The 72,089-nt window shown below is 32.2% G+C and overlaps 2 protein-coding genes and 1 non-coding gene across 4 annotated transcripts; all 3 read right to left on the bottom strand.

Moving 5' to 3' along the window:
• Positions 1 to 4,716: 4,716 nt before the first annotated feature.
• On the bottom strand, positions 4,717 to 4,804 carry TRNAY-GUA (transfer RNA tyrosine (anticodon GUA)). The gene is given in 2 exon segments: positions 4,717 to 4,752; positions 4,768 to 4,804. It is a non-coding gene; the product is annotated as a tRNA-Tyr (tRNA).
• Positions 4,805 to 26,345: 21,541 nt separating this feature from the next.
• Positions 26,346 to 28,929, bottom strand: LOC112797172 (small ribosomal subunit protein eS25x). The gene is made up of 4 exons (XM_025839976.3): positions 28,614 to 28,929; positions 28,458 to 28,532; positions 28,103 to 28,237; positions 26,346 to 27,158 (listed from the first exon to the last, which is right to left on the bottom strand). The coding sequence occupies exons 1-4, from the start codon at positions 28,614 to 28,616 to the stop codon at positions 27,045 to 27,047; spliced, it is 327 nt and encodes a 108-aa protein (XP_025695761.1). The 5' UTR covers positions 28,617 to 28,929; the 3' UTR covers positions 26,346 to 27,044.
• A 1,616-nt stretch (positions 28,930 to 30,545) lies between these two features.
• Positions 30,546 to 34,514, bottom strand: LOC112797171 (CBL-interacting protein kinase 2). 2 transcript variants are annotated; one of them, XM_025839973.2, is made up of 2 exons: positions 33,678 to 34,514; positions 30,546 to 32,561 (listed from the first exon to the last, which is right to left on the bottom strand). In XM_025839973.2, exon 2 carries the CDS (start codon positions 32,125 to 32,127, stop codon positions 30,748 to 30,750), a length of 1,380 nt encoding a protein of 459 aa, XP_025695758.1. In that variant the 5' UTR covers positions 32,128 to 32,561; positions 33,678 to 34,514; the 3' UTR covers positions 30,546 to 30,747. The 2 variants fall into 2 exon arrangements, with proteins under 2 accessions (XP_025695758.1, XP_025695759.1); XM_025839974.3 differs by having other exon boundaries at positions 33,382 to 33,916.
• Between the last annotated feature and the right edge of the window lie 37,575 nt (positions 34,515 to 72,089).

The following is a 72,089-nucleotide window of genomic DNA, read 5'->3' as shown; positions in this document are numbered from 1 at the left end:
CAATGGGGTCAAACTAAGTTATTCATAGTCATACACCTCCAAAATTTCTATTAAGAAACGAGTCCAATACCAAATGCTACCTGAATTTGATCGTAATGGGTTGAAAAATAGTAGAACGTAGAGCAATTCAAGTGTCTCATACCGTCCATCATTCAATTATTTAGGTACAATTATATCTAATTACATTGAACTGAATTATGAATGAATATTTAGGAATGAAAGGATTAGTGGAGTATAGACTTGATAAGCATACTTCAATGTTGAGCCAGTTTCGAGATAGATGCTCAAGCTATCGTGGTTCTGTTAGGGTGTTCGTTGTTTCAGTTTGGATGTCTTTGGAGTTCGGATCGAGGTTAAGAAGAAATCAATTTAGGGTATATACCCAACCACATGCTACACGGGTATAAAAATCAGCCCGCTAATCACATTTGTAATAAGATTTATAAGGAATACAATACCCAAAACAGAATATATTTATACGGAATATAGTCGAACGTTATAAATGATATAATCAAATATTACTTATATTTATAATTAAAATACGAATAAAATGTAAAACTAGGGAATGCAAGATCAGATTCGATCTGACCCGAAACTTACCTCAGACTCTATATTTTTTTCCGAATTTGAGTTTGTTATTTTCGAGTTAGATTTGAGTTATGGTTTGGGTCGACTCAATCCAACTCATTGTTATATTATAGAATTAAAATATATATTTTATAAAATTAGTAATAATTTTTTTGTTTTTATATTTTAATTAATATTTTTTTATAAAGGTAATATCAAATTGATGGACAATCATAGTAAACTATCCAAACCCTAGAAGACATGTTAAGAACTTGCACATTAGGCCAGAAAGGGAGTTGAGATAGATATCTGCCACTAGTAGAGTTTACATATAACAATAATCACCATACGAGAATCGGAATGACGTCATACGAAGCGTTCTATGGGTGCAAATGCCAATCAACTTTATGATAGCACGAGGGAAAGAAATTCAGTATGCTAGGACCGAAATTAGTTCAAGAGGCCATCAACAAGTCAAGCGGATTCGTGATAGAATTCTAATAGTCCAAAGCCGACAAAAAAATTATGCCGATAGAAGGAAAAATCCTTTAGAATTTAATGAGAGTGATCACGTATTCTTTAAGGTTACCCCAACTATTGGAGTAGGTCGTAGTATTAGGACTAGAAAGTTGAACCCTATACATAGGCCCCTTCCAAATTCTGAGGGTAGGTCCCATAGTTTATCAAGTAGTACTTTTCTAGTATTTGTCCAACTTTCACGACCTGTTTCACGTCTCTCAACTTAGAAAGTATACTCTGATGAAAGTCATGTCTTAGAGTCTGAGTCGATTAAGTTATGAGACGATTTAACTTTTCGAGTACCACCAATGAGGATAGTTGATCGGAATGTTAAGAAATTGACGGAAAAAAAAAGTTCCTCTAATAAAAGTTGTTTGAAAAAGAGACAGAATAGAAGAACATACTTGAGAGTTAGAGTCTACCATGAGAGTAATGTACCGCATCTATCTTAGGTATCTAAATTTTGGAGACAATTTTTTTCTAAAAAGAATAGGAGGTAAGAACTCGTTTTTTTTAAATAAAAAAATTTAATCCAAAAATAATAATTAAGCCACATATTTATACACTATTTTCTCTCTCTCTCCGTATCTGTTGTTGGTCTTATAGTCATCTAAGGTGAAAATTAATTAATGGAGAGAGAGAGTCTAAAATTTACTATGAATAGTCATGGCTTAGATATATTCTACTAGGATTAGGCAATCTTTTTACTATATGATAAAAATATAAATGGTAAATAATTACTTTAGAAAACAGTGCATAGATATGTGGCTTAAATCCTTTCTTGAAAAAGAAGAAAGAATAATAAAAATTCATTAACTAATTTTTATGGTTTTTTTTTGTCAAAGATAATAATTAACTCGGTTTGACTTTTAATTTTCACTGATATTAATTATATTCCCACTTCTAGAATATCGTTAAAATATTATAAAAAAAAATAACAGATAAAATAACCTCTGACATGAAAATCATTTAATTAATTATTATTTATGAATTAATTTTTTTTTAAAAAGGCAAATTCTTACATCATTGGGTGACCTGATTAAGACTTCACAATAATTAAATAGGTGTTTCAAATTCGTTAATAGAACTCATTTTAGTCTCTACATCAAGATAAAACTAATTAACAAAAATGAGTCCAATTAATCAATTAAGACCTATATTTGATCACATTAAACTCATAGCTACATCACATTATCGTTGGGGATTTCACATTGGAATTTTAACGCTACATATCACCACTGTATCAATGGTAATTGAATTAGGAACAAACGTAAATTTATAATTTGTAATTTACCAATAATTTTAGTCATTTTCAAAAGTTATGTACTGTTTTGATGAAGATTGAAAATCTCAAAAATTAAATTAGTGATTATTTTTTTATATTATATATATATATATATATATATATATATATATATTATCGTTTTACTTTTAAAATAATTTATTTTATATAAATTATCAAAATACTATACTATTTGTACACCAAAATTAGTTACTACAATTAGTTATTAATGTATTTGTGTATAAATACATGTATAATTTAATTTATTTTCAATGTGTATTTATATTTTAACATATATTTTATACTGATGACTGACTTTAATAGTTGATTTTGGTGTACACGTAGTATTAAATTTAATATTTTATATAATATTTATTAAATTTAATTTTTAAAAGTCATATTTCATTAATTTGTTATATAAAAAACTTGTAAAATTATATAACAATTATTCTTCACATACAAATGTTCTACTCATACAAGTTGTACAAATTCATATATTCTATTTCACGTTAGACGCGCCTTTTCTAGCACGTCGATTTCACGCACCTCCTAATTTAACAGATTTTCCATTCAACGCGCGCACGTTCTTCTTCGTTATCGTCATCACCAACACCATCACCTCCTCTTCCTCTTCCTCCTTCTTTTTTCATTGGAATTTCTTCTCATCCTTCCTTTTCCTCATTCTTCTCCTTGTCTCGTTGTTGAAGATAATGAATAATTCAAGTTCAGATTATCAATTGAATCAAAATAAAATTGATTATTGTTTTAAATCCAATCAAGTAGTTGAAGTGTGGTTCAATTCTAGTGAATTTTTTTGTTAGTAGTTTATAATTCTGTAAGTGAATAATGTTTTATCGTTGATGGTTTGAATTAAATGTAATGTAAAAGTTTTGCATTGAAAAAAATATTTTCTGTATTTACAAGATATTTGGGTGTAACACGAAGATATTTGGGTGTATTTTTTAAGAATTTTCGGTGTATGTATGCTGATAAATTGTACATAATTCAAAACTCTTCTTCTCCCTCCTCCTCAATTCTTCTGTTGCTTCTTCTTCTTCTTCTTTTTCATCATCATCATCATCATCTTCTTCTTCTTTTTTTTCTTATTTATTTTTCTTTCTTGTTTTATCTTCTCAAATTTCTTTTTGTTTTACTCTTTTAACAAGAATAAAAACAAAAAATCAAACAAAGAAGAAGAAGAAACACATAATGGTATAAAATTACTTGTAAGAGGATGAACTTACATTCGTTTAACTAAAACAAAGAAAGAAATAAGGAAAAAAAAGAAAAAAATGCAATATTAGAGGAAACATTTTTCTGTATTTGTAGCAAATTTGGGTGTAACACGAAGATATTTGGGTGTATTGTTTAAAAATTTTCAGTGTATGTATGCTAATAAGTTCTGTATAATTCAAAACTCTTCCTCTTCCTTCTACTCATCCTCTGCTGCGTCTTTTTCTTCATCTTCTTATTTTATATTCTCATAATTCTTTTGGGAGAAAAAAAATCAAATAAAGAAAAAAATACATATTGTTGCAAAATCAATAAAAAAAGAAGGAGGGAAAAAAATGCAGTAACAACAACAGTAATAAAAAAATGACGACGAAGATGAAATATGCAAAAAAAAGAGAAGAAACACAAAGAAGAAGGAGAAGAAGAAGGAAGAGAATGGGGAGGAGGAACGCGAAGCGCGCTATAAAAACTATTGAGTAGCGCACGTGTTAACACGCACGTGTTAACACGCTCGTATGGGTGAGCGTCCTTTTTGTTGAATTTAGCCCAATTTATATGACTTGTAAATTAAAATGACTTGTATATGTAGTACTTCACATATATTAATTATACGTCAGATTGACATAGTTTCACTTGATTTTTTCAGATTAGTTTATAGCTGATTTCGAATTTTTGAAATAAACTCGGTAAAGTATTAGGATTGATTTTTGTCTAATTTAAACTCAGTCCCTTAGATAGAATATAAAATGTTAAGCATTTTGGTTATTCATGCAGTTGTTATTATTTTATACATTTAATAAATAAAAAGAGTAAAGACGTTAGTGTTTATTAATTCACTAGTTGATATAGTTGTGCATATTAAAATCTTATTTATTTTTCTTGTTTGTTTCCTATAACGGGTGCGTTGCCTTAAGATTATAGTTTTGATCCAATTCATGTAATTTGTAACCAATGGGAAATAATCCAAGTTAAAATTTTTTAGTTTTGATTGGTAATTAAGTTGAATAGGATTGTATTTGAATTCACACATGCACGAATGTGTTATTTGTTCACAAATGTATTTTATGCAACGCTTAAATCTTATCAAAATAATGGAAATGAATAAAACAAAAAATTCCGACCTGCCGGATTCGAACCAGCGACCTAAGGATATCTGTCAACCCAAACTACAGTCCTCCGCTCTACCAACTGAGCTAAGGTCGGTTTTGAAAATTTGCTTGCTTATTGTGCTTATTAGATATTTCATTTCTAATGCTGTGTTGAATATTTATACAGAATTGATTTTTTTTAATGCAAAGTTACACATTTCATCGAGACTTTTTTTTTTAAATATTAATTTAAAAACTTCAAATTTACAAAAATAGGTAGCTTAAACTTTTTATTGAATAGATTTTTGAGTTAAGGTTTAAAGTAGTCCCTGAAATTGCACTCGAACTTCAAAGTAATTCTTGAAATTAATAATTACTCAAATTTATCCTCGAAGTTGCACTCCGAGACTCACGTCATTGAAGCATTTTTTGTTCATCAGAACCTTAAAACTACGTCATTTTAAAAAAAGAGAAAAAAAAGAAAAAAGATGCGTAGAAAAACGTCGTCGTTTTATATTTAAAAAAAATCTCTTTCTTCTTCTTCAATATTATGCTCTTCTTCTTTTTCAACTCTGTTCTTCTTCTTCAACAAATCACAAAAATAAAAATCAACAATACAAAATATCACAAAAAATCAGCATTAATCAGAAAAGATCAATCAACTTAAATAGCAAGCATCAATCAACCTAAATAGCAACAAGCACAAAAAATAGTAACAATAAAAAAAAGTCAGTGATAATTACATAATAGAAAACAACTAAAATTAACCATTATTGTTATATTAAAATAGGATCAGCAGCAACAATCACCCAGAACATTAAAAAATAATGATTGAATAACTAAAAAATTTAAAAAAATCACTATGGCTGAGAGAGAGAACCGTGCCAGAGGAGAGAAGAGGGAGACCAAGCAGAGATAGAGGCTGGCAAGCGGCACGGCAACAAGACGAAGGCTGGTGAACGGTGCAACAATGACATAGACGGTTGAGGCTTTGTGCCTCTGTCTCTACTGTGTTTGAGTGTGAGAGACTAGGTTGGAGTGGGAGATGAGCTGCGCGACACTAAAACGAAGGCCAGCGAGAGGCAGCGACAGTGAAGATTGAGGAGAGCTCTTGTGAGTGTGAGAGTATGGTTGGGGAAGGGGAGGGCATCATATTAGAAAGGAGAAGGGAAAGGGGAAGAACCTCAGGTTGAGGAAGCAGAGGAGGAAGAGGAAGGAGAAGGGCGTCAGGTTGGGGAAGCAGAAGGAGAAGAAGAAGGGTTGGGGGAGGGAAAGGAGACGGGTTGGGGATGGAGAAGGGGAAGGGAAAGGGGATGAGGATGGGGAAGGAGAAGAAAACAGATTGGGAATGTGGGGGGAGGGGTGGGTTCTATGCTAAGCTTCCTCTTTTTTTATCATTATTTTTTTCGAATTGAGGGTTTTACGCTACCGCTTTCTTTTTGTTCAAAACGATGTCGTTTCAAGGTTTCGATGAACGGAAAATGCCTCAGGGACTATTATGAGTTCCAGAGTGCAACTTCGAAGATAAATTTGGGTAATTATTAACTTTAGAGATTACTTTGAGACACGAATGCAATTTCAAGGACTATTTTGAGACTTAACTCTAGAATTTTTTTATTGGGGTGGACAGCCCCCCGCCCTGGACGCAACAATTAGAAAGACCAAAAGCTAGCCTACTTGGAGAGCCATAGAAACAACCTGAATCGTTCAACTACTTGAATTTAACTTTGGCATCAATCCTTTTCATCTCTCGACTCTCGGCGACTTAGAATTGGATAAGAAACGACTGCATTCTTTACTTTCAGTTACGGTGATCATGAATCTCCCATTGCGTTCACTAACTCTAGCTCTCTGTGCTATGATTGATTGAAATCTCTGGTGCACACTTTCTTTTTTGCAATTGCTGCTACCTCCCGCGGCAAGGTCGTGCTCCAGTTTCTTGACAGAGTTCCCCTTAGCCTCATCAAAGCTATGGTGTGAGCAAGCTGATTTCCTTGTCGTGGCATCCATGCAAATCTGCATCAAGGTAAATCGTTCTTCATAGCTCTAATATCTTCAAGAATAGCATCTATTTTTTAGCATTGATTTTTTTAGTATTTCGATCAACTGCAGGTAATCAGACTCCACAATTCTGTTGCATGTGTCCAGATTTTTCACCATAATTAGAGCTTCTCTAATTGCCCATGCCTCTGCCATAATTGCTGAGCTTGCTACAATCTCCACAGCAATACCTCCTCTGATTCTGCCATTTGCATCTCTGATGAATACTGCAAACGCCCATATTCTAGACTTTTTAGAAAATGTAACATCAGTATTAATCTTCACCCAATTATTATTAGGTGGAGCTGATAAACCACTATTTTATGGTTTATCTTGTGCTTAATTGAGTGGATTTTATCAACTCTTTACCCACTTATTCATATGATTTGCATGTTCTATATTTTCCTTCCTGATTCTGTGCTATGATTGAAAACATACTTCTTTGGCTTTTATTTCCTTTTATTTAATCCTCTTTTATTACCATTAGATGCCTTGATATGTGTGTTAAGTGATTTCAGGAATTACAGGGCAGGAATGGTTTAGAGGATGAAAATGAAGCATGCAAAAGTGGAAGGAATACAAGAAGTTGAAGGAACTGAAAAGCTGTCAGCCTGACCCTCTCGCACTAAAACGATCATAACTTGAACTACAGAGGTCCAAATGATGCGGTTCTACTTGCGTTGGAAAGCTAACGTCTGAGACTTCAATTTGATATATAATTTGCCATAGTGGCCATACAGATAGGCGATGCGAATGCGTGCTTCACGCAGACGCGTCGCATCTGCAAACTTCAATCCGCGCGAACGTGTGGATGACGCCTCCGCGTCACTTTGCCGCGACCTGTACGGACCAGATTTCACAATCAGCGACTTCTGGGCTGTTACTGACCCAGTTTTTGGCCCGGAGAACATAAATTAGAGGCTATAAAGTGGGGGAATGCATCCATTCATAATTATGCTTTCATAATACACTTTTTATAGTTTTAGATGTAGTTTTTAGAGAGAGAGGTTCTCTCCTCTCTCTTAGGATTAGGATTAGGATTATAATTTATTTTAGGATTAGGATTTCTTTTCACTTCAGGATTATTTCATCTTCATATAAGGTTCAATGTTCCTTTTATTTATTTCCTGAATTTAGTTTATGGATTTCTATGTTTAACTCAACTTCTTTATTTGGCCACAACTGCCCATGTTACATTTGATATCTTTATTAATTCATGATTTTGAGGTATTTCAGATCTAAGATTCTTATTTAGCTTTTTATATTATTGGATTTAATTGATTAACTGGAAGCTCTTGAGTTATCAACTATTCATGAGTGATTGTTATGTTGGCTAATTAATTGGAATTCCACTAACTCTAGCCTTCCCTTAGGAGTTGGCTAGGACTTAGGAAATCTAACCAATTGGTTCACTTGACTTTCCCTTGCTTACGCAAAGGTTAACTAAGTGGGATTAACTTCCATTCTCATAGGAGTAACTGGGATAGGATTTCCGAATTTTCATATCTTGCCAAGAGTTTATTTTATAGTTATTTATTTATTTCGCTTATCATTTATCATACTTGTTCCTCATTCTCAAAACCCCCAAAATTTTACCTTTTTCATAGCCAATAATAAGTCGTACCTCCCTGCAATTCCTTGAGAAGACGACCCGAGGTTTAAATACTTCGGTTATCAATTTATTTAGGGGTTTGTTACTTGTGACAACCAAAATATTTGTAAGAAAGGTTGATTGCTTGGTCTAGTAACTATACTTACAACGAGAGTTTACTATAACTTCTAAACCATCAATCTTCAGTTCTTCAAAATGGCGCCGTTGCCGGGGAATTGCAAACGTGCGCCTTATTTTTGGTTATTGTAAATATTTTTCAAAAAAAAATATTTTTTCTTTTACTTGTTTATTTGTTTCTTCTTTTCCCCCTTTATTTCTGACAACTACTATGAATTCTCACCCCTCTCGCTTTGAGTTTGGTTCTAATTTTGTTGCAAGGAATGGAAGCTATAATAGGACTATGCATCAAGGTCTAGGCAATCAAAGATGGACGGAGCCAAGAGGATCTAATCACCCCTTTAGGCAACAACACCCTCCTAGATATCATGGACAATGACCATTTTACAATGCATGCCCAACTGATAGATTTGGTGGACCACCTTGTAACTACCAACAAGCCCCACCCTGTGTTCAGAGACCATCCTTTCAACACAACCTCAATCCACCATACTCACAAGTTCTTTTTCAGCATTTACTACCACATGATCCTTATCCACCCCAACGCCAATCCAACTATTCCCAAGAACCACCACACCCCTATGCACCATGTCCATATCCATCAAGCCAAGAATCACAGGTTCGCCTCGAAGAATCAGTAAAACAATTTATTGCAACCCTTCATCAACTGGAGCAAGCAATAAATCAATTATCTTCCAGACGTTCAGGCACTCAACAGACTCCCATGGCTTTATGTGGAGAATCCAATGAAGAACGCAGCACAAAGAAGACGCTAGAAGCTCCAGTGGACAGCATAGAGCATAACTTCATACTGAAACAAATAGAGGAAGCTGTCATAATAGAAGAAGAAGAGTTGGTTGAAGATTTAGGAGATGCCGAACCACCACCTGAATCTAGAGTTGTGGAGAATTTCGTTAAGAACGCTACAATTGATGCTAAGGAAGATAGTGCACAACCCCCAAAGCAGGTATCTTATGGGGAACTAGACGGAATTACCCAAGACACATGTTTCCTTGATGATGATGATCACAAGTCAAGTCCTCTTAGTAATGAACTTGCATCCGCAAGTGAATTCTTTGAGACAGAAGAATCTTCCCCAAGTGAATATGAAGATGATGCTGAGGTCGACTTCTCTCAACCTCCTATTTATGACTCAAGTGATGAGGAAGATATCAATGACTTTGATCAAGACATGGGTGAAGTTGAAGAAATTTGCAAAGAGGTGGAGGAATTCACTAAAGACCACAAGGGAGTAGAGCTTGCAGAGCCACTAGAAACACCTATCCCAAGGCCATTACCACCCAACACAGACTTCAAGTGGGTAAAATTCTTAGCTTTTATCTTTACTTTTCCACTTGAATATGGTTTACTTGAAACAGATGGCCAGCTTAGAGCTCTTTGCAGCTTTAAGAGCAAAAGGGAAATGACTCGCACTCAGAGCTGGTATGCAAGATTCAATGAGGCTTCGCACTTCAATTTGAGGTGCAAGGATTGGTGTCGAGCTCAGCTGAATGGGTCTAGGAAGTTGTTTGGCTGCTTCAGTGAGAATTCAGACTGCTTGCCACCCGGATGGAACAATATTGCTCAACAAGAAGACGGGTGCAAAAGCAAGGTTTGGGACCCAGGAATTCAATCTAGAAATCAATACTCTTGGGGCCTTGTCACTTGCTTTAGCTTGCTTGAAGGCTTTCTGCGCCTAGTTTGGGACCCCGGAGGCTGTTGGAATTCCAAACATTGGTGGAGATTCCTGGATCAGTACAAGCATAAGCCACCATGACAGGAAGCTCATCAAATGTCCAACTTAAGGACTTTAACTAAAAGTGCTAGGTGGGAGACAACCCACCATGGTATGATCGTTCTCTTTTTAGTTTTAATTTTAGTCTGTTTTTGAATTTTTATTGAACCTGCAATTTTTGCATGACATTCATTCCATTTTGCATTTTGCATACTGCATAAAAAAAACACGCACGCGCGCGGCAGCGTCGCTGACGCGTCCGCGTCACTAGTGCGTTGTGAAGAAAAAAGAATTGAACAGAGAGTCACGCGAGAGCGTGGCTGGAGGCGTGCCTTTGGCACAAATTGATCCATGCGTCCGCGTCATGTGGGAAAAATGCCTCCCACGCGTCCGCGTCACCCACGCGAACGCGTGCCCTCAAAATCGACGTAAAAAGGGGTGTATGGCCGAAAGTCGCGCTGAACCTGGGCTGGCGCCGTGCTAGAAGCACAAGCCCTACCACACAAACGCGTGCCCCACGCGTCCGTGTCGTTTTCAAATTAAGGCCATCCACGCGATCGCGTCAACCACGCGACCGCGTCACCCTCGATTTTTGGCAATAATGGATTTAAACAGAGAGTTGTGCGTGCGTGAGGCTACTCTCACGCCACTAGCACAATTCGAGTCACGCGTCCGCGTGCCCCACGCGTCCGCGTCACTTGAATTCATCACACCCCACACGATCGCGTGCACCACGCGTCCGCGTCACCTGCGCCGCACAACTTATCCAGATCAGCGCCAATTATCTTATTTTTTCTTCTCTAATCCTAATCTCTTCTATCTCTTCTTCTTTCTTCCTCCTTTTCTTACTTTCTTCTTCTTCGTCTATTTCACTTCTCATCTCTCTTCACTTCCATTCTATTTCATTCAATTTATTTGCATACCCTCATTCATTGCATTATCTTCATTGGTGTTGGAAATTTATTTGGGTCATTATGGATTGTTGCAAAATTGTTTGGCAATTATCTTTTAATTTTTAAAGGGTTGCTTGCATGTTCAATTTATTATTTTCATTAGATTATTTACCATGCATGCTAAGTGTTTCTGAAAACGCCCGTATGGCATTATGCACTGTTTTTCAGTATCTTTTATCCTACTACTCTGAATACCTGCTTTTCACGAAACCCTTTTTCATATCATATTCCTTATATAATTGTCATTACAAACATGTTGTTAGTTTGAAAGATTTGGTAATCTAACTTGGACATGAATGCTTGATCTATGCTACTCATGCCTTTGCCAGCATGCCAATCAACATCTTGCATTTAATTGTTATTACATGCACTTGCTATATTTCCATTGATCAACTTTTCACATGTAGTCATGACCATGTGGTAACGTCATTCCTCTTTATTGTGCATTGATTACCACCTTTTCTGCTCTATTCCTTGCTCTAACCCTTAGCTTTCAAAGTTACTTTCTTTTTTCCTTTTCAGGATGGCCACCAAGAAGGGTAAAGAGAAAGCTACTTCCAAACCACCGGCAAGGAAAGGAACCAAAAGAGCCCCAGCTGAGGAACCACAACCCCATCCACCTGCACATCTCAGCATGCACCGAGGACGGTGCAATCGTTAAGTGTGGGGAGGTCGATACCGATCTCCACGGGTTAGTTAGTCCCTTCTCAACACCAATGTTAATTTGTTAATTGTTGCATTTGCATGTTTGTTTGATTTTATGCATTTAGCCACTACTTGGTTGAAGTAATATTTTCTTTTTCAAGAAATTTTTATAGTATTTCACTAATTTAAATTGAAAATTTTTTGTTAAATTTGTTTGAAGTTGTATTTGGAACATGGTTTTTGAGCCAAAGAACACACAACCCGTGAGATTTTGAGCTTATTTATATGGTTACATTATTTAACCATGATATTTTATTCTTGTGTGTTTTCTTATCTATAATTGCAATCTTTGCTTTGTTCCATTCTATATGTCCGTTATTTAGTGTATTTATATGCCTACATATGATTGAGGCCATTGTTTAAATTCCTCACTTATTCCAAATTGGCCTACCTTTTACATCACCCTTGTTAGCCCCCTTGAGCTTTTTAAATCCCCTCTTGTTCTATAACCACATTACTAGCCTTAAGCAGAAAAATAAATTAAAAATCCCAAGTGAATATTTGGTTAGCTTAAGATAGAAATTATGCATCAACTAAGTGTGGGAAAACTGTGGGAACATAGGTTAATAAGGGAATGTATCATGTTTCTAATTTATTTGAATATTGGGAATTTGGAAACCTACTCATGAAAAACCAAAATAGAAAAATAATGGAAAATCCATGTGCATTGATAAGTTATGTTTGCTTTTATGATTCAAAAAAAATATTCAATAAATAAGTAAACAAATAAGGGGACAGAATTACCCCAATGTCAAGTTGAAAGATCAATGCACATGTGATAAAAGTAAAGAAATATCAAAAATTTGGTACATGAGTATGAGAATCATACAAAAGTGGGAATTATGGGAGGCTAAGTATAATTTTAAAATTTGTATAGAGTATGTATTTGTTAGGTGAGATCTTAGACTATTCAAGGATTCACTTTACTAGCTCACTTAGCCTTATATATATACCCTTACCTTCACCTTAGCCCCATTACAACCTTGGAAAAGACCTCATGATGTTTGCATTGGTACATTAAATATTGTTGATTGGTTAGGTAAAGAACAAAGTTTAGAAAGCATGAATAGGGAAGAATAGAGTGATTAACCCTAGACACTTGAGAGATTAGAGCGATATACACTACCAGTAAGGATTCAATGCTTGATTCTATGCTCCCTACTTTCATGAGTTATCTTCTTATAAGTTTACTTGCTTTTTATTGTATGATTTGAATTAGTGAAATTTGATTTATATTTTCTTGAAGAACTTATTTACTCTTAACCAAGTAAGTAAACGCATTTAGCATGTAGTTGCATTCAAGGTTGCATTGCATACATTCTACCATCCCTCTTCACCCCTTTATAGCTTCTTTTGAGCTTAGCATGAGGACATGCTATTGTTTAAGTGTGGGGAGGTTGATAAACCACTATTTTATGGTTTATCTTGTGCTTAATTGAGTGGATTTTATCAACTCTTTACCCACTTATTCATATGATTTGCATGTTCTATATTTTCCTTCCTGATTCTCTGCTATGATTGAAAACATGCTTCTTTGACTTTTATTTCCTTTTATTAAATCCTCTCTTATTACCATTAGATGCCTTGATATGTGTGTTAAGTGATTTCAGGAATTACAGGACAGGAATGGCTTAGAGGATGGAAATGAAGTATGCAAAAGTGGAAGGAATACAAGAAGTTGAAGGAACTGAAAAGCTGTCAGCCTGACCCTCTCGCACTAAAATGATCATAACTTGAGCTACAGAGGTCCAAATGATGCGGTTCCACTTGCGTTGGAAAGCTAACATCCGGCGCTTCGATTTGATATATAATTTGCCATAGTGGCCATACAGATAAGCGACGCGAACGCGCACTTTACGCGGACGCGTCGCATTTGCGAACTTCAATCCGCGCGGACGCGTGGATGACGCCTCCGCGTCACTTTGCCGTGACTTGTACGGACCAGATTTCACAATCAGCGACTTCTGGGCTATTTCTGACCCAGTTTTCGGCCCGGAGAACACAGATTAGAGGCTATAAAGTGGGAGAATGCATCCATTCATAATTATGCTTTCATAATACACTTTTTATAGTTTTAGATGTAGTTTTTAGAGAGAGAGGTTCTCTCCTCTCTCTTAGGATTAGGATTAGGATTAGAATTTATTTTAGGATTAGAATTTCTTTTCACTTCAGAATTATTTCATCTTCATATAAGGTTCAATGTTCCTTTTATTTATTTCCTCAATTTAGTTTATGTATTTCTATGTTTAACTCAACTTCTTTATTTGGCTACAACTGCCCATGTTACATTTGATATCTTTATTAATTCATGATTTTGAGGTATTTCAGATCTAAAATTCTTATTTAGCTTTTTATATTATTGGCTTTAATTGATTAACTGGAAGCTCTTGAGTTATCAACTATTCATGAGTGATTGTTATGTTGGCTAATTAACTGGAATTCCACTAACTCTAGCCTTCCCTTAGGAGTTGGCTAGGACTTAGAAAATCTAGCCAATTAGTTCACTTGACTTTCCCTTGCTTACGCAAAGGTTAACTAAGTGGGATTAACTTCCATTCTCATAGGAGTAACTGGGATAGGATTTTCGAATTTTCATATCTTGCCAAGAGTTTATTTTATAGTTATTTATTTATTTCGCTTATCATTTATCATACTTGTTCCTCATTCTCAAAACCCCCAAAATTTTACCTTTTTCATAGCCAATAATAAGTCGTACCTCCCTGCAATTCCTTGAGAAGACGACCCGAGGTTTAAATACTTCGGTTATCAATTTATTTAGGGGTTTGTTACTTGTGACAACCAAAACGTTTGTAAGAAAGGTTGATTGCTTGGTTTAGTAACTATACTTACAACGAGAGTTTACTATAACTTCTAAACCATCAATCTTCAATTCTTCAGGAGCTCTCTAAATCACTAGTAATTTTCTTCCCCTAGCTCCTACATGTTGAGTTATATCTTTTGTTTCTTCAGTGCTACTGTATTTTGTTGTTAAAATTGCTGTATTTGTGATTGCTGTTATTGGGTTTGGCTGAGCTTGATTGTGAATTGGTGAATTTTTTATTTTTCAAATAGCCTAAATGAGTTGCCCTATTCTGCTCCAATTTTCTTGGAATCCTTCTTTAGATTCCTTTTTTAGTCTCTAAAGTCTTTGTAGTAGCCAATCTCCAATAGATTTAACTGTTCTTGAGGTTGCGGTGCATTATTCTTGTAATCCAAACCAAGCTGTCTTGGAATAGAATAGCATGCTTCACTGTTTCCTTTTTATATACAGATAGGACACATAGAATTGTCAGATATTATTTTCTTGTATAAATTTGTCCTTACAGAAATGATGTTGTGGACTAATTTTCATAAAAAGATTTTTATTTTTTGTGGCGTTTGCATGTTCCAGATCACATTCCATAGTTCTTTTAGGTTGTTATTGGTAAAAGGTTGGTTGGTTGAATTATGTTCGTCTCCTTCACCTTTCGTAATATGGTAGCTTGTTTTCACAATGTAATCCTCTTCCCTTTGGAAAGGCCAAGTTAGTTTATCTTCTCTAGGCATCCTGCTAATAGGTGTTTGGAGGATGTGTTTGCTAATCAGTGAAAAAATTTTTGTTATTACTTTAGCTTTGTCCCATTCTTCCTCTACTGTGACCAAATCGAAAACTTTTTGACTGACATCACGGGCTTGGCTAGACGATGGATCTAGTATCTCTGCACATCAACTTTGGTATCCGTACCTAAACTCCACTTGCCATTTCTTCTTAGAAAATTCCTTCCTTTTAATAAGCTTTTCTATATCCAAGTTCTTTGTTTATATCTACTTACTTTTTGGAACACTTGCTTAAAAAAATATATACTTTTTAATACCTTAACTCATAGTGCATTTGGATTCTGGTGTATCATCCAAGCTTGTTTTGTTAGCTAGTGCCGTGTTTTGGTGATAAAATTTTTTAAATCCCATCCTTCTTTCTTTTTTGCTAGCACATTATTTATTCAAACTCTTCCAATAAATACCCATTTCCTTGTCAGTCGACCTCCACCAAAATTGGGCTATCTTGGCACATAATTTCCTGTAGAAGCTTTTCGAAAATATGAGCACTCCCATGGCATAGGTTGGGATGGCTTGGATTACTATTTTTATTAGGACCTCTTTGCCTGCTTGATTGAGCAGTTTTTGTTTTCAGTCTTTGATTTTGATTTTGTTGGCAATCTTTTCTTTTATTCATTCAAATACTTTGCACTTTGATCTTTTCCATCTAGCTGGTAGTCCTAGGTATTCAGGCTATATTATGAAGGAATTTTCAAAATTTTCTCTATGTTTACCTTTTTCTGAATAGGAACTTGTGATCCAAAAGAGATTCCCTACTTCTTCAGGTTTATGACTTGTCTTGACACAGTGGTAGAGGTATTGAGAATTTGAATTAGCTGGTATACTTCCTCCTCTTTTATATCTGAGAAAATAATGCAGTTATCAGCAAACCAAAGATGAGTTAAACTAAGTACAGTGGAAGCTAGTTTGACTCCTGAAATAACATTTTTTCTTTGTGCTTTATCCATTAAAATATATAGCACTTCAGAGGTTAAAATGAATAAGTAGGATAGAATGATAGAGAGTTTTTCTGTCTCAGTTCTCTTTGCAGGGACACCGTCTTTGACAAAAAATCATTAATTTTAAATCTATATTTGACTGTCTTCACACACTGAATGATCTTAGTAACCCATTTTTGATCAAAATCAAACGCCAAAAGTCAAAAGGACCTCCTCTAGGTAATCCCATTCCACCCTATTATACGCCTTGTTCATGTCTAACTTGATAGCTGAGTTGCGATTTTCCTTATTTCCTTTCTGATTCAAGGCATGGAAGGCTTCTTGAACAATAATATGTTGTCTTGGATCATTCTCTCTCTTACAAAAGCACTTTGTTCCGGCGAAATAATGTTATCTATGATACTTTTCTGTCGATTAACCATTATTTTAGATATGATCTTAAATATGTGATTGTAACAACTAATAAGCTTTAGGTGATTCAAATTTTTTACTTGCTTAATTTTTAGGACAAGGACCACATGCTTTTCGTTAACCTCCTCTAGAAAGCACCCCCTCTTTGAAGAACAATCTCAAAATCGTGCATATGTCCTTTCCTATAGTTTTTCAGTGTTTCTGGTAGAATAACCCATTCAGTCCATCAGATTATGGGGCTTTCAAACTACCCATGTTGAATGCCGTAGATCTTATTTCTTCATCCGAGAATTCTTGTGTTAGCTTCCTGTTCATTTTTTCGGTGACTCTTTAGGAATAACCTCCATACGTTCCTTCACGTCCACTTTGCCTCTAATTGGAATAATTTGAACTTATATCACCATTTTGCATATGTATTTGTATCCCAAATGCTATATTTGGATTTTTTATTTGGATCACTTTAGTGTACAGATCTATTTGTATAGATTTTGTCCAAATTTTTTTATTTTTTATTTTGTTTGGTTAAAGTAAGTGACGCATGAAATGTTACTCCGTTGAAAATTGATCGCAACTTAAAAGGGGAGGGTGTAATCGATGTGCACATCAAAGTTTTGCAGACACCCTTAAACCCTTAACATTAGAATTTGTTAAAAGACTATGATAAAAATTTTAATATGCATGTACTGGATGGAACTTTTAAAAAGGTTAAATTTCATATTTTATATTTGTTTATATATGTTTTAAATTATTTAAAGATTTAAAATATTTATATTTTTTCCGTATACACTATATATCATTTTTGAAATGATATATATAGATTAATTTTAAAAAATAAAATCAATATAATTTATGTTTCAATCTAATAAATTTTGATTCAAATGATAAGAATTTATATTATATTAATTTGAATTTATTTTTTATTTATTTTTATTCTAATAATTGTTATTTAGATTGGATCAATTTATTTTGGTTTGAGAAAAAATTTAATAATTTAAAAATTTTTAATTACAATAATTTTAAAATTTAACATTTAGATAAGATGTAATTTAAATTGCAAAAATTTTAAATTTAAAACCTGGAAGAAAGAATTAATATTCAAAATTTGGATAGACATAATGATAAAGATTCAAAGACAAATAAAACATTAGATATATTAGTAATTTTGTATCTAATAAAATAGCAGAATAATCTAAATCAGTTTATAATTCTATTTAAAAAGTGCTAATTTTATTCACTTTTTATAAAAATAATATGATAAATAAATTAAATTATCTAAATTTGAAGATAGAAGAAATTATTTGTCCTCTTATATTATTTGAAATTGATTTATCTAATTTTATAAAATAGCATGAGCTGTTACATTAATATTTATTTATTAAGTACTAATTTATTTGAAACAAAATTATTAAAAATAAATTTAGAGTATTATTATTATTGCATGTCCATCCGTTAGTTAAAATAAAATAAATTCAGTTAATATTAAATTAATATTATTTTTGTCAATTATTTTTTTAAGTTGTTCAAACCAATTTAACAATGTCTTAATTATTTTTTAGAAAGATATATTAATTTTATATGTGCAATTACTTTATTCTAAAAATGCAATAAATAATATTCTAATAATAAATTTTATTTTTTAATTACAATAAAAAAGGAATTTTAATATTAAAAGAATTAAAAAAATATGAAAAGTGTATTTAATATCTGGAGACACAGTGTCTCACTCTTTTCCTTTCCTTCTATGTACATACTCATCTTCAAGAATGAGTTTCATGTGTTGTGATAAGACCAAATAAGGTGGATGACCATCATTTAATATGGGCGACTCACATTCTCAAGAGGGATGAGTTTAATGAGAGTTAAATGAGAGTTGAAAATATTACTTCTTGTGTGCCTATAAATACATGTACTGAGGCAAAAGGAAGATACACACAACAAGTAATAAACAATTCTCTCTTTCCCTTACGTTGTAATACTTCTCTCTCTTTATATCTTTTTATTTTATATTTGTTACCTCTTCTTTATTTATTTATTTAGTTATTTTATAACAAGTTATCAGCACGAAGCTCTAACCAAATTTTAGGAAGACTCTAGGTAACAAATTTTTATTATCTCGAAAGTCTTTCATCTTGAATATAATGCTTTTGATAAATCTGGATACTATATACTAAAATCCATCTTGATTTAATGGATCTTGAAGATACCATTAAGGCTGAAAATAATACATCTCAAAAGGATAAAGTCAAATCCATAATTTTTCTTCAACATTATCTTGAAGTATGATTGAAAAATGAATATCCCACATTAAAAGATCCTGCAGATCTGTGGAAAGACCTTGAAGAAAGGTACAATCATCAAAAGACGGTGATACTTCCTCAAACCCGATATGTTAGAGAAAATTTTTTCGACCTTCCATGTCTCGAATGTGCTCCTGCAACAGCAGTATCGAGAAAAAGAATTTAAAAATATTCTGAGTTAATTTCTTGCTTTCTTGTTGTTGAACGCAACAATGAGTTACTTTTGAGAAATCATGAAGCGCGCCCAGATGGCGCCGCCCCATTTCCTGAAGCAAATGCGGCAAATTATAACCCCAGAAGAGGTAAATAGCAAGATTTTGATAACAAAAAAAAATTATGAAAGGAAAAGAAATTATGTTCACAAGAAAGATCTCACCAGAAGTGGGATAAAAAAAGAAATAATAGGCAAAGTATATCAATTGAGGATAAATATTTATGTTGTGGTGGAAAGGGCCATTGGTCACGTACCTGTCGTACCCCAAGGCACCTAGTTGATCTTTATCAAGCATCCTTGAAAATGAATGACAAAGAAAAAGAAACAAATTTTGTTTCAAATGATGAAAATCCCACCACTCGTTATGATGTATCCAATTTCTTTAAGGATTCTGAAGGTAATATTGGCTATTTGATCAATGTTGGAATAGTTTGATATATGTATGTGTTTGTTAAGTATTCATGTGAATAATTTTACTGTGCATGTACTTCTACTCATTTTATTATTATTATCATTTATTTTTTGAAGAAAAATGGTAAGGACATATTCTGAAGATATTTGCCTTGCAGATAGTGCAAGTTCGCACACTATTCTTAAAAGTACTATATATTTTACCCATCTTGTGCCAAAAGAAGAATATGTTAATACTATTATTGGCTCGGGCAATGTAATAGAAGACTCCAGAAGAGCTATAATTTTGTTTCCTGGAGGAACAAAATTCATAATAAATAATGCACTATTGTCTACCAAGTCTCGAAGAAACTTGTTGAGCTTTAAAGATATTTGCCGAAATGGATATCATATTGAGACAATGAATGAGGAAAATCATGAGTACTTATATATCACAACTCATGATTCAAATAAGAAATTTATATTAGAAAAGTTTTCCTCACTTTCATCTGGGTTATATTATACTAAGATTAGTGCAATTGAATCACATGACATTGTAAACCAGAAGTTTACCAGCCCAAATGAATTCATAACTTGGCATGATAGATTGGGTCATCCGGGAACAACCATGATGAGAAAAATTATTGAAAACTCTCATGGACATTCACTAAAGAACTAGAAAATTCTTAAATCTAGTAAATTTTGTAATGTTGCATGTTCTTAAGGGAAATTAATTTTAAAGTCATCACCAGTAAAGATTGGATTTGAGTCCTTTGAATTCCTAGAAAGGATTCAAGGTGATATATGTGGACCTATTCATCCACCATGTGGATCTTTTAGATATTTATGGTCCTAATAGACGCATCTTCGAGATGGTCACATGTGTGCTTATTGTCTTCTCGCAACCTGGCATTTGCGAGATTACTGGCTCAAATTATTCGATTAAAAGCACAATTTTCAGAAAATCCAATCAAAGCAATTCGCCTTGATAATGCTGGTGAATTTACTTCCCAAGCTTTTGATGCTTATTGTATGGCTAATGGAATAAGTGTTGAACATCCAGTAGCTTATCTTCACACACAAAATGGGTTAGCAGAATCGCTTATTAAACACTTTCAATTGATTGCTAGACCCTTACTTATGAGAACAAATCTCCAAACCTCGGTTTGGGGGAATGCTATTTTACATGTCGCAGCACTTATTCGTTTGAGGCCAACGAGTTACCATCAGTTCTCTCCTATGCAATTAGCTTTTGGCCAGCAGTCAAATATTTCTCATTTAAGAATATTTGGGTGTGCGATATATGTTTCCATTGCACCATCTAATCGTACCAAAATGGGACCCCAAAGAAAATTGGGGATATATGTTGGATATGATTCTCCCTCTATAGTGAGGTATCTTGAGATACAAACGAGAGATGTATTTAAAGTCTAGTTTGCGGATTGTCATTTTGATGAATCAAAATTTTCAATATTAGGGGGAGAGAATAAGCTTCTTGAAAAGGAACTTAATTGGAATGCATCATCGTTGATGCATTTAGATTCTCGATCTGGGCAATGTGAACTAGAAGTTCAAAAGATTATACATTTGCAAAGAATAGCAAATGAATTGCCTGATGCATTTTCCTATACAAAGAGGATAACCAAATCTTATATACCAGCGAAAAATGTCCCAATTCGAATTGATGTCTCAGTAAGACAAGTAGCCACTGAAGCAAATTCACGCCAGAAGCGTGGCAGGGCGAAAAATGCCCCAATTCGAATTGATGTCCCGATAGGACAAATAGCCACTGAAGCAAATACACGCCAGAAGCATGGCAGGCCTGTCAGTTCTAAAGATAAAAATTGTCGAAAGAGAAAAGAGGTAAATACTATTCCTGTTGAAAAAGATATAGTAAAGACACCTGTAATTGTCCAAAATTCTGATATAATTTTAATGCCAGAAGACGTTCAGGTACCTGAAAATTATGAAAATGATGAGATCTCGATAAATGATGTCTTTACAAGAGAGAAATGGAACCGAAATAAGACAATTGTCAATGAAATATTTGCATATAATGTGGCATTGAATATCATGCATGAAAGTAAGGATCTTGAGCCAAGATCAGTCGAAGAATGTCGATAAAGGAATGATTGGCCAAAATGGAAAGAAGTCATGAAGGCTGAATTAGACTCACTTGCAAAACGTGAAGTCTTTGGACCTGTAGTCCGTACACCAGAAGATGTAAAACCTGTTGGATACCGGTGGGTATTTGTGAAAAAACGAAATGAGAAAAATAAAGTTGTGTGCTATAAAGCCTGACTTGTGGCACAAGATTTTTCACAAAGGCCCGGTATAGATTATGAAGAAACGTATTTCCCTATAGTGGATGCGATAACATTGCGTTATTTGGTCAGTTTATCTGCATATCATAAACTACATATGCATTTAATGGATGTGGTAACAGCCTATTTGTATGGCTCATTAGATCGGGATATCTATATGAAAGTCCCTGAAGGACTAAAGATATCTAAACCATCCAATGAATATTCGCAAGGATTATACTCAGTTAAATTGCAAAGATCTTTATATGGTCTAAAGCAATTTGGACGAATGTGGTATAATCGTCTTACTGAGTATATGGCCAAAAACAGATTCAAGAATGATGATATCTGTCCATGTGTTTTCATAAAGAAAACCGCATCTGGATTCATTATAATTGATGTGTATGTTGATGATTTAAATATCATTGGGACTCCTGAAGAGATTCCAACAATTATAAAAACTCTGAAAGAAGAGTTTGAGATTAAAGATCTTGAAAGGACTAAATTTTGTCTCAGCCTGCAGATCGAGCATACAAAAAATGGGATCTTTTTTGTCAAGCGACATACACAAAGAAGATCTTGAAAAGATTTTATATAGATAAGTCACATCCTTTGAGTACCCCAATGATTGTAAGATCTTTGGATGTGAAAAAGGATCAATTCCGTCCTAAAGAAGAGAATGAAGATATCCTTGGTCCTGAAGTACCATATCTTAGTGCCATTGGAGCACTAATGTATCTTGCTAATAATACGCGACCTGGTATATCATTCGCAGTGAATTTACTAGCAAGGTATAGTTCCTCTCCAACCAGAAGACATTGGAGTGGAATCAAGCAAATCTTTCGATATCTTCATGGAACGGTTGATATGAGATTATTTTATCCCTATGGATCTAAGTCACTATTAGTTGGCTATGCAAATGCTGGATACTTGTCTGATCCACATAAAGGGATATCTCAAACAAGATACATGTTCACATATGGTGAAACAGCTATATTATGGAGGTCCACGAAACAGACAATTGTAGCAACATCCTCTTATCATGCTGAAATACTAGCGATACATGAAGCAAGTCGCGAGTGTTTTTGGCTCAGAAGTGTGATCCAATATATTCTGTCATCATGTGGACTGATTAATCAGAAGATAGCTCTAATTGTCCTGTTTGAAGATAATACAACATGTATTGCTCAACTTAAAGGCGGATATATCAAAGGTGATAGAACAAAGCATATTTCTCCTAAATTCTTCTTCACTCATGATTTTCAAAATCAAGGGACAATTGATGTCCAACAGATCCACTCAAGTGACAATCTGGCAGATTTATTCACAAATTCACTCCTAAAATCCTCCTTTGAAAGATTGGTACATGAGATTGGGATTCGCGGATTTCAAGACATTAAATGATGTCGGCAAGAGGGGGAGACTGTACTCTTTTTCCCTTGGTCAGGTTTTTTTCCCATTGGATTTTTCTTTAGTAAGGTTTTAACGAGGCAATAATCCTAAATGGTCATCCAAGGGGGAGTGTTGTGATAAGACCAAATGAGGTGGATGACCATCATTTAATATGGGCGGCTCACATTCTCAAGAGAGATGAGTTTAATGAGAGTTTAATGAGAGTTGAAAATGTTATCTCTTGTGTGCCTATGAATACATGTACTGAGGCAAAAGAAAGATACACACAACAAGCAATAAACAATTCTCTCTCTCCCTTACGTTGCAATACTTCTCTCTCTTTATATCTCTTTATTTTATATTTGTTACATCTTCCTTATTTATTTATTTAGTTATTTTATAACATCATGTTGCTTCATATTCTTTTTTTTTCTTTTTCCTAATAAAAACAACAACCGTAATTATAGTGTATTATTTATAATCCCACTTTCTCTTTCTGACCTTATCTTGCATACTTGCACCAAACACTCGGAATATTTTTAAATTTGTATCTCTACCTTATGATTCATCTTTTTATTTAAACAAAAAATTTCATATTTTCCAATTAAAATCATAGTAGAAAGAATTACGTTCTTGCGTGTTATATTTTAATTTTGCAGACAGTATGAGCGAAAATAAAAATATATGTTCCATACTTTAAGTTCGTAGTTACTTCCAGCAACATTGAAAAAGAAAACATGATATGAACAAATTAGTTACACTGCACCCTAATTGCTCAGCTGGTCTAGTTATATTGCAAGTTTCTGTAGTTTATCAAATATTGATAAGATCCTATAGTTTAAATTCTTTTAATCAGTAGATAAAATAGTTGAAAAAAAATTGATTAATTTTATTTAGCACTTGATTTTTAGAATACGTTAACAGTGGCTCTGCATAAAATTTACACGAAATTTTATTTTAAACAAAGAAATACCATTTGAGATTAATTGATATAATTTAATGTTGGCACTTTTGGATTAAAATAAGTTATAATTTTATTTCTATGGCTTTAATTTTAAGAGAAATTAAACAAAATATTGGTGTACACAACTTTTTGTGTTTACCTTCTACCCCCCTTGTTAGTAAATATATTTTACAAAGAAAAATAAATATCTATCATAGATGAATAATATATATGACTTTATAAAAATAAACAAAACTTAAGTATAAATGAAAAATAAATATCCGCTAGTTAGATAAATAAATGTCAGACTAATAAGAAAATATTTTTTTTTATAAATCATACAAATTCATTTTCCTCCATCATAGATGTTTACTTTTCTCTGTCAGTATAAGGTGTACCAAAAAAGAGAGTAATAGAAACATTAGGTCCTTAAAAAAGTTTATGATGGACTTCTATGTCCTAAAGGAAAAAATATATATATATATCAAATAAGTCTCTTTGAGAAAACTTTATAATAAACTTACAAGTGTCTCAATACCAAAAAAAAAAAAAAACTTATAAGTTTCTAAAAAAAATAAATCTTTAAAAAATTATAAATTTAATTATTCTATTGATTCTTATAGTTTTGCAAAATTTTCAATTAAGTTCTTATACTTTTTTTTCTTTTAATTGGGTCTTCGCAATAATTTTTTTTTCAATTACATCCGTTTTGGTAATAATTGGCTTAATTGTATAAGGACCCAACTAAAAAAGAATTGATGCAGAAATTAAAATAAAAGAAAAAAATGTAAGGACTCAATTAAAAAAAATTAGTGCAAGGACTCAATTAAAAGAAAAAAAAGTATAAAGACCTAATTAAAAATTTTACGAAATTATAGAATAATTAAACCAAATTATAATTATACTTATAAATTTCTGACCGAATAGGATAAAATATTGAAAATAATGAATTGTGTCTAATATTGCAACCTTGCATGATTTAGGAACTACAAGACTAACATTTCAATTTTTCAAGAAATTATTTATTATTTTTTTCTCAAAAAATTATAAATCTATTACAAAATTTTCATATATTATTTTATTTAAAAAAACTATAAATCAATTACAAAAATTTTTCAGACTAGCTATCTATCCTATTACTTAACCAAAGGAAAAGTTCACATAATAGCGACACTATAATCTTAAGAAGTGATCAATTTAATCATTTTGACTGGTATAGCATACATAACTAAACACTATTGTGTCTGAGATTGAATTCCAAGAAATAATGCTTACTTGCCAAATTCCTTGTTCCCATCGGCACATTAATAACAAAATACGGAAACTGACCACTTCTTCCTTAGCCCTTGTGCTTTAAAAGTTAAGAGTAAAACATTATATTTATCACTAATATTTAGGTTATATCTTAATTTGGCCTTAACATTTTAAATATCTTATTTCTATTTTAAGGTTTTATTTTTATCTTAAAAGGTTTTAAATATGTTTAATAGTGTCTTAAACTTGACACTAATAATTAACGAAATAAAAGACGTGGATGTTACTAACTTTATTAGTTAATTCATATTTTTTCTGTGTTAAAAAAAATTACAAAAACCTTCTTGTAACACTTTTTAATTTTCTTTTAGTACAAAACTCTAAATCCTAACAATCAATTATCAACGCTTCAAAATAAAATAAAAACTTTTATATTAATAATTGTTGGTGGATCGATTTTACTTACATATTAAAATTCAATGCTATTATTAACTCTTCAATATGTAAATTGTTTGTATCAAATTTAATGAAGACAACATTAAACCTGCTTAAAACTTTTTTTGGATTAAAATAGAATATTTGAAAGTTTTTGGGATTAAAATAGAACTTTTGAAACGTTTGGGACCAAATTAAAATTTAACCCAAATATTGAATTTAATTTTGATGCACTATTAGTGTAACATAATTTTACACATGCATTCAATTACGTAAAATAGTTTTTGTCATCAAGAAGAATGGATGCGATTGCACAAGAATGTATACAATTGCACAACTATATAAATTATTTTACACTGTCAAGAATGTATACAATTGCACAACTATGTAAATTATTTTACACTATTAGTGCATCAAAATCAAACTCCCCAAACATTTACCCAAAAGTGAAAAACCATCAGGGACCAAGATAATAATTTACCAAAAGTGAAAAACCATCGTTGTCCTATATCTTTGCATTATCTAACATAAAAAAAAAAAATCCTCAAACAAGAAAATGTGACCTCTTTAGTCAACCCAATTTATTACTTATATAAAATAAAATTGAAAAAACAATTTTTTTTCCATTAAATTACATTAAGCATATTATTAGACATTTATGTCGAAGATACAACACTGTTCTACTAGTTGCGATTTGATGGTCATACACTACTCATACTAAATTTCAAGTCATGATAACCATACCCAAATGAATTTCCAGGTCGAATTAGAAATTAACAAAATACTAAGCGCGGCGCAACAGTAACAAGTTGGTTGCAAAATTGAGTCTCCACCAAATTAGCAATTCAACTAAATAGATTTGCAAACATGGCGAGAATATCAAAATGATAAACAAACAAAAGCAATATATATTATCAAGGACAGAAAAAAAACCTCAGATGCATTCAACATTAGTCTAGTCTGAAGTACATCTCAAACTGAAACAAAAATTTCTTCATTGATCTTGCGAGGTACTACATCTAGGTGTTTGTTGCCCTAGTGTAAATCTGCTGACTCGCGTGAGCGGACACCAGCCGGATTGAACCTCTAGCCATCAACTCTCTTATCGCCTTCCTTGCAAGTGACCCATTAATCTGTACAGTGAAAGGAAAATAATGACTTCTTTGGTTTGGAAAGGATAGAACCTTGTTTCTGTAGCGCTTATGAGAATCAATATCAAATTGTTTTATGCTTAGAGAATGCATTGGATATGAAACCATAACAAAAGTAGCAATCAAAATTGTCAGTATGCCATCAAGAAAAAGATTCTCAAGCATTATATATGGAAATGGTTAACCAAAAATATCAATGCCAAGGTCATTACAGTTTAGTTTAATGAATTATATCCATATAAACCAACAATCTTATTGAAAATTAAGAGGGAAACCAAATCTAGAAAATAAAAGGATTGAGTTGGATAGAAGTGTAAAGTTGACAATCACATATAAAAAAATATGAAGTAGAAGCAACAAGATAGCAAGCACGGATATCTAACAGAGAAGTCATTGTCTTGATTTTCTCATAAGAGGCTACCAACTGAACTTATGATACTACAACTTCTAAAAAAAAAAACGAAGCTCGGTGCAAAAGGGTGTCATGTAATTCCACAGCCGAAACCCGTGACCTTGAGATCACACGGAGACAACTCAACCGTTGCTCCAAAGCTCCTCTTCAACATACTACAACTTACTATTAAAAAAAAACACTAAACATTTATAACGCCAATCAGTCTTGCATATAACAAGCTTCTTAGGATTAGCACCAAAAAATGCAATCTAACACCAACACAAACAGGATTGCTGAGTTTGAAACTTTGAATTAGTGCTAGACTTACGAACTTAGAATGTGAATAGATCAACAGAATAAAACACACGTTCAAGAACATATTGTATAAAGAAGTGGCCACAATCCAAATCACAACCTAACCTACAACCATGATCCTACTACAGAACACGCATCAAAACAACAACACATCCACACCTATGTTATCACTTTTCAATCTATTCAAACAAGTAAGAGAAAAGAAAGAGAGAGGTACCCTCAGACGATCAGAGAGAATGGAAGGAGTGATGAGCTTGAATTTGGGTGCTTCAGAGAGGAGCTTGTCATATGAAGCCTGATCAAACAGCACCTGATTGTTCACCTTCTCCTTCTGCTTTCCCTTGCTCCACTTCTGTTAATTCCACATCAAATTCTCAACCTTAGAAATTATTAATTACGTAACCAAAACAAAATATATCATCAAATCCAGATATACAACATAACTAAATATGATTTACCCCTAATTATCACATCATAGTTGATACAAAATCATATTAGCACCAACACCAAATCATAATAACAATCATATAAAATATAGAAAAAAAGATGAAAATTGAAAAAGGAAAAGGGACCTTCTTCTTCTGCTTGCCACCGCCAGATTTGGCGGGCTTGGAAGATGGTGGAGGAGCCTTATCTTTCTTTGGAGCCTGCAATCGAGAATAGAACACAGTTAGGCAATTACATATGAGAGAAGAAAGAGATGAATGAAGAGATTCGCAGTTTCGCACCATGGAAAATAGCAGGGATGTGAAATTGGAAACTGAGAATTAGGAACTGAAGCTCAGAAACTATATAGCTAGGGTTCTTTCCTTGAATTTTTGTGTTCATTATATGTTTGGATGTTAAATTCATGGATGGGCCCACAATGAGATTTTTGGAAGTCCCATTTATTTTCAGGCCCGCTATTAAAATAAAGTTGAAAAGAAAATAGAAAAAAAAAACACCCACTGAAATCACATATTTGGCGAAAAATAAAGAATAAATGCGGATAAAACTATAAAAGAGTCCAATTTCATACAAGAAATTTTTAGGAAAACAAAAACCGGTAATGATATGTGAGCATATTTTGTTTCGTGGTATGCCGAAAAAACAAAATATTTTGTTTCGTGAACAATATTCTGTTTTTATTTCTAATAGTCAAAATGGAAAATGAAAAAAATTTAATAATTATAGTGTATAATTACTGAAAACATTTTCTATTTCCATTTTCTATCATTATTGATAGTGGGTTAATTAAATTCAAGGGTAAACCATCAAAAATACATCTGAAGTATTTTAGCACTGACAAAAATATTTTTAAATTTTATTATCGATAAAAATATTCTCAAATTATTTAAAAATGTGACAAAATGTTTAACATTAAATATATATTATCAAAAAATATTTTAGAAATTGAATTTTGATACAATTTTTTGTAAGTATTATTAGAAAAATAGATATATTTATTCTTAAAGTTGTGATATTTCGTTAAGTATATATATTTTTTTGTAATTTATTTGTCAACAACTAATAATACTTTTAAAAAATAAAAAAATCTAAAAGTTAAATTTTTATTCGATTTTTTGTGTGTATTTTCTAAATAGTTATCTAACTATTCCTATCAACTTTTAGATTAAATGCTTATGCGATTTGTTAAATACAAAAGTCGTTTAACACTTATATAAGAATAATTTTTTTTGACATTTTTGTTGCGTTTTTAAATAATTTAAAAAAAAATTATCTATAACAAAATTCAAAAATATTTTTTTATCAAAAGATAGAATAATTCGGGTGCATTTTTTATAATTTACCCTTAAATTCAATAAATAAAAGGAGTTTTGTTACTTGAAAAGCCATGGCCTTGAACGTTGAGCATGTTCTAAGTTCTAACCAAAACTAAATGCGGTAGTTGATTAGCACCTTGGTCCAGCTTGACAATGACTAATCGACATTGCATCCATTGTTTCTAACAATTTGTGGGCTGAACCAGGAAAAGACGTCACTGTTATGAATTCTTGTGCATTGTTGTTGAACTCATGCTTTGTGGGGTACTGATTTTCAAGCTGTTTATGAGAGAGAGAATCTTTTTGTAAAAGATTGTTGAACAGCAGTTTTATAAATTGCTTAAATACAAGTTTATATTTTCAATAATAATGTAATTTGTGATTATAATCGTGACACTGATTTATTTAGTTGTCTTCTTATCATTTGATGACTGTTGCCTCATTCGAAGAAAATAATGTAGATAGATTAAAGTTGAACCCAACATGTCAACATGATTAATAATAATTAAACCCATCATGAATGGTCTCAATTGCTTGTTGACCTGGTGGTATTCACTCTTGCTACATAAACTTCCACTTCAAGTTAAAAAAGGGAAAATAGTTCTTTTTTTTTTTTTGTCTAACATCCAAATATCTTGCTGTAGCATGAAGAACCATGATGACAAAATTATATAGTCTAACTTGATAATTGCATCCCTGGGTGTAGTTATATGATAAGATCATATAAAATTCTAACGTGAAAGGATTCATTCCCTCCCTTCACCATGGAGGTTGTGAGGATGGTGCTTTCAGTAGAAGCCATGAGATCATTGCAGCTTCAAAATGCAGAAAATGCCATTTGAAAGAACACAATATTCAGTAAAAACAAAATACTAAAATCTGATAATGGGAATAGAATTTAAGATCCAAATGGTCAAATTTGCAATTCAGTTATACAATCTGTACAAGAGATTGAACTAGCCACCTTATTTCTGACTACATGTCAAATTAACAAGGGGACTTGACCAAGATCATAACATAGTTAAGCTTATAACATAATAACACCCTAGGTAGTAAAAACAACATTCAAGTAGTTTGCATAGTACACACCATCAAGCACCTAATAACCAGGCACAACATGAGACTGCTGTTGTTGCTCTTCCGGCACCACTTCATGTTGTGTTGGTTGTTCTCCCTGCCATGACCAAACAATGTCCTTGAGAGCCGGCCAAATGTCGTGTTTCAGAAGCTTCTTGTACTCCACTGTGTCACCATTGGCCTTTCTCAACTCTACCAGATGGAACTGTGGGGTTATCTCGAAAATCTCAGCATCAATGCCCAAGATCCCTTTTCTGCCTTCCTTGGAACCTTCCAACTTCAACAAACCTCCGTCTTTCTTATTCACTTTTAACTGAAAGCGCTTGCAAATGTCTTCCAACTTAGAGAATATGGTCGAGGCGGACTTGTTGGATGTGAACCGGACCTCTTTCTTTTGCTCGGCATCCTCAAACAAACCGGATAAGTCAAAGCCGGAGGAGAAAGAGATTATGTCAAAGGCATTTAAATTGAAAGGTTTTCCCTGCTCTTTCTTGGGCTTTGCAATTGGACAGTTCTCGCATGTGTCGAAAACACCTTCAGCATCCAGAGGGGCTAGCTCTTTGTTTTCAGTTGCAGTAATCACAGACTTGTCTAACCCCTTTTTAAACCAAGAACTTTCCATGATTTTGGCCATTGATATCCTTGTCCTTGGGTTTGGATCCAAGATTTTGGACAACAATCGGCGAACATCAGGTGCAAACCACTTAGGAAATTTGAATTCCGCCTTACCGATTTTCCTATACATCTCCATCAGATTTTTATCCTGGAATGGAAGATAACCAGCCAGCAGAGCAAACAAGACTACCCCGCAGGACCATATATCAGCTTTCACCCCATCATAACCCCTTCTGTTTATCACTTCTGGCGCAACATAGGCGGGCGTACCACATGTTGTATGGAGTAATCCATCTTGGTGCTTCGATTCAGCAAGAGCACTCAATCCAAAGTCTGAAACCTTCAAATTCTCATTTTCATCCAATAGTAGATTTTCTGGTTTCAAATCTCGATGGCACACACCCCGGCTGTGACAATAGTCTACTGCACTAATCAGTTGCTGAAAGTATCTCCTGGCAACATCCTCTTTGAGTTTTCCTTTAAGTATCTTGTTGAAGAGCTCACCCCCTTTTGCATACTCCATGACGAAGTAGATTTTGGTTTTACTGGCCATTACCTCATAAAGCTCAACCACATGTGGATGCTGAATTAGTCTCATCACAGAAATTTCACGCTTAATCTGTTCAATCATCCCAACTTTCAATATCTTCTCTTTATCAATTACCTTAATGGCCACACTCATGCCAGTTGCAAGGTTCCTAGCATGGTAGACCTTTGCAAAGGTCCCTTGGCCTAATAACTTCCCTAGTTCGTATCGCTGCATAAGCACACTTCCTTTTTGTTCCATTTCTAGTAAGACCTACACGGGATGCTGAAATCAGTGCTATAATACACTAAGTAGATGTAGTTAAGTGACCAAAATGGGGATTAAGAAGATTCTCCAAGATCAACCATCTTCACAAAGTTCATGTTCTGGCATTGAACAACTATTGAGATTTCCGGTGACCGGCACATGAGCGAAAAATAGACGTCGGCAGAGGTTTGAACACCCAATCTCATCAAGGATAAACAAGGCTAGCCCAGATGGAGCCAAAGCCTCATTAAACTCCGAGAAGGAACTATTTACTTGCAAGCACATCATTCAGCATTCCCTGGTTTTGTAGTGACACTAGAGAATACTGAAGATGATGAACTTCTTAAAAAGCTTTGAAGAACTACCAAAGAACAAAGCAGAAACTTGTTAACTTTCAACTACACAGCAGCAAAATTTAGTAGGCACACCTGAAAGAAAGAAAAATAAATAAAGAAAAGGCTTAGTAACATAAATATATTAGATATAATTTGTGGATATTTAAGCTACACAAAACATTACGGTTGATTGGAACAAACAATAGAAATAGCTAAGCCTTCAACTACTAGGTGAGATCAAGTACATGAATCAAATAATGACATATATGCCATCGTAATCTTACTTTTTCATAACTTCAACACCAAGGTGGCTTTTCGGGATAATTTTATAGGATATAATTTGAAGGGAAATTAACAGCCGCTGACTTGCAGCGTCCTCTAGTACAAATATTATAATCAAATGCTGGTTCTAGAGATATTAGAAGTAAATAATTCAAGACCATGAAACAGAAAACAAGTGTGTGAAAACTTGAATATTGACACAAGCATATGACTTCAAATAATGAATAGATCCAAACCAAAGGTAGCAGTGAGCCATGCAGAAGCAATGAAACTGAGTGAATCAAATAATCAAACAGCTGGTTTACATAAGAACACTGACACACTCTATCTGTTTTCAATTAATTCTTTTTAATCCTTGATTTATGGTTATTTGATTAGTAAGAATGTTAGCAAAATTGTGTGCAATATCAGAAGTATTTAATAAATGAAAACAAGCAAAGTAGCAGCAAATATAATAAATATAAAAATAGTGAAATTTAGCAATTGCCATTCGAGAGGATTACATTAAAACCAACTAAGAGTCATCAAAGAATTAAGGAAAGAATAAATTTTATAACCCAAAACACAACTCTTCCCTCATCCCATTAAGCATCAAATTTCTTAAATCTATGAGCAGGGAAAAAAAACTTACTCAAATTATGACTCAACATGAATAATTTTCCAACAAAACCCAGAAATTGCACAGTAATTAGGAAGCTCAGAAGCCATGGTGAGCGATATTCTCAAGAAACAAAACAGTGAGGAACAATTAGAGAATGCCGTGCCGTGTTGCAAACCAAATCAAATCAAATTGAGCTCAAAAACGAATAGTTTCAAACTTTGATACAACATCATGATGGTAATAATCATGTAAAATATATAAAAAAAATAAAAACAAAAATAAAACGAGAAAAAACCTCAGAAACGATAAAGGGTAACTGAATTTACCTGCGAAAGGGTTGGAGATTGATGATTGTTTGGTTTTCTGTTTCTGTGGCTGCAATGAAAATGGAAATTTGGAACAACTGAACAAGAACAAGGAACAGAAAAACCATTAAGAGAGAAAATCAGAGAGAAAGAGAGTGATGTGGTTTTTAACGTTTGATTGAGAGAAATTTGAGAAATCCCAAAATGCGTTGTGAGATGCTTCTTTTATAAACTTGGGTTATTCACGTTGATGGTGACCTAATTATTATTCCCAACATTTTTTATTATATATTTCATTTGCTAATTATTATTATTATTTTTATTTTTAATTATTAGGGTGCCATGCTATAGGCCAAAATAGGTATATGAACAAAATAAAATTGAAGATTTTCTGATCCGATGAATCTGAATGCAAGCTTCAACTTTAACTTAATAAGTTTTTATAAAAGAAAATAATCGGTTATATTGGAAAATATAAATAAATTTATACTTCTTTTTTAAATAAATATATTATTTTAAAGTATATAAATTTTAACTTACTGATAAAACAAATGAAATGTTATATGATAAAAAAAAATCAATGTCAATATTCTAAAATAAACTACAAAAAATATCACTATTTTTCTAATTGGAATCTAGTATTATTTGAAAATAAAAATATAAAATCTTATTTGAAAGAAAAATTATTTTTGCAAATTCTATTTAAGTTCGCATGTTCCATGACATCACAATTTATGAGTAACAAATTGAATTATTTTAAGAAATATTATAACAAATTTCCTTAATCGAAAAGCCAAATTTGACTTGTTATATTATGCAATACAAGAACCCAAAAAAAAAAAAAAAACCTCTGAAATTTTAAAGGTGAGTTTGAACAGAGAGGGGCCATTATTATGTGAGTTAGATGCAGGGGCCAGAATAGTTTAAGAAATAATCAAATAAATAGTTTTATGTTAAGGCTGGCCAATCATTTATATTTGTCATGTAGCTCCTCTATTTTAAAATATATTGGGCTATTATTATTAATGGGCAAAGATATTTTGCTTAAAAATTGTAAAAAAATTGTTGCTAGTGGAAGGCTTTCAACAACCCATCAAATATATAAGGTATAAGGTATATTCTGTTTCTTAGAAGCAAAGTTCCATCTAAACGACATACTAATCACCTAATTTGCCAACTAGAGTTGAGTGTTTTAGTCCACTGAATCATTCACTATTAGTTATTAATTAACATGCAAAGCAAGTTAAACTTGACTACTTGTCTCATTCATACTTAAAAATTACCTATATATGTATAAGGGTTAAGGGGGGAAATAATTGAATTTTTAATAACATTTTTTGTAGGATTAAGTATGATTTTGGTTTCTAACGTAGAGGTCGAAAATTTATTTTGTTTTCAGTCTTTTTTTCGCTACACAATAGTTCCAAAAGTTTTAGTTTATTTTAAAATCATCTTTTTTACCAAATTTTTTATTTTTATTACCAAATTACTTTTTCCTAAATAAATTATAAAATAAAATAAAAAAACAAAAAAAAAGAAAGAAAGGAAACGACCAGGGAGAAAGAAAATGGGGAGAGGAAAGAAAGAGAATCGGGAAGGGAAGGTAGCTCCGCCACTCCTCGCCCCCTGCGCCCCGCGTCGTTGCGCCTGCCGCGGCCTGTGATGGAGAAGGAGAAACCACATTCAGTGTCGTCACCGTCACTCACGCAGCGCTCGCTGTTTTTGCTTCTGTTTCTGTTTTTGTTTCTGCTTATAGTTTTGCTTTTGTTGTTGTTTCATTATCCATTGTTATTGTTGGTGTTGTTCATTGTTGTTGTTGTTTCACAGCTTCTGCTTTTTACTTCTGCATTCTACTTCTGTCTGCTTTTGTTTTAACATTTTGCTTTTGCCTACTTCTATTTTTTACATTTGATTGATTTTGAGGGGAGAAGGGTGAAGGGTGAAGGGTATTTTCGTTCGAAGGACAATTTTAAAATAAACTGAAACATTTGAGACATTTTATAGCGAAAAAAAGGTCAGGAATGAAATAAATTTTTGACCTCTACATTAAAAACCAAAATCGTACTTAACCCTTTCTTGTATTAAGAATGTAAATTAACTTCATTTTATCATTAATGAAAAATAAATAAGTTATCCTACAATAAAGTGTACTTTTCAGATTTTAATTTGCATTAACATAAAAAAAATTAGGTTACTTTTTAGATAATAAGCATAGAAATTATTTATTTTTTTAAGGAGTAAAGTATCGTTTTTGTCTCTAACATTTGGGGTAAGTCCTATTTGTGTCCCTAATGTTTAAATCGTCCTATTTGTATCCCTAACGTTTATAAAAGTGATTCAATGTTATTCTACTATCAATTATACTAACAAATCATATTATAATTTTCAATTATTCTCACTTGAACATTCTCAATTAGATCTCACTTAAATGTGTTCGATTTTAATATTATACCCATTATTTGTGTTTAGATTCAATTATGTCCCTATAAAAGTTAATTATGTAAATATTGTAGGAATTAATTTTAATTTTTGATGAGCTATTTTTCGGAGTGGATTATCGATTCTATCCCAGACATTTGTATTCTAACTTCAAGAAAATATTTTTAAAACTCAAACTAAAGCGTTCATGATGTATAATTGACGGCAAGATAACATTAAATCACTTTTACAAACGTTAGGAATACAAATAGAATGATTTAAACATTAAAGACACAAATAAAATTTATCCCAAATGTTAAAGACAAAAATAATACTTTACTTTTTTTTTAAGCCTGTGTTTGGATAGAATTTTTTCTTACTATGAGCTTGAAAAAAATAGATGCCTCCTATTTCTTTTCAGCTAGCTAAATGATTGTGTGAGAAAAACTCACACGCCCATTTATATTGTTTAATTTAAAAAAATATATCAAAAATCATATCCAACATTTTTTATTTTTTAATGTTTATTTAAAAAAAATTAGAATTTGAATTCTCTAATTTATATTTTTTAAAATTAAATTAAAAAATTTGAATTCAGACCTTTCAATTTTTTATTAAAAAGTTTAAAATAATTTAAAATAATTTTTAAATTGAAATTAAACTTTTTAATTTTTATTTTTGAAAAATTACAAAATTTAAAATATTTTTTAAATTGAAATGGAATCTTTCGATATTATTTTTTTTCAAATAATTCTCATATTTTGGTTAAAAAAATAATATATTTAAAAATAAAATTTAATTTTGATGCATGAATAATATAAAATATTTTACATAATTGTACAATCACACACATTCTATTGGATAATTATTCATATAATTAATAAAAAAGATAGTTATTTTTGCTGATAATAATATAATATTACGTAATTAAATATACATATAAAAATATTTTATATTAACAATGGTGAAAACTCAGGTGCAGTCTACTCCACGTAAAGTTGATAGATGAAAGCCGTTAAATAGTTTGACTGATTTGACTAAATTTTCATCTAATGGCTCTCAACTATCAACTTTACATGAAATCAACTGCACCTGAGTTTCCACCATTAACAATACATTAAAATTAAATTCTTAAAAATATCACATTCTAATTATATATTAAAATCCTTTTCCTAAAAATGAAACCCGCAATATAAAATACTTTATTTATATCATCGAGACATCGACGCTTAAAAATGATTTTATCTAATTTCTTATTGGTGGAAGCATTATACATAAGATCGAAGAAATGAAACTTCGAGCTTCCGTGAATAGCAACGAAGGACGAATGAGGAGTTTACACGTAGCGGGTGAAGCTTCGTAGATGAACGACGTTGATGGCGACGGATGAAGCGTTCTCGTGCGGTGGCGTCTTAATCGTACACGTGTCAAAGGAAGTCTGTAAGGTCGCCGCAAGGGAGTAGACACGTAGTAAGGTGTGTGAGTGTGACATCACGCGCTTCTTCTCATTTTATAAAATACAAAATCTTAATAATTATTTATTCATTTTTTATTATATATTATCTTTCGTCTTAATTATTTTGTAATAATAAATTAATATAAAAAATTTTATAAAAAATACTATTCAACTACATAGTGTTCATATAAGAATTGCAAGTAAATAACCATTTTGACTTCTAAATATTTTTTAAAAAAATTATTTTATTATTTATATCTTTTAAAATTTATTTTATCAAAATTATAATTTTTGGAAGTGTAAAATGACTGTACTCTGAAAATTACACACTTTGTGGCTTGTGGAAACATGCCACCCACAATGTCCAAATCAACTAGTACAGTAGATTCTGTAGCAAAGCAATAATAGTACTATTAACGTGAATGAATGAATGAATCTAATCTCGTGTTGAAACTCCAGTGTGTTGCGTGTTAAATTTAATCTTCATGTCACATGGGAGCTAAGACCACTTGAGAAAATCTATTTTTACTTTTGCTAATAATAACATCTTTGAAATGGATTGTTTTTTTTATAAATTAAAAAAATTATTATTTCTAAAAAAATAAAAATAAATTATTTATCAAGACACAATTTCTTAAATTTATTCTTTCTTTAACAAAATATAAATCTAACTCAAAGTGTTTAATTTTACTGTGTAAAATAGAATTAGCTGCCGACAAAACTACACTCATGTTATCGCAATATAGAGTGGAAATAGTGTCCACTTAAATGTGAAGTTTCTTAAAAAAATTTTGGAGCCAAACTATTTAAAAATTTATAGACAGAGGATTGTTTCCTGCTGCACTAAGATACCAAATTTGCAGCAAGATAAATTTCATAATCATAAGTAAATTTTCTATCATCAACATCTTATCTCCAATCTAAATCACAAAAAGTATAAATTCTTAAATCCATGATGAAATTAAACAAAAGACCTTGTTTTATGGTTCCTGCAAGATATCGTAACAATCTCTTTACACATTTTCAATGACTAAACAAGGGTCTTTGCATATATTGACTTAATTTGTTAATACAATAAGAAATTTCTGACTTTGTTAAGGTAGCATACTATAAAAACCCTATAACATATTTATATAATGTTGCATCATCAAAGATATCATTTTCTTTTTTAGATAGTTTAATACTTGTGATCATAGGAGTTGAAACTCCTTTCAGTTCTGTCATGCCAACTTTTTTCAATAGGTCAGAGATATATTTTGTTTGATTAAGATGATAAGTTCCCGAATTAATTTTGCATGCTTCTGTTCCACAAAAATAACTAAATTCATCAAGATCTTTTACGAAAAAAATGTTGTGAAATTGGTTTATAGTATTTTGAATGACAATTGTATTATTCCCTATAATAAGTATATCATTCTACATATACTGGAATATATAGTGATAGTGGGATCATGCTTGACAAATAAAGAGTGATTTGACCTGGTTTTGATGAAACCAAATGAAGCTAAAGTTGAAAAAAAATTTAACAAATCATACTCTTGAAACTTGTTTTAAGCTATATAAGAATTTTTTCAATTTATAAATCTGTCCAACATCACCTTGAGAAAATTCTGGAGGTTGTTTCATAAAAATCACTTTATTCAAATCCCATTCAAGAATGCATTATTAAAATTGAAATGTTGAATTTGCCAATAATACTTTAAAGCAATGGTGAGAACAATTTTTATGGATGAAAGTTTGATTACAGGAACAAAAATTTGTTCATGATCAATCCCTTCAACTTAGTAGTTATCCTTTACGACAAATCTAGCTTTATACTTAGTAATATCTCCATTTAATTTTCTTTTAATAGCACAAATCCATCTGCTACCGATCACATTGGCAATAAAGGAAGGAGTTTCTAACTCCATGTTTGATTCTTATATAAAGCTTGTGTAGTGATGGTAGAAACATTATTATAAAGATCAAGATTGAAATAAGTAGTAATTGAGAAGAGTTTTGGTTTCGCAATACCAGATTTGGATCTAGTTTGCATTGAGTGAGTATTAGTTGATATTTTTTATTTTGGAGAACTATCAAATTGTATTTCTAAACCTGAAATAGAGACACTATCTAAGTGGTGTTGAGAATTGAGATGTATTGGCTTCAAAGAAAAAAATTGACTCATTTGATTTTTGTTTAGAGACTTGCTTAAGTGATGATATATCTAAAGAAGACTGAGAAAGATGGTCAGAATTAGAACTAGATGAAACTGATTGGTAGGAAGAATGAAGAGTAGAACTAGACTAATTGTTAAGATATGAATTTGAAGAAGTATGAGTTATAATAGGCAGTACCAAAGATATATGAAAAAATGTTGCTTAGGCAAAGCAGGAGGTGAGGATGAAAAAAGAATAGAATATGAAAACTTAGATTCATCAAATATAACATGATGAGTAATAATGGTTTTTCTAGTTTTAGTGAGACACTTATATCCCTTATGATTAGAAGTATAACCTAAGAAGATGGATAATTGAGATTTATAGTCAAATTTATTGGTACAATATGGTTTAAGACAAGGATAGCAAGCACACCCAAAGGTTCTAAGAAAATAATAGTCTGGTTTATGATGGTGAATGAGTTCATAAGGAGTGATATTTTGAGTATTTAGAGAGGATAGTCTATTGATGATGTAGGTTGCCCAAAGGAAAGCATCGTCCCAATGTAACAAAGGAAGAGAAGCTTGTGCAAGCATTGCAAGACCAGTTTTAACAATGTGACGATGCTTCCTTCGGCCCGTCCATTTTGTTGATGAGTATATAGACAAGAGAAGCGATGAGTGATACCGTGAGTAACAAAAAATTTAGTGAATTGTATAGATAGGTATTCACAGCCATGCTCAATTTGTAAGGCTTTAACCTTTAGACCTGTGTGAGTTTTAAGATTAGCTTTGAATTGTAAAAAAGTATAAATGTCTAAGATTTAAATTGGAGAAGATAAACACATGCATACCTAGTAAAATCATCAACAAATGAGATATAATAATTGAATTCACGATATAAAATACTAGGGATAAGTTCCCATAAATCTAAATACACCATTTCAAAAGGAGCATTAAAATTTAATTTGTCAAGAGAGAAAGGAAGAAGGTGCAGTAGAATTCACAAACATGAAAAATGGCTTTATTTGATTAAACATTCAAATTAAAATTTCTCATTATATTTAGAACAGTATTTATAACACAATGGCCAAGTCAATCATGCCACAATTCATATGAGTGCAAATTAGCATGAAAAACTTTAGAATAAAAATTGTCAATTTGCACTAAATTTTTATCAGCATTGTCAGATTTAGTTTAAATAACAGTCACTCTATCAAAATGATAAATTATATTTCTAGAAATTCCTTGAAAAAGAATCTCCTTTTTAATATGGGATTTAACACAACAATAGTTAGCATGAAATTCAAAGAAACACTTGTTATAAATAGTAAATTTGTGCACACTTATAAGGTTCTGAATTATTCTAGGAAAATTAATAATTTTTCAAGCAAAAATTTTTGTTTTGTATCAAGATTAACAAGATATAAGTGACCATATTGAGTAATACTGCTAGCTGTACCATTACCTAGCATAATCTGTTCAGAACCGTTGTAATCAGATGAGCAAATCAGATTGTTTGGATTAGATGCGACATGATGACTAGCACATGTATCAGGAAGCCAGGAAGAAACTAACAAGGCAAAAGAAGTTACAAGATAAGCACGAGAAGCATGAAATGATGATGGAGGTGGAAGAGCCAAATGTATATTTGTTTTGCTGATTTGTGAAATTTTGAGAAGAAATGTGAAAGTTGTGATCAAAGCGATGGAAGCAAGAAAATTTCACATGTCCAAGTCTCCTATATGCTTGACATTAAGGCCTAGCGTCCAAAGAAGAGTATTTATCACTGCGAGAAAATCTACCGCCCCTTCTACGACATCCATAAAAATTTGTTCTTGAAGGTGGTCTTGCATACGGAGGAGTTGTTTGTGTGTAATTGGCAGAAGCTGATCTAAAATCAGGTTTTCGAAAATTATCAAACATATGTTATGAGACAGAATGAGGGATTCAACTTTCATTAGAGAAATTGACTCAATGCTTGTCATTATAGCAGAGATATACAATGCATAATTCTCAGACAAGCCTTCAGTAATGGCGATAATATGATCATCAAGGGAGAGGGTATAACCACTTGCTACTAGATAATTCACAATTTTTTTTATCTTGGTAAGATATTCAGTAATAGAAGTTTCACCTTTTCTAATCGACTTGAGTTCAAATTTTAATTGTTGAATCTTCATTTTTGAAGTTTTAGAGAAATAATCTTGATTTTTTCCCAAACCTGGTGTGCAAAAGTGCAATTCAACATTCTGTTCTTTATAATATAGAATCATAACCTTTTATTTATGCAGCAGAGTTGGTTAGAAAATTTTATCTCTAAAAAGTTAAAATCTCTAACTAAATCAGTGATAATTAACTAACAGTTTTACTAACAATTGCTCATATCTCCAATAAATATTATATGTAATTTGTCTAATAAGTAAGTAAATTATGTGTTCTACAACTCAATTTAATATAATTTAGATTGTATTGGTAAATTTTTATTTTTCAATTAATTTAATTTAAAATTTAAAAATTTAAATAGATGTAAATTTAATTAATAATTTATTTTAATTTTATAAAAATATATGTACTTGTATCATTGTTTTAGTAGAATAATTATGTTTATTTGGTTTTTAAAAAAATTAACTATTTAAAATTGTTAATTTTAAATTTAAAAATAAATGTATTAGTATTATTTTGAAACTAAAAACTTTAAATTAAAATTTTTAAACAAATGTACTTGTATTAATTTTAAAATTTTAATTAAAAATAATAAAAAGACAGTTATTTTTAATTTAAAATTAATGGTTTCAAATCGTTATTTTTTTAGATCGAATAAATATAATTAATCATATGAGTACAATAACATGAGTATATTTATTTTGAATAAATTAAATAATATTTTTAATTTAAATTTTTAAATATTAAATTAAAAATTTTATACTTTTAAATTATTAATTAAATTAATTAAAATATAAAAATATACAAATATAATTCAAACAGTACCAAATTGTATAAAATTGTGTTGAAGACTATTGGAAGACGGTTTTCTTGGTACAAAAGAGTTAAAAATGGTGTTGAGGTGGTGAAAAAATTTGACCGGGTTTGTATCAATAGTGGATGGTTATCTCTCTTCCTAGAGGCTTACAAAGAAATTTTAAATAGGCTTTAGTCTGATCATTGTCTTATCCTGGTGCACTGTATAGGTCGTCCCCAACAGAAAAAAATAGACCTTTTCGATTTATTGTAGTTTTGGCAACTCATCTGGGGTACAGAGATATTGTGAACCAGTCATGGCAGGCTGGTTACAGAGAGATGCATGGCAAACTTTTAGAAGTGCAGAAGAACTCTTTGGAGTTTAATTCTAAACTCTAAAGTGTTCGGCAATATTTTCGTTTGGAAATTCGAATTGGAGAGACAGATTAATTTCCTTCAAAAGTGACTAGAAGTAATGGAAGATTTGTCTATGCGGCAAAAAGAACAATAGTTGATTGAATAACACTCTTGTGTAGGAGGAACTTCTATGATTTTAGAAATTCAGAGAGCAGTGGATAAAATTCGGGGATAGAAATACCAAGTTCTTTCATATCCAGATTCTTGTGCAGAGAAAGCATAATAAGATTCATGGTCTCTTTCTTCAAGATTGGGTGTGGGAAACGGATTCGGAGGTCCTTAGAAGGGAAGTTGAATCCTTTTATAAACGCTTATTCTGCCAGGCGGAGGATGTAGATTTAGGCTGTCTTGGTGATGTGCCACTACCTTCCCTGAATGATGAAGCTTGTTGTAGCCTCACAGCGCCAGTTACTCTGGAAGAAGTTAAGTCGGTTGTTTTCAGTATGCAATCTTTTAAGGCACTGGGCCCTGATCGGTTTCTGGCTTTTTTCTTTAAAGAATACTGGGAGATTGTTGGTTTTAATGTTTGGACTATGGTTCGTCATGCGTTCTCTGATTTGGATATGGATCCAAGGATGATAAAAACTATTGTGGTTCTTATTCTGAAGGTAGAAAACCCGGTTTCCATGAAGGATTTCTGACTTATTAGTCTCTGTAATGTGGTTAACAAAGTTATAACAAAGGTCCTGGTCAATAAACTTAGTCCCCATCTCAAAGAGATTGTTGGGCCCCTTCAAGGAGGGTTTATCCCGAGGAGAGGAACTCCAGACAATATCATTGTAGCACAAGAGGTTATCCATTTCATGAAGAAGACAAAGTCAAAAAAAGGAACCCTGGCCTTTAAGATTGATATAGAAAAAGCGTACAATAGAGTGGATTGGGGGTTTCTGAAACAAACCCTTGTGAGTTTTGACTTTTCTCCTCCGACAGTCAATCTGATTATGCGTTGTGTCACTGCTTCCTCATTGTCTATCTTCTGGAATGGGGATAGATTAAATAGCTTCACTACCAGCAGAGGTCTTAGGCAAGGAGATCCCATATCACCGTATCTATTTGTGTTGTGTATGGAGATATTGTCCTGTTCTATTAATCAACAAGTTGATAGGGACTTATGGAAGCCGGTTGCGATTTCTAGAGGGGGTCCAAGAATTTCTCATTTGATGTTTGTTAATGATTTGCTTCTTTTCTGTAAAGTCGAAAAACAGCAAGTTCAAACTGTGATGGTAGCTTTAGAAAATTTCTGCAGAGCCTCTGGGATGAAAGTTAATGTGGATAAATCTAAAGCGCTATGTTCCAGGAATGCTTCAACGACAAGAAAAGAGACTTTCACTGGAGTGTCTTCCATCAGATTCGTCCAAAACTTGGACAAGTATTTAGGGGTGAACCTTAATCACTCTCGGGTGACACGCGCAAATTTCAATGATGTTATGGACAAGATTCGAGGAAGGCTAGCCAATTAAAAAGGGAGATTGCTTAATAAGGCAGGCAGACTCTGTTTGCTCAATTCGGTAGTGACTGCGATTCCTACTTACCGTATGCAAGTATCTCTCTTTCCTAAAGGGGTAACTAATAAGATAGAATCCATGATGCAAAATTTTCTATGGAAGGGTCAAGCTTATGGTAGAGGCTTGAATCTAGTTAACTGGAAGGTGTTGGTCACCCCTAAGATGTTTGGAGGTTTGAGAATTAGAGATTCTTTTTGTGCTAATATTACTCTTCTTGAAAAGCTAGTTTGGCAACTTTTTCACCATCTTGACAAGCTATGGGTTCAACTGTTAACGGAGAAATACCATTCTTCTAAGGATGATTGTTTTAGTCGATCTCGAGAAAGGGGATCTTATATTTGGAAGAGTGTATGTCGAGTTAGGGATATTCTGAAGGAAGGTTTTATTTGGTGCATTGGAAATTTGGAACAAAACTTTTGGTTTTCTAAATGGAGAAGAGAAGGGCGACTGTGTCATTAGATGGATTATGTTCACATTTCTGATTCGGATCTCAGGATCTTGGACCTTTTGTCATCTGAATAGTGGAACCTTGAGAATATCTATTCTCCTCTGAATCAGTATCTGCAGAGCAACATTAACTCTTACAATTCAGATGTTCAAGCTGGTTCAGAGGTCGGTTGGTGTTGGACTGATGCGGCTTCAAAGGTTTATGATACTCGTAGTGGTTATTTGTGGCTCAATAAGAAGATGTTTAGTTGGGAGGATAGGGGTAATTGGCTTTGACTTTGGCATCAACATGTTACGGAAAAGTACAAATTTTTGGTCTGGCTATGTCTTTGGGATGATCTTCCTACTGCTGCATTTCGTTTTAGGAGGAGCACTTCACACACGGGTAGCTGTCCACGATGTTTCTCAGGTCAAGAATCAGTTTTACATTGCATTCGGAATTGTTCAAAAGCCCAGCTAGTTTGGCAAGCTTTGGGGATCTCCGATCAACCAGTGAATTTCATGAGTTGGTTCGTACATAATAGCAAACAACGCCCCTTTAGATTCTTTTCTAGTCTCTGGTGGATTTGGCATTCGAGCAATAACGAGATCTTTCATCCTCACGAGCATTGGACCACAGACAAGGTGACTGGTATGGCTTTGTCCTTAGAAAAGGAGCTCCGAAATATTTTTGAGTTGCAATGACTGTCTATCCCCTCCACCATTAGTGGCTCTTAGATCTCCCTCAGTGGGTACCTTTAAGATTAATTGTGATGCTAGCTCCTGGCAATGATGCTCGGGTTGGTTTTACTTGTGTTAGCAGAGATTGGAAGGGAAGGTAGCAACGAGATTGTCTGGAAACAATTGAGAGTCGTAGCATTTTGCAAGGAGAGTTGTTTGCTATTTAGATAGGCTTTTTTTTAGCATGGGACTCGAGGCATAGAGACATTGTATGTGAGACAGACTGTGTGGATGCCTTTACTGTTGTCAATAATTTACAGAATTGATTGATTCTTTGGTGTTAAAAATCCGAGATATCATATCTTGAAAATGGCGTGCTGATCTTCAATTAATCTTGAGAGATATAAATACAGTAGCAGACATTATGACAAAGACTGCAATGAGAACCTTTCCCCTCAAGTGGAACTTCCATTGCCTTAGAAGGAATTTGAGAATAATATTTAACGGAACTGTCTTTTTAAGCAGTTTTTTATTTATTTTTATTTCTTTTTTTATTATTGTTTTTTTTTAAGTCACCAAAATAAAAAAAAATATAAAATTATACAATAGAACACATAATTTACTTAATCAGTGGGTTGAGGAGCAATTTGCCTAATTATTAGGCAAACTAGCATAATTCGCCTACTTATTTGATATTATTTGATAAGCGGTATGCAATTTCAAAAAAAAATTACATCCTAATAAGATAATGTTCTTTATTTTATTTTTTCTTTTAAAAATAATAAATTTTTTATTTTTAAAAAAATATAAAACTTTCCCAAAATATTACGCATACACTATTCTTTATACGACTTTAATATTATTATTATTATTATTATTATTATTATTATTATTATTATTATTATTATTATTATTATTATTTGTGTCTTGTACGAATAATATATAAAATACATAAAAATATTATTTTTAATTTTATAAATAAAAATACACATAGTTATTTTTGCTATAAAAAGTTTTATAAAATTATTAAATTTAAAGTTTAACTATTTTTAATATTAAAAATAATAAAATTAATGAATAATAATTTTAATTATTTTAAAGCATAATAATTTACTTATTAATATTAATATATAGTTTGTAATTAAATTAAAATATTTATATTAAAATTCTATAGTTAAATTTGTAGATATTATTTTATGATTTATGAGTAAAATTTTTAAATTTTTTTACTCTTTTGTTAAATTCGATTTGAACAAAATTTCTAGTTGTATTTATATAGGATATGCTCGTAGCTAAATCAAATTAAGTAAAATCGAAATATTAATTTAAAAAATCTAGCTAGTAATCCGAAATAAGTTTGTTGTATCGATTTAATGTTATTTTTTTTCTTTTATAAATCGAATTTATTGGCTTTGATTTATTAGTATTGTATGTTGTCAGAAGTTTATGGCTAATGAATTGAATCTAATTGTTTCGATTTATTATGATCATGTTAAACGAAATTCAATTGATTTGATTTATATTAAAATTTAATCGAATTTATTTGATTCGATTTTATAGAAGGAGTCAAATGAGACATGTATGCTAATGAGTTATAACTTAAATGACATAATTTTTTTATATTCATCTAAGAATTCGCAGGTTCGAATCTCCCTATTTTTAGTAAAAAAAATAAGACATACATGTAATTAAATTCAGTTTAAAATATCTGTATAATTTTTTTATTTAATTTATTCATGTAAATTATCCTATACTTTATATATACTAATTATCATATATTTGGAGTAATTAGGCTGTAGGAAATGTTTATGATAAAATTTATTAATCTCAACATGGATAAATTCTTCATTTTTTCCCCAATCTTTAAATTATTTCCGCTACTCTCACCCACTTTTCTGATTTGATATTCTCCCACCATATTGCCCTATTTTAATAGAGTAGAGCGCGCTTGAGCACTTATCGCCATTGCTATATATATATATATATATATATATATATTGTGTGTGTGTTTTTTCTCTGTCCCTTTCTTTTTTTAAATTAAGAATACATTAAATTTGTCTATATATATTGTCCTATATCTATTTAATTGAGGTAAATTGGCAAATTGGAACTACTTGCGGTCTAGAAATATTGTTAAGATTATTCATTGATGGAAAGAAGATTAGGGATAAGCTTTATATTTGGTGCGGGCATACTTGCATGTACCCAGTATATGAGGATTGAGGTGACTTTAAGCATATAGATTATTCTATATGGATATCAATTTGATAATTAATCATTTTTTGAGCGTATGTAATTTTATATTATATATTTAAAAATTTATATAAATATACCAAAAATCATACCCTATATTTATAAATATTTATACATGTTCCGCACTTTTTTTTAATCAAGTATACAATTATTAGTATAATAAAACTTGCTATAATAAAATAATCAAACTTCGCTTTGCGGAATAATAAATTATTCCACTGTAGCATAATCAAATTTATTTATGAATACCAAATACATATTTCTATAAAATAGTTAGTTGATATGGCAGATTTTTAGTATAGATGTAGTTAAATATATAATTATTTACGTGTCTTATTTTATTAATTTAAATTTAAAAAAATAATTTCATGACATAACATTAAAAATTCTATAATTTAAGATTTAAAATTTAATTTTTATTGATCTCAAAAGAAAAAAAAAATCATCTTAAACCCAACAAAAAGAAAAAAAAAGTCTATAAAAAAATTATACAAACTTAAAAAAAGGTTTTTGTACTAGAAGAAAAACGTCAAATACTGTCGAATTTAGCTCGCACATTAACGTTGAATCGTCGACTTTACAGTAGTTTAGATGTCAAATTTACCAGGTCAAATTATTACCGGCAGATTTCCATTTTCAACAGTAAATTTGTTAGTAATAATTGGAAGAAAAACAGAAAAATAGACATGAAATCTAGCGTTGGATTTACCGGCGAATTTTTTCGTCAATAAATCTAATTAGTGGAACGCTGCGTTTTGATAACTCATAATGCGTTACCGTCGGATTTATCCACCGGTAAATCCGACGGTAAACTTGCCCTAAATTCAAAACGTGAACCTTTTTCCTTCATTTTCGAAACACACACTCTCTCTCTAACCTTCTTCTCTCTTTTTCTCTCCCCTCTCTACCTCCGGTAGCCCCTCCAGCTACCCTCTACCAGCACCGACCACATACATCCTTCTTCAAAGACTTCATGGACTCGCCTTGATCTTGTTTCGTTGTCTGAAATGGATCTTCTCTATCTGTCTTTGTTGTCGTTGGTGCCGTTGTCACTACTGCACCTTATGTTGTCAGAGCTACGTCTCTCCTCCCTTCTCTAGGTAGGTTGTCCTCATCTATTTTCCTATTTCATCTTCGTTTTTATTTCATTTTAAATAAAAAAATTCTAGCTCCTTTTTGAACCCTAACCCCATTTTTACTTTCTTCAGTTAGTTCTGTTTATTTAATGCGTATTTATGTTTTTTCTTATCATTATCGTAATAAATTTTATTTCAGTGTTCTTATTCATTGACATAAAATTATTCTAATTAAGTTGTTTGTGTGCTGTGACTTTTTGGACAATTCATTGTTCTAATATTAATATTAATATTGTTGTTGAGTTGCTTAGACAGGATAATTTTTTGTCATTTTTGTTAACTATTTATTTATTAGCTTATTCTAATTTAGTTTTTTGTTAAATTCTTTTGGTTTATTTTTAAATATCGTCTAAGTGTTGAATTGAATATTGAATCATATGTTAAAGATAAGGGTACTGACAAATTGTAATATGTTCAGATAAACAATATGTAATAATATTGAATATGTTAATTTTTTAAGTTCAATGACGTACAATTGAAGTTTTGGATATGAAAAGATATATGAATTTATTTTTATTCATATTGTTTGAGAAAAGGTTTAGGTTAGTTTAGTTTGAAATTCAAGAAATAAAAATTCACTTAATTCAAACAAATAAATTGAATAAATTGACAAATATGAGCTTGCTATTTTTTCTTTTTTTTTAAATGACATAAATTACTGTTGTTATAGTGATTAACATTGAGTGTCAATTTATTCTACATTTACAATTAATTACCATTAAATCTTAAAATACTATTTAATTAGTGACTCTCAGAACAATTGCCTATGAGTAATAATATAATATCACAAAGTTAGTAAATTATATATAGGATAAAAAATTAAATAAAAAATATAAATATTTATGATGCCCTTCTACATACAATTCATATTATTATTTAATAGAGAGTGAGCTAATGAGAGAAATGAAGCTTTATTTGGTTGGAGAGAAATAAAATGTCAGTTGTTTTTTTAATGTTGTTGATTGGTTGTTAAGATTGCAAAAAAAAAATATTACCATCTAAAGAAATGCTACCATTCAATTTTTTTTTAAAAAGAATTAAATTTAAGTTTTTCGTTGGATTTATCGGGGAATTAACCGATGGTAACAAGTTCAAGAATTTTGTCAAATGAAACTTTATATCTGCCGGTAATTAGCAACTGATGATAAATCTGCCGATAAATAGTTACTGGCAAAGTTTATACTATCGAATTTATTTTACTGTTAAATTTGTGATAAATTTGACGGTATTCAACGATTTTTTTGTAGTGTTGTATGAAGGGATGTATTAGAAATAATATTCATGTGTAGTGGTGTTAACGGATCGGATCCAATCTGTATATCCATGATATTTATCCGAATTCGATCCAAAAATTACAAATATCAATCTGATCCACAAGGTTATCAGATCGGATCTAATCCGACCCGCACACTAATAGGATTATATTGCGGATTCGCAAAAATAAATAAATAAGTAAATTTTTTATATTTTATTTCAACTAATAATTATCATATATGTTGTATTATTTTATTTTTATTAATTAAAAAAGATATATTTAATAATATTTTAAGAGTAAACTTGTTTAAAAGAGTAAAAAAAATTATTAATATTTTTTAATAAAAATGAGCTTTTAAAAATCTTTTTATGTTTTGCGGATATTGGATTCGATCCGATAATTTTAGTACGGATCGAATTGAAATTTGGTCATATCCGACCCAATCCGATCTGATCCGTGTTCACCCCTCTCATGTGCCTTATTTTATCAGTTTAAACTTTAAAAAAAGTAGTTTAATAACTAATATAACATTGTTGTTATATATTTAGAATTATTCTCCACGAACAAGAGTTTTTTCCATACAAGTCTTTACAAGTCATTTATATTTACGCGTTTTGTGCCGTTACTGCACGTTCTTCTTCTTCTTTGTTATCGCCGTCATCAACACCACCTCTTCTTCCTCTTCCTGCTCCTTTTTTCATTGGAATTTTTTTTCTTCTTTTTATTGTTTTGAATCCAATCAACTAGCTGAGGTATGGTTCAATTCAAAAGAAAAAAATGTAGCATTAGAGGAAATATTTTTCTATATTTACAGCAAATTTGGGTGTAATACAAAAATATTTGGGTAAAATACATAGATATTTAGGTGTATTTTTATTATGATAAGTTCTGCATAATTCAAAACTCTTCCTCTTCCTCCTCTTTATCTTCTACTGCTTCTTCTTTTTTTTTTTTATCATTATCACTATCTTCTTTTTTTTTTCTTATTCATCTTTTCTTTTTGTTTTACCTTCTCAAATTTCTTCTTATTATTTTACTCTCTTAATAAGAATAAAAACAAAAAATCAAACAAAAAAAAGAAGAAATACATAATGCTGTAAAATTACTTGGAAGATGATGAACTTACATTCATTTAACTAAAAGAGAGAAAGAAATAAGCGAAAAAATAAGAAAAAAAATGCAGTATTAGAGGAAATATTTTTCTGTATTTGCAACAAATTTAGGTGTAACACGAAAATATTTGAGTGTAACACGAAGATATTTGGGTGTATTTTTATTCTGATAAATTCTGCATAATTTAAAACTCTTCCTCTTTCTCCTTCTCATCTTCTATTGCTTCTTCTTCTTCTTCATATTCTTATTTTGTTTTCTTACAATTTTTCTTGGGAGAAAAAATCAAACAAAGAAGAAAAAAAATACATAATGTTGCAAAATCAATAAAAAGAGGAGGAGGAAAAAAATGCAGCAACAATAACAACAATAAAAAGAACCACGACGAAGATGAAAATGCGAAGAAGAAGAAGAAGGAGGAATGCGAAAAACAATGAGGAGGAATGCAAAGAAGAAGGAGAAGAAGAAGGAGAAGGAACGGGAGGAAAAACGTGAAATACAAACGTTAAAGAAGAACTGTTTCTTATTTTGCGCTATTCAAAGTTGAGGAAATTACGCTCTTTAAATTGAAAGTTGTTTGTTGGGTTTGAGCTGATTTATATAGACTTGTATGTCAAAAAAACTTGTATATGTAACAAGTCTCATATATTTATATCTAAATTCATTTTTTAATCGTCTCATAGCATTATTTGTGAGAAAGAAAATTATAATGAAGTTTATTTAAGAGATTGATCTTAGAATGTTGTTGACCGATGCTTAATCCTATATAGGTAGGGACGTAGGGTACAAAATCAAAGTTTGAAAAAAAAGTTTGATGAGCTTGTATATTAAACATTCAAATTAAACTTGAGCCATATGTTCATACGACTAATTAAACATGCTTAACCTATTAAGCTTTAAAAATTACTTAAATTTCTATCTAATAACTTGATCTATTACATGTTGTTTGACGCAAGCTTGATGATAAGCTAGATTTGAATTTAAAAATTAGTCTCTCTTCTTATAGATAAGCTCAGGTTAATTTTATTTTAACCTAGTATGAACCCCAATCTTTAAGAAGTTTGACCTATTTTTACATCTAATTTTAAAGTTAATAAATTATATCGTTAATATTAGGAAGACAGCAAATAATCTGTTTAAATAATTTAAATTTATTTTATTTAATATTTATTTATTACATGTGTGAAGGAAAAATAAAGTCAAGTGAGATGAAAGATCAATTATATACAAGTGAGAGAAATGATATCATCAAATTTTAATGGTGTTGGATTCTTTTTCTTGTAATTAAGGCTAAGTATAATAAGATGATCAAATGGGAAATGAATCATCATTGAGATTTAAAGAGATATCATAACTTAATAATATATTGTCATGTGATATGTTTACTTAGGTGTCAATTGGTTTATTTTAATTTGTTAGTAATTATCTCAACCAATTAAAGTGGGATAGACGATTATCTAAATATATTATAAAATATTCTATTTTACTTAAAATAACCACAACAAAGTAGAGCTTATCCCTTCACGTCCAACGTTGGCTATCTTTTAAAAGAAAAATATTTTGATCTTATCAATCTTTATTTTGCAGCTGTTGTTAGGAGCGTTTCTTAATAAATTAAATTATTAAATTAACCTAACTTTGGCACATTGTGAAAAGAAAACACTCGTATCTTTCACTATCATGAATCATTTGGAGCATCAATCTTTTGTTATAAATGGCAATTTCAATCACATGCTGATGAAGATTAATTAATAAAATATAGTTAATCTCCGAAAATATCTCTAAGAGACTACAATAGTGGAATCCATGCATATTATATAATAGTCTTTGAATGAAAAATAATTTAAAAATTAAAATATACGATTTAATTTAAATATTTATTATAATATAATTTATTAATGTCTCTAGGAGACCGCAAATATAATACGAAAGAGATTAGTTATTTTAATTAAATGATAACATAATATATATGTGTGACTCAAATACAAGACAAAATAAAAAAATATTGATCACCTAATATTTTTTAAAGATTTTGTATAATTAATTATGTCCCACAGGTTTGCAAGATTAGTTACATTGATTAATTTTCTAATTCACTACTTAAATAATAATCATTATTCAATTTATGTTAGTAATCATTATTACACACACACACACACACACACACACATATATATATATATATATATATATATATATATATAATTGAACCCTAATATGTATTAAGCTACTAGAATCAATTTAATATAAATTTAAATACTATGCATAATTTTAGGTTCAAATAAGCTTTTAGTCTCTATAAATTTTTTTTGGTTATTTTACATTTTTTTTGGGTCCAATAAAATTCAAAATATCGATGTTTTAGTTCATTTTTTTTTTAATTTGTTCTATTGAGGGCTGACATGACAAGTTAAATGTTGATATGATAAGTTAAAATATCAAAGTAGTAAAATCTTATTTAACATGAACAAATTAATAATAGAGACTAAAATAGACATTTTTTATTTTATTTGACCAAAATAAAAATAGTATTTTATAGAGATAAAAACCTATTTAAGCCTAAAATTTTAATTTCAAATTTTATTGTTGTAGTGTTGTATTTCGTGTTTATTGCTTTGAAATGTGATATTCCTTGGCAATATGTATCCTTTAATTTGACCTGTTTTCATCAAGAGAATAAAAAGCATACAGTTACGCACTTATGCCCGCCTTAATTTGTTCATCAATTAGATTTAGAGAAAAAATCCTAAATAGTTACAATTCTTTCAAAAGACAAATGAAGTTTTTAACAAAAAAAAAAAATATATTTAACCTGATTTTTGAATTTTATTTTTATAAAATTGATTAGTTTTTGTATCAAAAAAAATTAATGTTATTTTTTTTTGTACAAAAGTTAATTGATTTTAAAAAAAATCAAAAATCAAGTTAGATATTTTTTTTTGTCAAAAATCTCGTAACCTTTTTGAAATAATTATCAAAAATGGAATGAAATATTCATTGTTAGATAAATAAAAAGTTGATAGGAGCTGCATACCTTAATTAATATTCCTCTTTTTTTTTCCCTTAATTTTTCTTTTCAATACCGTGATCATTGGAGTGGCCAAAGTTGTGGGTGATGGTTGCATGCTTTTGAAGCATAAAATGACAAAGAAAAGTCGTGTAAGTTAAGTTGTGGTAGTGCATTATTAATTTATTATACATTCGCTTATCAATTTGTGTTCTTCATAATTAAGGGATGTGTAAAACCTTATTTAGATTAATATGAATAGACTTATTTATTTTATTTTGGATATTTTATATTGCAGGTGGATTGTTTACTATTTTCATAATATTGTAATATAAATTTCATTCTATATTAAGATTCTTATTTGATTATTATCCATCTTTTTTCTTTTTGTTTGTGGTTTAATTTTCTGTCTTAGTTTTTCTTTTATTCTTTATCTTCAATAATTTTGGTGGTTTGATTTTTTATTTTTTTTTGGAATTTGACTTTCTCCTTTATAGGCGGTTTTTCTCTTTCGTAGGGGTTTGATTTGTTGGGTGATTTAAGTACGGTAATATAAATAAAAAATGATACACTTAGGATGGTGTTTTTAGAGAAGAACAAATAATATTTCACATTGTTGCCGTGTTTTCTGTATAAATTTATAAACTAAAGAGATATGATTATTTCTTTTTTTTTTTTCCAAGGATAGTAGGTTATATTTCATTAATTATTGAAAAATAAAATACAAAGATGTCCAAAAGTAGGACAGCATAATGAAAGGTGGGGATTTCCCAAAAACACTACACTGAAGGTATTCATTCAACGGTGCAAGGTCGAAAAACGAAAAAAATCTTAAAGAAAAAAGAATGATAAATCAAATTGAATGCAACTAAGAGCTTGCCTCATGGAGATGACGACCTAAACTGGGAGTTCTTTGGATTTCACGGAGCAACTTGACAGAGCTTGCTAGAATGGCAGACGGCATTGAAGTAGAACCTTCAAAAATCAACTGGTTGTGAGCTTTCCAGCAGTTCCAGCAAATGATGGCAAGCAATTGAGGATTACGGTCATCATTCTTCAACAGGTTAAGCATCTCTGTTGATGCAATCCACCATGTCCAAAAGTCGTTAGGACTCTGAGGGGGAAGACAGTCACGAAGATAACTTTGAGACCATACATCTTTAATTCTAGAGCAATCGATCAAACAATGAGTGACTGCTTCGGTGGCTTCATGACAGCAGGGGCATATTGGTGATATAGATGGGATGCGGTGATGAATCTGAGCAAGCACCGGGAGCCGGCCATGGAGAGCTTTCCAGATAAATAGCTTAATTTTGTGAGGCAAGTTCAACTTCCATAGATCAATCCACGGCTTTTTCTGTTGCATATAATTAGGGTAAAGCTCCAGAGGCGGATGGTAAAATAAATAGCCAATTCTGTAACCTGAAGCTGTATCATATTGTTTGGATTTGTTCAAATCCCATTGCAATTTGTCCCTACTCTGCTGAATTTTAACTGACAAAATCCTGTTTGCAACGTCTTGGGGAAATAATTCTTGAATAAGATTCTGATTCCAATTCCTATCTTCAGTAATTAGATCTTTAACTCTTGGAACCAACTCAGTAATAGCTTGTCTATTTGGCATGTCAGAAATCATTAAAGGATACGGAGGAGGCAGCCAAGGATCCTCAAAGGTTCGGATATTCTCTCCAGTACCCACAGCCCAATTAAGACCTTTTTCAACAATCTTTCGGCCTTCCAGTATACTCATCCATCCCCAAGAAGGTAAGACTCCAATTTCTGCCGTTATTGCATTACCATTGCTAAAGTATTTACCTCTTAGGATTTTGGACAATAAGGAAGTAGGTTGTGTTACAAGTCGCCAAAACTGTTTGCCTAAAAGTGCCAGATTTTGGATTCTGAGATCTTTAAATCCAAGGCCTCCTTCTTTTCGTGGGCGAGTCATAGTGTCCCAGCTAATCCAAGCCATCCGCCTTTCAGAACCTTTTTGTCCCCACCATAACTGAGAAAGTAGAGAGTGAATTTCTGAGATTAAACCATCAGGCAACTTGAAGCAAGACAATGTATAAATAGGAATAGCTTCGCCCACTGCCTTAAGCAATACGTGTCTACCACCTGATGATAGAAGATTGCGCTTCCACCCTTGGATTCTTTTCCGAACCTTTTCTTTGATCATACTAAAAGAAGCCTTTTTCGATTTAGAGATTGTAGAAGGCAAACCAAGGTATTTATCCTGAGCCCCAATATGATTAATATTCATAGAGTTAGCCAGTAGTGTACGAGTAGAGGATGGAGTGTTGTGGCTAAAGAATACAGCAGATTTATTAAGATTTACCCTCTGGCCTCTGATGCTTTCATAAGAATTCAATAAATGCAGGATATTTGAACATGCTTCAGGATTAGCCTTACAGAATAAGATGGAATCATCAGCAAAGAGGAGGTGGTTGACCTTGGGACATCGTCTATGTATCTGAAGACCCTGAATTAGTCTGTTTTGTTCTGCCTTGTGTAGCAAGAAGGAGGGACCTTCTGCACAGAAAAGAAAAAGATAGGGAGATAGAGGATCTCCTTGTCGAATACCTCTATTTGGTTTGAAGAAACCATAAGGTTGTCCTTCCACAATAACATAATAAGAAACAGTTGTCACTAATTCTCGAATCCACATGATCCACCGGGAGTCAAAACCAAACTTCTCCAATATAAACCAAAGAAAGTGCCATTCCACCCTATCATATGCCTTACTCATATCTAATTTTAGCGCCATTTCATTTTCGAGTCCCCTTTTTTTGTTCTTCAAGTAATGCATACACTCGTGAGCAATTAGGATATTATCAGAGATTAATCTGCCTTTAATAAAAGCACTCTGCGTAGGGCTAATTAGTCTATTCATCATACCCTGAAGTCTATGTACAAATACTTTGGAGATAATCTTGTAAAAGACTGAAGATATGCTTATTGGTCTTACCTGAGTCATATCTTTAGCATCAGAAATCTTGGGAATAAGACAGATCTGAGTGTGATTAAAACCCTTCAAAATTCTGCCCCCTGAAAAGAAGCTCTTAACTGCTCGAAACACATCACCACTAAGTATGTTCCAGAAGCTTTGAAAAAATTTTGCTGTCATACCATCATCTCCTGGAGCACTTTGAGGATGAATGCTAAATGTCGCACGTTTCACTTCCTCCATAGTCACTGGTCTTTGAAGCCTACGGTTCATGTGAGCTGTAACCTTAGGTTCAAAATCAGTAAACAGAGGTTCAGGGTTCTCATGACAACTAGAGGAAAAGATGTCCTTGAAATAAGATTCAGCCACAGAAGCAATACCAGCATTTGAAGTAGCCACTTCACCGTCACTGCCAGTTAGTTGCCAAATTCTATTCCTTCGGGTTCGATTTCTAAATTTCTGATGGAAGAAAGTTGTATTCTAATCGCCAGATTTGAGCCATTTGACTCTAGACTTATCTTTCCAATAAGATTCCTCATTTTGCAATGCTTTTTCAAGTTTGTCCTCTATTTCTGAAATGATGTCGCCTCCATGAATTCCTGCTAAACGAAGTTCCTCTAATTCAGACTGTAGTAAATCAATCTCCACCTTCGAATTAGATCTGTATTCTTGCTGCCATCTGACAATCTTATGTCGACAACGCTTTAGTTTTTGAGCTAGGATATACATGGCTGAACCATCAATCTGTTCGTGCCAAACCTCTCTAACAATCTGCCTGATTTCATCATTGGAACACCATCTTTCTTGGAATTTGAATCGGTGTTTAGATCTCTCAGTTCTTGGGTTAGAGTCTAAGAGAAGATGGGAGTGATCCGAGCCTGATTCTGACAGTCTAAGAACCGTTGCATTGGGATAGAGTTGCTGCCAATCAACTCCTACCAGGAATCGGTCCAGTCTTTCCTATATCAACTCATCACCCCTCCGTCTATTCGACCAAGTGAATGGTCTTCCGACCATACCAATATCAATCAGAGAATTATCATCAATAAAACTGTTAAAGGTTTTGATAGAAGAAGGAGATTTAGCACCCCCACCTGCTTTCTCCAATTGACTAGAAATGGCATTAAAATCACCCATTAACTCAACCTTACCATCAAACTGTTGCGTGACTGAAGTTAATTCAGCAAACTGAGCCATTCTATGTTGATCATTTGAATTGAGATAAACACCTAGAACACCATAGGGATCATTAGATCCAGCTGTCAGAACTGATGCCGCAATGAAGAATCTACCATGCTGCAAAATCTGAACAGTGCAACCATCCCTCCATGCCATTGTCAAACCCCCTGATAATCCATCCGGATCCACAATAAACCATTCCTTGAAACCACGAGATCTTAATTTTCCTTCAACTTGTCGAGATTGATTTTTTGTTTCACAGATAAAACCAACCTCGGGGGAGTATGATTTGCAAATCCCTTTAAGATTGTGGATTGTCAGGGGTCTCCCCAAACCCCGACAATTCCACGAGAGCAGTTTCATATTTCTTTGGGTGCCACTTGAAGGCTGGCACCCTCCACCGTCATAGCATCAGAGACAATATCATTGAGACAATTTTTTTTTGAAATTTCTTCAGTACCATTACCTCCACTCCTCCGTTTGAAACCTATCACAGACTTTCTGGTAAGTTGTTTCAGGTTTGGCTTTTTGTTCTCCTTTTTAAGCTTGGATATGACGTTGTTATTGTGTTGGACATTATTCATGGTATAGGATATCTCCAATAGAGCATTAGAAGAAGAATTAGTATCAGTAGCCGTACCTGTATTTTCTGATTCACCCTCATTTTCTTCTCTAGAACCCGAATTAGCAGCAATATTTTCATTATTCTGTTTTTTCTGATCATCTTGCACACTCATTTTTGAGAAACTATCAAAAAGCCAAGCAGGTGGAGATTTTTTCTTCGGTTGAGCTGGAATAGAACCATCCCGAGGTTGGTTAGGATTGAAGGAAGCTCTCTTTTCAGTTAAAAGCCTACCGACTTGATCTGCCTTAAGCCATTCACCAACTTTATCTTCCTTGATATTATTTTGGGCAGAATCATCAATAAAACATTGGCAGTTCTTAGATTCATGCCCCAATTTTGCACAATAAGTACAGAACACACCTATACGTTCATAGCGTACTCCAATTTCCAGCATTTTCTAATTAGGATCAAACAGTTTCAGTGTATCCCTCATTCTTTTATCACCGTTTAGTTTCACTTTAGCCTTCACTATGCGTGTATCGTTGCCTCTAACTTCAAATAGAGCAACATCTTCAATTTGACCAAGTCTCCCACCCAATTTTCGTCCAACCTCAAGTGTTTTGTATTGTTCAGGCAATCCCCAAAATTGTGCCCATACAGGAAAAGAAGAGATGTGATTATCCTCCATGTTTATTGATTGCTTCCATCTGCGAACATGAATAACAAAACTCTTGAATAACCAAGGTGAACCTCTCTCAATTCGAGTCACATCAGAGTTATTCTCAAAGAAAAATTGAAACTAGTTCCTGGATTTTTCGACTACTCTGAATCCTTCTGGTTTATTCCATATTGCATACAGAGCTCCTTCCATGGTACCTACGGAAAAGATCCGATCTGAGAAAATTCTTCCAGATAGGCTCCGTGTACAGGCTTGAATTCCTTCGGAAACATCTTCATAAGCTAAAACGATCAAGTCATCCTCCTGATCACTATCAATTATATGAGGGTTTTGTGTCTCTTATTTGTTGCTCATGGTGTAGAGAAAAACAGAATTGGTATTTAATGATTTCAAAGAGAAATAAGATATATGGAATGGGTGAATTAGAAAACGAAATGAATTAAAAGAAGAATGAATTGGGAGAGAAAACGAAAATTAGGGAACTAAGTGAAAAAGAAATTAAGAGAAGAAAGTAGAGGAAGATAGAAAAGACTTTGACGAAGAAAAGACAAAGAAAGGTGTAACCATGGAGGCGGCGCAGTGAAACCCTAGTAGAGCGTGAACGAACTCATAGGGCGCTGGATGAGGAGTATATACTCCCGCTGTAGATTATGATTATTTCTGTTTCTATATTCTAAAATTCTTTATATTTGAATGTTAAGCTCACTCTCATTTTATCTCAATATAGAGAATATTATTTGTCTTCTTTAGATTAAAATTTATGTTTTTTTTATTTATAATTAAGTGTCGTACGATTTCTTTAACAAAAAATTTCTGAGAACGAAGCGCCTTAATCATATTTAAAATTATGTAAAATTAATCTACAAAGTAATTTTTTTTGTCAAATTGTGCAATTTTATTACTGAAAATTGGTCCAATTTAAATTACAGACAAAAATTATAATAAAGAGAATAGAAAGTTTTAACTTTAATAAAATAATTTAAAGATCAGATAAAAAAATTAAAAAGGTAAAGTAAAAACTCAAGGTTCTCTTTTTCTCTCTCACACACTTCTCCTTACTATCTCCACTATAGTTGCTGAATTGCTGAAGGGGGGTGATTCTACCTTTAAATACCTAGGCGTTTCTTACTAACCAGATTTGTCATATTAGGTTTGCTGTTACTGCTCTTTTATTGTTCGAATTTTTCTCCAATCTCAGTTCTGCTTCCAACCGAATCCACCACTCCCATAGTTCTCGAGCTTGAATTGACCCATCTCCAAGCTTCAGTCGCATCTGAGCACTCCCAGAAACAATAAAAAACACTTTCTTGTGACCGATTATATTTTGGGCACCAGGGTTCGATAGATTGTATTTGGACGTTCAACCATTCTTTCACAGAGAGTCCTCCATGCATCAATTTCCAAAGTAAATATTTTATTATCGGTTGACAACTAATTTTTCATATGCTCCTTTGTAAGTCCTTTCTTTGAGATTGTTTTGACAGATATTCAGTTGGTAGGTGATAGAAGTTAAAGGCTATTTTGTATCCCAAAACAACAGTGAAGCTGCCCCCTCTTTCCAGCATCCAGGTAACTCTATCCTCTATCTCATGAATTTGAGTGTTGATTATTGCTGTAGCTACTTCTGGATTGAAATTGGACTGAATTAAGTTCTAGTTTCATGTTCTGTTTGAATGTTGTAATTGTGAAACTCATTCTAGATTAACAGTCATTGCAGTAGTAGTAATAGGAGTAATTAAAACATAATCTTTCACCCATGAGTCTTCTCAAATTCTGATGTTAAATCCCCTTTCTACTTCTCAAAGTATACATTTTTCTAGCACCTTTCTTCCCTCAATAATACTCCTCCAATCCCATGATGGGTTATTACCAACCTCTGCTCTTAGGAAGCTTGAATATCTGTAATATTTGCTCTGTAATATTTGCTCTGTAATACTTTACTGATGAGAGAATTACGTATGGAAACTAATCTCTAACCTTGATTTGTGAGCATGACAAGGTTAAAAGCCTTCAAATCATTAAAGTTTAGTCCCCTTGCATTTTTGGTTTGCAAGAAATCTCAATCCGATCCATTGCATCCTGTTTTCTGACCTTTTCTGCCCCCACCAAACTGGAGTATAGCTCTCTAAATCTCTTTAATTAGTGTCTCTGGTAACTTGAAGCAACTTAGTGTGTATATGGGTATCGCCGTTGCCACCGCCTTAATAAGCACTTCGCATCCACTAGAAGATAATAGAGCCCTTTTCCAGTGGCTGAGCTTCTTACACACCCTATCTTTAATGTAGTTAAATGTCGCTTTTTTTTATCTCTGAATCACTGCAGGTAGGGGTGACAAATGGGCCTAAACCCGCCGGACCGGTCTGCGTAACCCACCAAAAAAGGTGGGCTGGACTAAAAAATTGGGACCGCTAAATAGCAAAAGCTCGCCTAACCCGCACCGCTTAAACTGCGGACTTTGGCGGGACAGGGCGGACTTCCCCACCGGGCTTAGTGTTTGTTTGGGAAGGGGGTATTTTTGTATTTTTTTGGCCAAAATCCAACTTTTCCCAACCCAACTTACAAGAGAATAAAGACGAAAATTTAATGTTTTGGATTATGTTTATTTTGCTTTGGTGACAATATTTATAATTAGGTTTTAGATTATGTTTATTTTGCTTTGTAGACAATATTTATAATTATGTTTATTAGATCTATATAATTATAAAGACTTTGATGTTTGTGAATATAAAAATTATAATTTTTTTATGCTTTTAGAAATTATAAATTTATTAAAATGATTGTAAAATTATATATATTATTTAATAGTTAACAATAAAAAAAGAGGAGATTTGGCGGATTTAGCTCGCTAGCCCGCAGTTATGCGGGACGAGGTGGGATTTTAGGACTGCCTCACTAGGCGGGGCGGGACGGGCCATCCGGCCGAAAGGCAGGCTTTCGGCGGGGCAAGGCGGACTTCTCCACTTGCCAACCCTAACTGCTAGTAAACCCAAATATTTGTTTTGATTGCCAACATGAGGGACAAGGAGAATCTCCGCCAAATGGTCTCGGACTGGGTACTAAAGAAGACTGATGATTTGTCCAAGTTTACCCTTTGGCCACTAATTTTTTTCGTAACTTGTAGCAATCTCTGGCATTTTACTTCTGAAGCTTTGCTAAAAAGAATTGAATCGTTTGCGAAGAAAAGATGATTGATTGTCGGACACCTCTGATTGAGTCTCAAACCATATATTTTCAGCATCTGTTCTTCTCTGTGGAGCAGATGGGAGAGTTTCTCTGCACAAAACAAAAATAGGTAGGGAGATAGAGGATCACCTTGTCGTAATCCTCTACATGGTTTAAAATAATAATGAAGTTGTCCATCCACAGTAACAGAGTAAGATACCGTTGTCACAAGTTCCTCAATCCATTTCATCCATCGATCACAAAAATCTAGCTTCTTCATCACCTTCTAAACAAAACTCCATTCCATATATCATAAGCCTTGCTCATATCCAGCTTTAATGCCAAATTATAATCTCCGTATCTTTTATTTTTGAGAAAATGCATGAATTCGTGTATAATTAGGACATTATTGATGCATGAGTATCTTTCTTGTCTTTTCCTAGTGAATTTGTATTTAAATTATTGATTTTAACAAGAATTAATTATATTTTAGCCACTACGGATGCTACTTTGAGTTTCGTGTAATTTTGTATATTTTAGGTAGCATTTGGCTGGATTTGATGGAGAGGAAGCTTGCACTAATGGAAGGAGCTCAATAATTAAAGAAGATGATCAGCAAGGAGCGACGCGTGCGCGTGATTTGGAGTTTTCCATGGTGACGCGGCGCGTGGATGACGCGTACGCGTGATTTGAAGATTTGCACGGCGACACGTGCGCATACCTGATGCATACGCGTGACACGCGAAGAAGACCATCGACGCGTACGCTTAACATGCGCCACGTGCAGAAAATGCAGAAAACGTTGGGGGCGATTTCTGGGCTGTTTTTAACACAATTTTCAGCCTAGGAAACACAGATTAGAGGATGCAGAATGGATGACTCAAGGGAACACTTTCTGTTACTTCCCAAGTCAGGCGTGGGTCCTACAAAGCAAGTGGTCCCCATCCATCACTTGAAGACTTGCTGATTGCCATAATTAATTCTGATTTAAATTTAAATGTTATAGGAAAAGATATTTTTAGTTTAGATATTAGATTTTAAAAATTAATTAGGATTAGATATAAAAGATATTAAGATTCTATACGAATTAACATTCGGTACTCTACAGTTTACCTGAATCCTTGTTTTCTTCTCTGAGTCATGAGCAACTAAACCCTCATTGTTAAGGTTAGGAGCTCTGTCTATTGTATAGATTGATACTATTATTTTTCTATTTTAATTCATGTTTGATTTATATTTCAAGAATTGTTTTCGTTCTCTATTCTACGAATTTGGGTGGAACGGAAGTATGACCCATGTTCTAATTGAGTTCTTATATAACTTGGAAAAGCTCTTTACTTGAACAACATCTTGAAAACATATTCTCCTAAATTTCTAATTGTTTGTATTTAACGGGATACGTGACATATAATCCCCTTATGTCTGGATATTTAGGATTTTTGTGGCATATAAACTAGAATTTGATCATCACCCTCTAATTGGAATTAATTGACCAAGGAATTGGCAGTTAATGAATGTTAGAGAAGACTACGAAGGTCTAAGAAATTAGGGTCTAGTCACATATAGTTTGCCATGAATCAAATCTTGCATGATTAAAATAGTTAGTAAGAAAAGTCAATCCAAAAAATAGATAACTCGAAGCCTTAACTATTTTCTCCCATATTTTATTCCCAAATTATTCACCTGCTGTCTTCAAACTCTTAATTTACTGTTTAATGATGTTTGAACATCCAACACTCTTTTCTGTTTGCCTAACTAAGTGGTATAACCAACCATTGTTGCTTGATCCATCAATCCTCATGGGATTAACCCTCACTCACCTGAGGTATTACTTGGTACGACCTGGTGCACTTGCTGGTTAGTTTGTGGTTGTAAATTACCGCACCAATTATCACTAATCAATCTGCCCTATATAAAAGCACTTTGAAAGTCACTGATTAGTCTATTCATAATTGATTGAAGCTTGTACACCAGAATCTTAGATATGATCTTATAGAAAATAGAGATAAAACTAATCGGTCTAACTTGTTTCATAGAATTAGTGGCCGGCACCTTAGGTATGAGACATATGTGAGTATGATTCTTTCAAAATTTTACCTATGTAGAAAAGGCTTCTAACCGCCGCTATCACATCTCCTTTATTGTACTCCAAAAGAATTGAAAAAATTTTGCTTTGAATCCATCTTCTCCCGGAGGCAAAAAACGGGTTGATGGAGAAGACTGCTGCTTTAATTTCCGCTTCAGTCACTGGCCTACACAACCTTCTATTAGTGGCTGCATTTATATTTTGGCATATTCCATCCAATTCTGCAGTCGGATATCTAAGACATCTTGTTGTGAATAGATTTTCAAAATATTTCTGTGCAACTTCTGCTATTTTTATCGGTTCCTTTGCCATATTCCCCTCCTCGTCCTCCAACTCCTTTATTCTATTTTTTCGATTCCTCGTTTGAAACTTGGAATAAAAAAATTTGGAATTTCTATCACCCCCTTTGAGCCATTTCACCCTAGACTTCTCCCTCCAATACTGCTCTTCTTCCTCCAATGCCTCCTCTAGTTCAGTTTCTAACATTCAGATAGCATTTTTATTCGTCTAAACTCCTTTCTGCATTTTTTATTCTATCCGATTCTTGAGAATCTGAAATTTTTTTCTTGAATTAGATTTAGAGTGTTGTTGCCATTATACACTTGAATGTCTACAATACTTTAGCTTTCCAACTAGCTTAAACATTGCAGACCCATTCATATCTGTTATCCATGTCTGTTTGATTAAGCTAATCACCTATTCGTTTTCACGTCATCGCTCTTGAAATCTAAACCTCCTCTTTAGCCTCCTTTCTTCACCACCCGTGTTGAGAAGAATGGCCTTATGGTTTGAACCCAAATCGGATAAGTGTGCAAGAGTGATTGTTGAAAATTCACTTCTCCACTCATTTGTAACAAGATCTTTGTCCAATCTCTCTTTTATATGATTCTTTCCGAATTGGCGATTACTCCAAGTGTATTTATCTCCCTCATAACCAATGTCGACCAACCTTCCTTCATTGATAAAATCCTTAAACTGTTGTATTGAAGTGCTGGATTTTTTTCTTTCTCCCTCCTTTTTCTCTTGATTTTTAATTGCATTGAAGTCTTCTATTATTGTCAGCGTTTCACTCTCTCCTTCCATTATCTACAATAGTTTTGCAAATTGATACCCTCTATTTGTCTCATCTGTATGCAAGTTAACTCCTACAATATCTCATTTTAAACCCACTTGCTGGTCTTTTATGAAAAAGTAGACAAAGAATTGGTCATGTTCTACTATGTGAACTCGCACTTTATCCTTTCAAGCCACTGCTAATCCTCCAGGCAGACCCATTGGATCAACTATAAAAATAGATTTGTAGCCTTCCCTCCTTAGCACTCTGTCCACTGTCAAGGTATTTTTTTGTCTCACAAAAAAATAATACCTGGGGGGAATGGGATCTAGATATATCCCTTTGATGTTGTGAACTGTCAGAATTTTTCCAAACCTCGACAATTTTACATCATCACTTTCATCCCTCCGTGGGTGCCAATTGTTGGGTGGCACCCTCTCCCTTATTCAGCTCTTCTCCTTTCTCCTGACAAAGTTTTTTAACACTTATACTCTCCCCCGATCCTCCAGATTTCCTCTTAATACCTAAAATAGCTTAAAAGTTGTGTTTTTTCCTTACTATTTGCTTTAGATTTCATTTCTTAATCTCTCTTCTCCTCTCATTACCTCCTGCTACACTGAAGGTGAAGCATCTATCATCTAATTTGGGTAGAATTAGCTCTACTGATTGGGCCACTATGTTTCTATCTTTATCTCCTTCTTTCCATGTTTCTGATCTCCTCCTTATTCCCTTCCATTATTAGCATTTTCCAACCACTTTGCACCTCTTGATCATCTTGTTTGATTTGTGAGTTTCGGTCCTGAACAGAGAGACTTGTAAATTCTCTGATCAAGTTAACTGGGATTGGTTTTCTCTATTTATGTATGTATTCCTATGTAGCATTGGGTTGATTTGAATTGTTGTTTTCTTTTTTATCCTCCACTCGTCTACCGAATTGATCTATCCTTAGCCATGCTCTCCATTCCGCTTCTTCTTCTTCTCCTTGCGCTATATTTGCCAGGTTTTCTGAACATGCCTAATCTCATGCTCGATGCACCCATAACAATAACAAAAATGACCAATTCTCTCATGCTTGAGTTGATCGTCAATAATTTTGTTGTTGCGTTTCGAGATTCTCATCTTCCTTCTCAATGGTTTTGTGATGTCTAGGAGGACTTGAATTTTTAAAATTCTCTCCTCCTTTCTTTTCATTGAGAAGACAGCAACATCCATCACCTTTCCCAGCATCTATCCTACCCTTCTTTCCAATCCTTTGGCTTTACATTGCTACAGGAAACCCCACAGTTGTACCCATATAGGAACATAAGAGAATCCTGCATCATTGATTGTTGAATCTTTTCTCCATCTTTTTAGGTTTAGAATATAATTCTTGAACAACCAATGAGCCCCTTTCTTCACCCTGAGTAATTCAATTTCATCCTCGAAAAAAAATTGAAATTTGCTACTTCCACTATCTAAAACACGAAAGCCTTCTGGTTGTCTCCATATTGTGTTTAGAGCAGCCTCCAATATACTTGCTACAAAGTAGTTTGCACATATAACCTTAAATATGTGTATCAAAAAAAATTATAAATTTCAGTCATGGTAAGTATATATATATATATATATATATATATATATATATATATATATATATATATATATATATATATATATATATGTAATATCTTTATGAGATTTTTCACGATAACTCAATTTTTAGAATTTAGAGAGTTAGTTTCCCACCCAGGTAAACCCGAAGCTAGAGCACAGGTAGAGATAGTGGATTGTGGCGACCAAGAAGCAGGGGCAGGTAGTGAATTTCGCGAATTTATAGTCAGTTTGTCGTATTTTATAGTTACGATTCTACCATATATATCTTTTTTATTCTGGCGAAAATCGATTTTACGATAAAATCTTATCTATTGATTCTATTTGTTTTTGACGCCACGAATTTCTCTAAGACTAAGAACCGATGGACGAGACGAAACTGGGAATAAAAAAAATCTCGGAACTCATTTCTCCTTTCTTCACACTTGATAAACTCTGCAACGGAATGCTGCTATTTCTGAGGGATAGATTAAGTAGGGTCCAAACGTCCATCCGACTGAATGCGGTTCCTGTAAGTGAAAAAGGAAACTTAAAAGCGGAGTGGTTATAGATATTCGATCGTAAAAAAAATTAAGAAAATAATAAAATAAAAGATTAATTATTATTATTTTATTTTTTTATAAAATATGTATCTTATTATTTTAATTTAAAAATAATTAATTTTTTATTTTATTAATGTTATATTAACTTTTTTATTTTAAATGATCTTAATCTATATTTTTATACGGGTATTTGTGTTTTTTGTGCAAACAATGACTATAAGTTAATCAAACACATTAAATATATTAAAAATAATATAATTTTTAAAAGTAATTTTGCCGACAAATTATATTTGAATATTTTTAACGATATAACAAAAAAAAGAATTTCTATCTTTATTTCTTATTTTCTTTCATTTTCATTTGATATGATGCAAAATAATTCCATATTCAGAGTACTGAAGTAGTGAAGTTGGCTCATCATCATATGTATGCTATCATTTTAAATTGACTACACAAAAGAGATCAGTCTATTGTATATTTGTTCATTATTATTATTAATAATTTTATACATGTTAAAATTTTATTTTATGGAGGTTCAGCTCCCTATGATTTTCTAATGAACATGGCTTCCTCACAAATGATTGGACATATAATTTTTCCTCTCAGTTCATTGCATTTTATTTGAAAATCTTGTGGTAGGGAGTTCTTATGCTTTGTGGGGTGCACTTCTTCAATCAGTGGGTGTTTTTCTTTTTTGTTCCTCTTTTCTTCAATTATATTTTACACTGGGCCCTTTACATTATCAGCCATGAAAAAAAAAAAAAGACAAACTAAAGATGAATTACCAAAATTAGAAGAAAAAAAAATAGACCCAAAAATGAAAAATGGAAAATGGAAAAGAGAAACTGCAAAATATGAGTCTGGTCTAGTGGTCTTCACTTCACCAGTAAATAGTCACAAAAAGCAAAAATGGATTGCACGCCTTACAATTTCAAGCAACACCAATGCCAAAAGCTCAATTAGGTTGCATTATGTCTAAAAATATTGAATTAAAAAAGATATAAAATATTAATAAGAGATATAATTTTTTTGTTTTTTATTAATTTTTTATAATTATATTTTTATTATTATATTTATCTTTTCAAATTTTTTAAATAAAAAATCAAAATAAATTAAATTTTTATAATTTATTTTAATTTATTATTAAATAAAATATAAAAATATTAATTTTTATATTTTTACTTTTTATATTTTATTCTCAGTATATTATTTTATCTTGTTCTCAAAATTAGATACAACCTTAGTTACAGGGTTGAATTATTTAAGATAATCTTATGTTTAATTTAATTTTACCGCTTTTGAAATTTTAATTTCATGTTATTTACTATTATTTTTTTGATAAATAGACTCGGAGATTGCCCACATAAAAGCTACGTTTGCTCCTAAATTTGATAAACAAGTACAATATATTCATATTTCCAAAGATAATTAATATGGTATTATTATTAGAGTGAAACTTCACTTTGGTTCTAACAATTTTATAAAATTCTTTTTCGTTTTTTAACGAAAATATAATCTTATTTTACGAGATCTTCTATTCCCTCCATTAATGTTTCTGTTTAGAGTTAACAGATCTTATTTTCATAAACTGTTAAGTTAATAATTTAATGGATAATTTGTCTCCTTTTTTTTTTCTTTTCTCCTCTCCTTCTCTATGCAAATCAGAACATCACCAGGCCAATTTTTCTTTCTCCTTCTCCTCAACGTCATTTTTGGCCACCATCATCACCAATATTTATTATCATTCTCTGTTCTGGCTGCACCAACCTACTATCACCTTCTTCTTCTTTGTTGCACCAACCCACTGCCACCTCCTTTCAATTGAATAATTTTATTTGTTTAAATACTTGAATTTGGTTTGTAATATGATCTTATGAGTTGTTCTTTTTTAGATTTTGATGACCGAGCATAAATATTTTCTTAAAGTATCGATTTTATGTGAAAAAGTGATTTGGTGATTATGGGGTGCGTCGGTATTTTAATTTGTTTGAAGTAAAGTTCTCTACTTGGAATACAGACTTGAAATTTAGTGTGAAACTAAATAGAGACAAAATTTTCTACTTAAAATGCATACTTGAAATTTAGTGTGAAACCAAATAGAGACAAGGACAAGCTAGTGAGAGAGGAATTGTGAGGATAAGGAAAAGAAAAAAGGAGAGAGGGTAACTATGACAGTGGGGGATTGCCGATGGTGAATAGAGAAGTAGGGGAAGAGATATCACTTCGTGGTTTTAGTTTGGTCAAAAAGAAAAAGAATGATGACAATAGAGTGATGCAGTAAAAAAGAGAATAGTAGTGGATGTTGGTGATGATGGTGGCCAAAAATAATGGAAAAAAAACAAAGAGAGAATGCAAAAAATAGGGATAAATATTGGTGATGATTAAGAGTCGGGTTGGAGTTATACTCCTCCTATTGACGAAAACTTTGACAGAAGGATTAGAATGCCTGACGAAATTTAATTATCAAAAGTCGCAATAGAATTATACTTTCGGAATTTAGATCCTCTAAAGTTTGAATTTCACTTTAGAGAGTAAAGTATGATCTTCTACCCTTGAATAGTTTTTCTTTCATATTTATTCTTGGTCTTACCTATAAAATAAATGGTGAGAGATCACACTTTACTCTCTAAAGTAAAATTCAAAATTTAGAAGATCCAAATCCATACTTTCGTTAAAGAACAAAATAAAAATTTTATAAAATTTTTATCAAAGGTCAAAATGAAATTTTACTCTTATTATTACATTCACTTTCTTTTCTACATTCACTTTCTTTTCTTCCCCTAACTTTACAGGACACAGATTTACTAATTTTTTTTGTGGAGTTAAATATCGGCAAATTGATTGAATCTAGAATTTTATGCATGTTATCCGAAACTCTTCAGAAGTAGTTAACAAATTTTAGTGAGTTAATAAACTACCTTAATTTTTCAATTTTTTTAATTAAATATCGGGTAGAAAATTGTAGCCATTTTAAACCATAATTTTTTTAAAGCCTCAAAATATTGCGGCGGTGCAGTAATTTTGATGCATTATTAGTATAAAATTGTTTTAAACGTGCATCTAGTCACATAACGCTATATTAGAAAAAATAACTATATTTTATATTTATTGCGTGAATTGTCATAAAAAAGAACGGTTGTAATTACACGACTGTATAAATATTTTACAACTGTCTATATATCAAAATTAAACTCTTTTATGTTCTCAAAATTGAAAATTGTATTCAAACTTTATTCACTTAAAAATTTTAAAAATAAGATTCTAACTTGGTACCACAAATGGGACATGGTGCTAAGTTGAAGTGGGTTGCTTCACTCCACAAAAAACCACATCCAAATATTAAAGTTCCAAGAAGCATCACCTTATAATTAATTATAGGCTGGACTTTTTCCATAAAATTATTAATGTTAGGCTGCTAGTACCAGGCACTACACAACACACATCCAGATACTGATGAAAACCATATGCTATTGATATTGTCATGATATGAAACTCACAGACGTGAAAATCACACTACTGTGGACCCTCAACAGAGAGGGGAACAAAAAACTAAATGGGGTTGGTTGAGTAGTCAGTTTATTTGTCCAATTAATCAAGTGTCGGGTATTCGAATCTCGCTTTATGCATACAGTACTCATTGGCCAATGACAGACACTTAAATATAGCTCAGATTCGCAACGAATTAGTCCTTAACCTATCAGGATGGAAAATACTGTGAGCAACCAAAAAAGAGAGGGGGACAAATAACAGTGTTGTGTTGTTGTCCAATTAACATTGGCTACAAGAGTTAAACACTTAATTAATTTTGTTGGGCAATTGTTTCCATCGTGTGTTGAGGACTTGTGTTTTGATTTGTACTTGACACATAAA

Source organism: Arachis hypogaea, chromosome 4 (genome assembly GCF_003086295.3).
Source record: "Arachis hypogaea cultivar Tifrunner chromosome 4, arahy.Tifrunner.gnm2.J5K5, whole genome shotgun sequence".
NCBI lineage: Eukaryota > Viridiplantae > Streptophyta > Magnoliopsida > Fabales > Fabaceae > Arachis > Arachis hypogaea.
This window is presented reverse-complemented; position numbering and strand designations above follow the sequence as displayed.

Excerpts from the sequence above, each read along its gene's own strand:
- LOC112797171 (XM_025839973.2), bottom strand. The coding sequence starts at position 32,127 with ATGGAACAAAAAGGAAGTGTGCTTATGCAGCGATACGAACTAGGGAAG.
- LOC112797172 (XM_025839976.3), bottom strand. Across the intron at positions 28,238-28,457 it reads GTGGCAAGCAGAAGAAGAAG|AAGTGGAGCAAGGGAAAGCA; the intron begins GTCCCTTTTCCT and ends TGGAATTAACAG. Across the intron at positions 27,159-28,102 it reads TTCTCTCTGATCGTCTGAGG|ATTAATGGGTCACTTGCAAG; the intron begins GTACCTCTCTCT and ends TTCACTGTACAG.